Below are 72,089 nucleotides of genomic sequence, written 5' to 3' on the forward strand. Positions count from 1 at the left end.
GTATGAGAATGAGGGGTCAACATTTTAATGTCCAAAGTAATCAGTTGCAGATTCCTCAGCAAAGACAAATTCCCCAACAGATGCAACCAGTGCAAAAAATGCAGATGCCACATTATCGGATGACACAGACTCAGTTAATGCAGTTTTAGGTACAAATGGTACCAAAGCAGCAAATGCAGATACCTCAAAGTCCTATGGTCCAGCAGCAGATAATGTTTCCTCAGCAGAACATGGGTCAAAAGTGAAATGACAGAAATCAAACTGCTCAACAGTTTTCACTTCACAGTAAGGATGAGTCGTAAAATAATAAAATGATGAGTGAAAGTTCAGATGAAGAAGAATGTGTGTTGGCAGCTTCGTTAGAAGTGGATCAGAAGGATCCCTATGTAAACAGAAAGATAATGGGTCATAATGTCTCATTTCTAGTTGATGCAGGAGCTACACGCTCCACAGTAAGAAGAGCAGACGTCCTGAATATACCACTTTCTGGGAAAACGATCCAGATTGTAGGAGTAGCAAATCAGTTCCCGATGAGCCCGATTACTGAACCAGTCCCTGTTAAAATTAGAAATTTTAAGGGAATGCATAAATTTGTAGTTTGTAACTCAAGTTAAGTCACTTTGCTAGGAAGAGATCTATTGTGCAAAACAAAATGCTCAATCACCCGTTCAAATAGTGGGATTGCTATTCAGATGAATAGTGATGATGAGGATGATTCTTCTGTGCACACCAAATATGATTCAGTTAATGAAGAGTTGATGCAGTCAAAGTCCTTGTCAAGCCTAATGCAGTTTTTCACAAACCCCGCAATGTCACATGACACCAGATGTAATAGAAGGAGTAACTCCTGTAATCAAGGATTTTGAGAAGCAGGGAGTTCTGAGAGAAGTGCTGAGCAGCCCATGTAATTCGCCTATTATGGATTTGCGAAAACAAAGTGGCAAATTCTGAATTGTTCACGATGTGAGAAAAATGTATTAAATAGTAAGGAAATGTTGTCCAGTGGTACCAAATCCAGCAGTGATTCTGTTTCAGATTCCATGTGATGCCGAATGGTTCACAGTGGTCTTCATGAGGAAAGGCAATTTCTTTTCTGTTATAAAGTTTAGAGTTGGTGAAAGATCCCATAATGTTTTTCAGAGTCACAGTCAATATTTAATCAGGTGTTGAAAAAGAATCTGGAACCATTGGAAATGCCTTTCCAATCAGCATTAGTTCAGTACATCGATGATCTTTTGGTTGTTTCAAAGACAAGAGAAGCATGCAGGCAAGATACAAATGCTTTGTTGAATCATTTGGAAGAGAACAGACATAAAGGCGGTCATTACAACCCTGGCGGTCGGTGTTAAAGCCGCGGTAAGACCGCCAACAGGCCGGCGGTAAAAAAATTGGAATTACGACCGTGGCGGAAACCGCCAACAAAGACAGCCACATTAACACTCCGATCGCCACGGCGGTACAGAAAAACAGCTTGGCGGTCACCGCCAACAGACAGTCGAAGGACAAAGTACCGCCCACAGTATTACAACCTACCAATCCGCCACCTTTTCCGGGGCGGATTCACCGTGGATAAAAACACAGCGGAAACAGGACTATGAAGGGAAAACGCTCACCTCTATACACCCCAAGAGGAACCAGGACACCATGGAGCCGGAACTCCAAATTCTCCCTGCGATAGTCTTCCTGCTCCTCTACCAGGAGCACGAACGCCGGCGGCGCCAACCACGGTGAATACTGCACCTACGACACAGGGGATGTGGGAGGGAAAAAACAGGGACACACACATGCAACACCCCCACCCCAACCCTCGCCCACGAATACATATTTATACATGATAGTTACACCCCCAATCCCCCCGAAAGAATGCAAAGACAAAAGGAAATGAGTGTAACCATTGTAATATATTAAAATCAAGAATGCAAATATATATATATATATATACGCACCATAAACAAAATATACACCAAGCTTAGTAGTCCAGGTAGTGCTCCAATGAAGTCCGTGGAACACTAGGCCCACAAGGTATGGGCGAGGCCCACACAAGATCCCCGACCATGACGGTGAGAACACTGAAGGGGCATCAGAGAGCAAGAAAACAGGCACCTCAGGGGGAGGGAAAGGGGGGCACCTCAGCCGGTTGAGTGTACAATGCCAAATCCACGAGAGGGCCACATGCCCACTGATCAATCCTGGGGAGTGCAAAGCCACAGTCTCTCAAGTCTCTACAGTGGGTGGGTTGCCCACTCTTCAATCCTGGGGAGTGCAAAGCCACAGTCTCTTAAGTCTCTGCAGTGGGTGGGTTGCCCACTCTTCAATCCTGGGGAGTGCAAAGCCACAGTCTCTCAAGTCTCTACAGTGGGTGGGTTGCCCACTGTACCCTCCTGGGGAGTGCAAAGCCACAGTCTCTCAAGTCTCACAAGTGGGTGGTTTGCCCACTGTTCCATCCTGGGGAGTGCAAAGCCACAGTCTCTCAAGTCTCTACAGTGGGTGGTTTGCCCACTCTTCAATCCTGGGGAGTGCAAAGCCACAGTCTCCCAAGTCTATACAGTGGGTGGGTTGCCCACTGTACAATCCTGGGGAGTGCAAAGCCACAGTCTCTCAAGTGGATGACAGTCTCCACTGTTCTGGAGGGGGCATGGTGCCCAGAGTGCTTCATCCTGCTAAGGACAGAGGCAGTGGATGTATCTCTCCACTGGTTCTGGAGGGGGCATGGTGCCCAGAGTGCTTCATCCTGCTGAGGACAGAGGTAGTGGATGTATCGCTCCACTGGTTCTGGAGGGGGCATGGTGCCCAGAGTGCTTCATCCTGCTCGTGACGGACTCAGTAGCGTCAGTGCCCTTGGCGCTCATGGGCCAGCGGTGCTTGAGGCTGCGGTGCCCTGTTCAGTGGTGCTTGAGGCGGCGGTGCCCTGTTCAGCGGTGCTTGAGGCGGCGTTGCTTTGTTCAGAGGTGCTTGAGGCTGCGGTGCCCTGTTCAGCGGTGCTTGGAGCGGCGTTGCCCTGTTCAGCGATGCTTGTGGCGGCGGTGCCATGTTCAGCGGTGCTTGAGGCGGCGGGCTCCTTTACAGTGACTCAGCCGCTCTCTGTCCCAGCGGGACTTGTGCTGGCGGTCCTCTCTGTCCCAGCGGGCTTGTGTTGGCGGTCCTCTCTAGCCCAGCGGGGCTTGTGCTGGCGTCCTCTCTAGCCCAGCGGGGCTTGTGCTGGCGTCCTCTCTAGCCCAGTGGGGCTTGTGCTGGCGGTCCTCTCTGTCCCAGCGGGGCTTGTGCTTGCAGTCCTCTCTGTCCCCGCGGGGATGATGGCTGTGGCCTCCTGTGCAGCGGGGATGATGGCGGTGGCCTCCTGGGCAGCGGGGATGATGGTGGTGGGCTCCTGGGCAGCGGGGATGATGGCGTGGGCTCCTGGGCAGCGGGGATGAGGACGGTCTCCTCCGCCGTGCTGCTCTTCCCAGACTTTCCTGGTTTGTTGTGGCCCTTCCCCACCTTGGAAGGTGTCGCAGCTGACTCCACACTCCCACCAGGACCCCTGGGAGTGGCTTTGGTGACTGGAGTCTTCCCCCTCTCCCACCGGGCACTGGCCAACTTTTGATGCTTCACAGGTGGGGGACTGTCCGTGCTGTGGCTCCGTGCCACACTGGCTGCCCTGGTGGCCGGTGCACTCCAGATTCCGGTGACTACAGGCACCACTGGTCCCGCAGAAGTTGTGGCTGAGGTGCTAGTTCGGGACCTAGGAGACTGACGGGGTAGGGGAGGTGTGGGAAAGAGGTCAAGGTTGGACAGGAAAAGTTTTTGGAGACACTGTGATGGGTAGCTGGAGGGGGTTTGGGAGTGGAGGAAGAGGTTGTGGTTGTAGGGGGTGTTTGGTGACTTTGGGTGAAGGTGCATGGGCTGGAGGCTGTCGTGAGGTGGATGGCTGTTGGGTGGGTGTGTGCCTGGGTTTGTCTATCTTGGGAGGTGGCATCACAGACACACTGGGAGAGGACACAGGGGACGTGTGAATGGTAGTGGGGTGGTGACTGCACATGAGCGGGGTGTGGTGGTGGGTGTGCTGGTGATGGCAGTAGGGGCTGTAGATGTAGTGCATGCAGGTGTGAGTGTAGACGAGACTGGGAGGGAGGAGGGAGACGAGGAGGAGGGGGACACAGTGGAAGCAGTTGATGTTGGTGTGTCTGCATGTGTCTGATGCTTGCGTGAGTGCCTGTGGGATGTGTGGTGCTTATGTTTGCCAGAGCTTCCCTTGTGTGTTGACGTGTGTGCATGCTGGTCTGTAGATGTGCTTGGGATAGGCTGGGGTACAGGGGATTGGATCTGGGTGGAGGAAGTTGGAGGGGGGAGGCTAGAGACAGGGAAAATGGCTGCCATCAGTGCTGAGGCCAGAGTCTGAAAAGCTCGCTGAAGGGCCGTCTGACCAGAATGAATGCCCTCCAGGAATGCATTAGTTTGTTGCAACTGCCTTTCTACACCCTGGATGGCATTCAAAATGGTAGACTGCCCAACAGTGAGGGACCTGAGGAGGTCAATGGCCTCCTCACTGAGGGCAGCAGGGGTGATTGGGGCAGGGCCTGAGGTGCCTGGGGCGAAGGTGATGCCCGCCCTCCTGGGTGAGCGGGCACGGGGCAAAGGTTGAGGGGCTGCTGGGAGGGGGTGCTGGCTGTACCTGTAGATGGGGGGGCACAGATGTTGCCGCCACCACAAGGGAGCTCCCATCAGATGACGAGTCTGTGTCGCTGGTCTCAACTCCTGTCCCCGCCGTGGAGCTCCCCTCGCCCTCCGTCCCACTGGTGAAGTCTGAGTCCGTAGTGTGGCCCTCCATGGCCATGTGGGAGGCAGCTCCCTCGTGCTCCGGTGCCACTGCTCCTCCGCCTGATGATGCTAATGCACACAAGAACAGGGAGACCACAAAAAGGTGGGGGGGTGACAGAAGAAAGACATGTTGAGTGCATGCATTACCGCTACAGTTGGCGGACACGACAGACACAGAAGCCCCCTGCACTACGCCGCGCTCTTGTGCTCCACTGTTCAATCCCTGGGAAATGGCACACATGGATGACACAGGGGCATGACTAGGTGTACTTGGCACTCTACAGAGGTGGGGTGGGGTGCCACATGGCCTGCCTTACGGAGGGACCTTGCCTACTAAACTCGCCCTGGCCTAGGGAAACCCACAGCCCACCTCCCCCACCCAGACCCCTCCACTGCGCGCTAAATCAGCAGGATGAGAGTGTACTTACCCCCTTGTGGCTGCTGTGATGCCCTCAAGCGCCCATCCAACTCCAGGTACGCCACCGCCAGGGTCCTGAACATCAGGGGGGTCACGGTGCGACAGGCACCCCTACCACGTTGGGAGGTCATCCCCAGCTGACCCTCCGCCGTCTTCTTGCTCCAGCGGCGAATGTCCTCCCATCTTTTCCGGCAGTGGGTGCTCCGTCTGTGGTAGACCCCCAGGGTCCGGACATCCTTGGCGATGGCACGCCAAATATCTTTTTTTCTGGTGGGCACTGACCTACATGAATTGTACAGGGGGAAGAGAAACTTTTTATCAACTGCACCGTCACAGTCATTGGCCCCCATCCCTACCCTTACCATTTGGCACATGCACTAACCGTCGTTTCATGCACGCCGCAATATCCCCCCCTCTTACATCCACCCCACTCCACACAGGCATAGCCCATACAGCATGCTCCCAGTGTACTTACCTGTTTGTCTGGAGGACCGTAGAGTAGCGTCTACTGGGGGAGGACCCAGTCCACGAGTTTCTCCAACTCCTCCGATGTGAATGCAGGGGCACTTTCCCCAGACACTCGAGCCATTGTCTCTTCCAGACCGAGGTCAAAGCAGCACTTGCAGTGTAGGTCCTCTCCTGTCGAAGATCAGGTATCGAGTGATTGAACCAATAGAAAATGGCGGTCACGTCTGCGGCGGTGCGTACTGTCACCGCCAGCTCACATCGTCATTGGCTCATGGGACCCATAGGGTCCAATGTTAACCAATGCAGCATTGCGCCACGGTCTTCGACCACCTACCGCGACGGTGTACAATGCCAGCCATGTTACCTCACATCCCATTGTCCCACATTAGAGGTCAGGCAGCCTCCATTTCAGGGGCCCACATGGCTTCATTTTTAACTGCGTCACACATACCTAGGCCTAGGCTCAACACACATACAGGCCACTTTTTGGATTATGATTCGTGTTCTGTGTAAGCTGTGTGTACGTACTTCTGAGTTGGTTGACTTTGTGCTCGCTGTTGTCCTTCATAGGCACTGTCCGCTGGGTCATGTGAGGAGATGGTGGCATCCTCCGGTGTACCGACCGCTGGTGGACCTGTCGACAATGGAGGAAAGACATGTGATCATCACATACAGTCTTGACTGTGCCACAATCCATGAACTGTGTACCCAGTTGGAGCCAGACCTAATGTCAGCTATCCGCCATCCCACAGGAATCCCCCCTCAAGTGCAGGTGCTGTCAGTGCTCCATTTCCTTCCAAGTGGGTCATTTCAAACAACAGTGGCCATAGCATCAAGGATGTCCCAGCCTATGTTTTCCAACGTGTTGTCCAGAGTGTTGCCTGCCCTGCTGAAACACATGCGGAGCTACATCGTTTTCCCTCAGGTGGAGGATTTGCCTACAATGAAAGGAGACTTCTATGCCCTGGGACATATCCCCAACATCATAGGTGCCATTGATGGGACCCATGTGGCTTTGGTCCCCCTCCCCCACAGGAGTGAACAGGTGTACAGAAACCGGAAGAGTTATCATTCGATGAATGTACAGATGGTATGTTTGGCTGACCAGTACATCTCCCATGTTAATGCCAAGTTCCTTGGCTCAGTGCATGACGCATACATCCTGTGGAATAGCAGCATCCCTTATGTGATGGGTCAACTCCAGAGGCACTGTGTGTGGCTATTAGGTGAGCACCTGGAAGAAAGACAGTGGGAATGGTTGTCTGGGTCTGGGGTTATCCCTACAGGTTAGTGTGTGTCTAACAGTTGTCCCTCGCCATTTGCAGGTGACTCTGGTTACCCCAACCTGTCATGGCTACTGACCCCAGTGAGGAATCCCAGGACAAGGACAGAGGAATGCTACAATGAGGCCCATGGGCGAACACGTCCGATAATCGAGCGGACCTTCGGCCTCCTGAAGGCCAGGTTCAGGTGCCTCCATATGACAGGTGGATCCCTATTCTACTCACCAAATAAGGTGTGCCAGATCATCGTGGCCTGCTGTATGCTTCACAACTAAGCTTTGCGACGACAGGTGCCTTTTCTGCAGGAGGATGGTCCAGATGGCGGTGTTGTTGCAGCTGTGGAGCCTGTGGACAGTGAAGACGAGGAAACAGAAGAAGACATGAACAACAGGGACTCAGTGATCCAGCAAAATTTCCAGTGAGACACAGGTAAGAATACAAACCTGCCTACTACATGTACTGTAACACCACTACCTCTCTACTGTCTGTCGTTTTCACCCAGTGTATGGTCACTGAGTTGTCACTTTCCCTTACGAGTTCACAGATGTGGGTCCCACAGTGTGACATCTGCTTTGATTCCTCATTGACTAGAGCTGTGTGACATAGGTATGTTGACATTACAAATGAAAGAGCTTTTTGACACTGTAATTGCTAATACACTATTCCGAAATCACAGACTGACTCCAGATTGTTTTGTGCTTCAAGGGTGTTTATTTAAGTGCAAAATATGGAAGGGGGTAGCAAAATGGTGAGGGGTGATGGTGGAGGAATGTCCATGGCAGAGTCCAGTCTATTAGTCTCACAGGTGCATTGCCCAAATGGGCATAGGAAGTGGAGCTGGGGCAGTTTAAGTTTGGACAAGGTGACAAAGTGGGACAGAAGGATGACATTCAGGGTGGTCTCATTTCTTGGCGGGGGTCTTGGCATCGTTCTCTGTCTTTGTCCTGGATCTAAGGGACCGTTTGCAAGGTGGTTCTCCCTCTGCAGGGGGTGGCGTGCTGGTGTGGTGGTCCTGTGGCGGTGCCTCCTGTCCACTAGCGCCGGCGGAGGTGGTGGGCAGTTCATCGTCCAGGCTATTGTCAGGGGCCCCTTGTTGTGCCACAGTGTCCCTCCTGGTGTTGAGTACTTCCTTCAGCACCCCTACGATGGTGCCCAGGGTGGAATTGATGGCTCTGAGTTCCTCCCTGAAGCCCAAATACTGTTCCTCCTGCAAGTGCTAGGTCTCCTGAAACTTGGCCAGTACCGTTGCCATCATCTCCTGGGGGTGGTGGTAGGCTCCCATGATGTTGGAGAGGGCCTCGTGGAGAGTGGGTTCCCTTGGCCTGTCCTCCCCCTGTCGCACAGCTGCCCTCCCAGTTCCCCTGTGTTCCTGGGCCTCTGTCCCCTGGACCGTGTGCCCACTGCCACTGCCCCCAGGTCCCTGTTGTTGTTGGGGTGGTGGGTTAGCCTGGGTCCCCTGTAGTGGTGGACACACTGCTGATTGACGTGTCCTCGGGACGGAGGTATGGGCCCGCTGGGTGGGTGCTGTGCTAGTGTTTCCAGAGGGTGGAAGCTCTGTAGTGGCCTGTGACTGTGTGATGGGAACCGACTGTCCCGAGGTCCCCGATGGGCCGGGCTGGTCATCTAGATCCAGTTGGACAGAGGTGCTGTCATCACTGTGGGCCTCTTCTGTTGGTGGTGTGGACATGTGTGGACCCTCCTGTCCGGTGAAGTTGGGTAGGGGTCCTGCAGGGGTATAAAAGGAGGTTTATTACATCTGTGTGTGCCATGGTGTGCAATGGGTGGGTGACCGTGTACCCCAGTGCTTGCATTCTTGTCTGCGACCTTGTGTGATGATGGTTTAGGGGGGTGTATGTGCAGTGGGCATGCTTTAATGATAGGTGTCCATGCTTTGTTGTTGCATGCAGGGCTTGGTGTTGGGGTGTGTCTACTATTGTGGATAACATGTTGATGAAAATTACTGGAGCTAAAACGTTGAAAAATAATGAAATAACCGCAGTACGAACTATGGTTCTTCAGAACCGCCTTGTGTTAGACATCTTTTTAGCAAAGGAAGACAGTCTGTAAAAAAATTTAATCTGGACATTGGTGTACATATATCCCTGACAATAGTAAGGGGACTGGGAATTTTATTAAGAACCTGGCAAATTTGAGTTCCGACTTAAAGGATCTGAAAGGGCCTGGAGTTTGGGTGAAAATTGGAAAAGGTATTGCAAATGTGAAAAACTGGCTAAGCAACTTTGGAAAGTGAATCTTATGGAAAATACTGACCCCGTTCTTGATTGTGATTGCAAGGTGTCATCTGTGCTACAGGATATTATCTTTTCAAACTGATTAAAAGAAAATTGGCGAGAAATGATCTGAGGAGGGAGGAGATACGACTTGAAAAAATGAGAAGCAAACATTATTGCGATTTGAGACTTAACGACAGAAAGATAAATAAAAGAAATAATGGAGATTTTAGAGAAACTTCATTTTAAACTAATGAGAATGAATACAAGTATTAATTGATGTGACTTTTGTGATGACATATTTAGTCATCAGAGGAGGGATTCAGAAAGCGTAATTTAGGGTTGACTAATTGTGTGATTAATTGTATTGTATTGTAATCGTATTTATATAGAGGCGACGAAGCGCTTTTCGATGAGTAGCACGCTACTCTGGAACCCAACAAGAATTAGTGATGGATTAGTATCGTTAAATAATGAGTACACTTTAAGTATTATTTTGAGTTAATTTGAGCTGCGGATATGAGAGTTTGTTAGTTAGATTGACTGGGGTAATGGAGGGGTGGAGGAGGAAAGAAATCCAGAAGTGTTAATTGGGAGTATATCCTTCATTTACTCAACCCAAAGGCTTGGGATGAGTAAAGGGGGCGGAGGGGGAAGAGTATGTGGAAGGGTTAGGGAGAGCATAGTAGCAGGGTGAGATAAATGCAGGAGAATTTAGTAGGGTTGTGTGGGAGGTCACAGTAGTAGAGTGAGGTTTGGTGAGTTAGATGTGGAAGCGGAGGGAAGAGCTTAGGCAGAGATATTTAGGAGATGAAAGTGGTAGAAGGAATTTGGGATGAGTCAGAGTGAGAATGGAGGATAGTTTGATAGAGATGTGACATAAGAGTGATGAGTAGATAAGTGTGATAAGATGAGAGCAGGAATTCATAGATATCTAGTATAACAACCCACCCAGGAGCCATGCAATGATCCACGAACATGCCAAGCACAGAAACAACATATACACATACATACACATATATATATATATACACACACACACACACACATGAATACACACACATATGCACATACAATACATAATTAGAATCATGGGTAAAAAATACTTAGTCAGACAGGTTTAAAGAGTATGTGTGTATTTTATTGTTATGACATAGTAGCAATACATATTTTCTAAAGAACTATAAATAAATAGGAATATACATATAATCTGAAAAAAATATTTATCAACATAGGCATATGCAGTTCATAGTTTGAAAAAGGTGGTTATGAAGGAAAGAGCCAACTCTTGAGTAGTTTTCTGAAGACAAGAAAGTTATCTGTGGCTCTTATAGTTGGGGGTAATGAGTTCCATTGTTTGGCTGCTTGAACGGAGAAGGATGTACCACCTATAGTCTTTTTCTTGTATGGTGGTGTTCTAAGGCGGGGTGCCAATCTTGAGCGGAGGGTTCTTTGTTGGATGTATTTGGTAATTTTCTTTCTGATAAAAAGCGGTCCTGTTCCATGTATAGCTTTGTGGGTGATACAAAGCAATGAATTAAACTGATGTATGTTTAAACAGTGCACAAATGAAATAACATGAACACACGTTTTAATGTGGCCTACACTTTACTAATGAATTCACAATGTTACATGAATGCATTTCTGAAATAAACACACTGTGAAATGTATTTCATATTTTACTAACTCTGCACAATGATTACTAATCATTTATGAAATAAAATGTTTTAGTTTAGAGCTTGTGAAATGTTTATACTGCACATTTTAAGTGTGTGTTTTCTTTCAGCTGAAAGTCACGTAGGGATTAGTTAGTTCGACATGTACAGCAAGGTTTAGAATGTATGATGTGAGCGAGAGAAGTTATCTCATTCTCTCCCAGAGCTTCCTGCAGCACATGAGAAATGTTCCTTAAACTGCCACATAGTTGTAACTTTCTTAGCCGATAGTGTGCCGAGAAAGAACAATGGCATATAGTCTGCATTTTCTGAACACCGTGAGAAATAGTTGGTGAAAATCTCTGCATATGAACAGGAGCCTGAAAGATGCCACATAAGAAAGCTGTTACATTACGAAACTCATTTGACTTTTTATTGGTCCTTTCCTAGTCACCTTAGGATTTGTCCAATGGCAGACAATTTAGATATTTTCTGAGACTTTAATAAAGAAACCTCAAGTGATGAGGAGACAAGTTTTTAGGGAGTCAGCAGATCAGTCTCACTCACTCTCTCCCTTGCAAGCTCAGCTTTCTATTCATTTGCTCTTTAGATTCTTTTCTGTTTCTTTCATATTTCAGTTGCTTTGCAATTCTTTTGCAGTCTGTTCTGTTCTTGATGCTTATCTTTAGCCTACTGCCATTGATGGTTCAGTTATCTTAAGCCCACTTTTTACTGAACCCTTCCCTTCTGTCACTGCCCATCTGAAGCTGACGTTGGAGATGCTCAGCTGAAGAAAGTCCTCGCTGCATGCTGAAACCCAATTAAGGACAGGTGAAAAGGGTATCTGTTTTTCTTGCAGGTTTTAATGTTTTCCTATCTAGAAGCAAACCACTCATTTTTGTTAGCGCCATATGTAGAGGTTTCCCAAATTATATTTTGGCCTGATTTAAATTTTTGCACGAATCCCAAACATGCGCAATCTGGTTAGGGTAATAGTTTAGGGTGTCACATACCCTAAATTTGTCTGTTAAATGAATTGATTGTCATTGAGTTATCTGCCATAACTCAATGTACTGTTTCAATTGTTAATTTAATATTGTTGTTATTCTGTATGATTATTCTTGAGTGCTTAATAATTTTAGCTTTGAAGAAGCTGAATTTCTTTAGAAGATTTGGACAGCCAGTGCTATCTGTGTTTTTTTATCATATTGTTTTGCGCTTAATTTACGTGATCTTAGCATTGTTAATCTAGAGAAATAAATGTTTAAACTTTACTAAATTGGTGTGGTGATTCGTGGCCACATGGTTCATGGTGTGTTCAAGTTATTGACTCCCTATCTGAATTTGTGATATTATTGATTGAAATGTTTACTGATAAGTTGTTTTGAGACCATACCCTTTCTCACTGTCAAAGTCCAAAGGTCCATGTGACCTCTCCCAACGTGTCCCCTTATAAAATAAAATATCAAAAGAAATATAAGGTCTAAAGGACGCGCCAGCAGTGAGGCAGTTTTGAGGCCTGGGCATGTAGAGGTGTTCCTGGGTGCGTAGGGGGAGCATAATAGCATGAAGGTAAGGGCCTGCTACCATACATAGAGTGAGCCCATGAATGGTGGGTGACCAGTTTATGTCTTTTGGGAGGGGTAGAGGTATTTTGATTTTTTTAGGACATGCAGGGTCCATCTGAGGGACTCGCTTGGCTGAATCCTCGCCCACAGTTGGACTTCTTTCATTTTGGTTTTAGTTGTTTTTTTTGGTTTATGTTTCTGTTGGCCTTACAGGGGTCTTGCAAAGGCCTATAGTCTGTAGAGAGCTGATTTTCTTGATGCATTACACCTGAAGTGTGATATGGGGATTATATGGGGTTACGCTGGGCTTTTACAGGGCTTCCACAGAGTCAGTGCCAGACTGTGGATTCTGACTGTGGCCACCTTGAATGTTCAGGGCCTTATTTCGCCAGTAAAGCGCAAATTCTTATTACATTAGTTACAGGTGAAATAAATAGATGTGGCCTTCCTACAGGAGACCCATCTCCTGACGGATGAAATCCAATGGTGCTTGTCTCTGTATTTTCCCCAGCAGTTCCATTGGAATACCTGCACGAAAAACATCTTCTGGTAATCTGCAGGTGTTAACAGAAAGACGCTTGGCTTGTAGCTCAAATGGATCAAACATTACTAGAAATGCAGCAACATGTGTTGACACACAGTGCAAGCCCATTTGTAAACATTGGTCACCTTTCTGTTGCTTATTGCTGTATTTGGGGGTTACCCTGCTACTGATGAAGTGAAACCTTTGCTCAGTAAATTTTAACATGTGTAAAAATTATGGAATAATGAGGCTATACAAAAAAAAATGTGCTTCATGATGCCGACACAATGTGCATTTTCTTGCTGCAAGATTTAGTCAACCATGCTTCATCATTTGGTCCTCTCCTGTTGCATAATTCCAGTTGCCTGACTATAATATTTTGCTATAGTCCACAATTGGATTTGACTACCAGTGACCTAAAAGTATTTAAGAGCAAGCTCCATACAGCCTACTGGAACCAAAAATAGGTGATGTTTGTGCTATAGAAAACTAAAAGTTTAAAAAAATTACGAATTATGCTGAGGACACTCAGAAAACTAAGCAAGTTACATCGGTAATGCTCCGTCTGGCCCACAAATTCCTTAATTTGTAAATCCTCCCAGGAGTCAGACGTGATTTAGAAACACTTGCAACAGGCTTCAATTCACTAGGATTTGGCACCACCGGATTCCGTCCCTCCTCTGGACATGATTAAAAAGAGCCGCACATAGATGCTGCCCCTGCACACTTGGCTCGGTTTATTCATTGTTCTTTTCGGTGCTCTTACAGATAAGATTGAGAACAGCGTGGAAAATCAGCAGTTAATAGTATCCATCAGGAACATTCAAGTAGTGCATGACCAGGCATGCACAAGACCACAGTAGTGCTAGCTGAAAGTATGAACTGATGTCTACATGGCTGCCCAACAGATGTCAAAACCAGGGACCCCAGTGTCAGGGCTGTAGTCTCTGCCATTGCTCTGGTCGATTAAGCCTCAGGGGTGAGAGAGGTTCCTTATAGACCATAGTAACACATTTTGATGTTAAGAACAGTACAAAACAAAGGCGATTTTTGAACTGCCATTCTGTTTTTGCACCACTAGTCCAATGAAAGGATTGTCAATCCAGTACTTTTTAGTCAATGTTATGAAGAAGCCAAGAGCCTATCATAGATACAACCAGTGAAACTGTTCCTTCCTAAAGGGTGTGGTGGGAAGAACACAGAGTGTGAGAAACTGCCCTATATGATGACACCACTTTTAGAATAACGAATGCAAGAGTCCTAAGCACCACCTAATAAGGTAAAAAGGTAGTGTACGGACGTTGGATTGAATGCTTGCAGGAGTTAGAAAGTCCAAGCTCAACCATTAAGAGACTGCTTGGGAGTACACATCAAGAATGTCAGTTATAGGCTCCAGTCCCGCTACAGAGTAATGTGGGGGAGGTGGGGGGGCAAAGGAGACAAGTGCAAAACACTTTAAAATCTCATCACAACAAATAAGCTGAATAAAGACTATAAAGACTACTTATCAGACAAACTAGGTAGGCCTCAACGGTGCCCATAGCAAACATTTGCCAGTTTAATGACAGCATGAACAAAAAGGCATCAAACACTTTAACTTGTAAAGGGTCAACCAGCCTCTACTTGCACCAAGTGCAAATTCTATCCAATTGCCTGAGGAGAATCTGTTACCTTCGGCAACACATTTTCTGATAGAGACTTGTCTAACCACATATTCCTCACCTTGTGAATTTACCTGGGAAGCCAGACTGGATCCAGAAACCTCAAAACCAAAAAATCCCTTGCTTGTCAGTAGGTGCATTGTGCAGCTCTATCTCACTTCGGATATAACATTGTGCCACTATATGTGCATCACCTCCAGGCACTGATGCCAGTTTCATTATGATCTCTGCTTACGCCATCAAAGGTGTAGCAATGAAAAATAGAACAGATATTTTAAGAGTTGACATCATATTAAAAGGACTATGAGAGACCATTACACAGAACAGGGAGGAGCATGGGTTGGCGAGGCATTTGCTGTTAGTCTCTACCAGAAAATGCAGTACACCTATGGTGGTGGGCCTGTGGAATAGCTCAAACCGGAAGTCCTGCAGGATTGAGATACCTAGAGGTAGCCCAACAAATGTCCACACCACTCACAAGCGCAGTTGTAGTGGCAGCCTTTCATCTCTTGGAATGGCCTTAAAAACTTTCTTGGGGCTGCTTCTTGGAGTCTGTAGTAGGTATTGATGTAGAGCACAATACACATTGAGATGGTTCTCTTCTGCAACACTTTACCTTTCTTCAGAGAAACCAGCAATAAGTTGGGCATCATGTCAGAAGTATCTTGTTTGGTCGACACAGAGGCTAAGTGCCTGTTTATGGTTAAGGTGATGAAACTGTTCTTACTCCGTGGAGGGATGAGGTAATGCCTAGGAAGTCAGAAAGGTGAGGTAATGGCTCTATGCAGAAGGGCGGTACTACCTTGGGCAAAAATTCTGCATTTGCCTTCAGGACTAATTTGCCTTGGAAGAAAGATGTATAAGGGTGTCCAACGGACAATGCCTGGAGACCTCGCACTTGCCAGGCCGATGTTATGGTGATAAGGAATGCTGTCTTGATAGTTGGAAGGTGAAGAAAGCAACTAAACATTGGTTCAAAAGGGAGTGCACATCAAGCAGGTGGGCATGAAATTAAGGGCCTACAACAGCATGAAAAAAAGGGGTTGGCAGGAACATAATCAATCAAGATTTATAAAGCATGGCTAATCACCTGATAGGGTATCCAGACGCAAGCAGGTCTCGGAGGCTTATTCGAACAGTCAGGTCCTGATGGCCATGTGGAGTTCCAGAAGTGAGATGATGGTCCGGAGGTCCATGAGGAGGCTTTTCCAGGTTTTTGCTGTGATGTGAGAGAAGCGTCCTCCACTTCACTTCTGCGAGGAGTATGGGCAAGTGAAAAGGAGACATAACGTAGTCTTCTCAACAGGTGGTGGAAGTTCAGGCATGGTTAATATACGTGGGTCCTTGGCTATAAAGAGCCTTGTGTGCCTGGGTTAGCAGCTTGAATTGGCATCTCTTCTTGATGGAGAGCCAGTGGAGGTACCTGCGGTGGGTTGTGATCTGGGTTCATTAGGGAAAGCAGAGGATGAGTCTTGCTGCAGCTTTCTGTAGTGTGTCCGTAGGAGGCAAGCAGCGATTTTAAGTAGAGGGTGTTGCCATAGTCCACTTGGCTGGTGATGAGGGCCTGTATCACGGTGCATCTGGTGTGTAGAGGTAGCCACCATGAAGATCTTATGTAGCATGTGCTAAGTGAGGAAGCAGGCGGAGGAGACGCCATTGATCTGTGATTTCATGGTGAGCTTGTCATCAATGATGATGCTGAGGTTTCTGGTGTGGTCGGGGGAGTGGGTGTGGATCCTAGCTCTGATGGTCCCAGGAGTCATTCCATTTGTTGCTGCTGGTGCCAAAGATCAGTACTTCTATCTTGTCTGTGTTCAGCTGCAGACAGTTGTTCTTCATCCAGTCAGCAATGCTTATCTCTGGAAGTTGGTTTTGGTGATGGAGGGGTCATTGGTGAGAGAGGATGAGTTGGGTATCATTTGTGTAGGAAATGTTTAGACCATGGGATCTGATAATGTTGGCCAGAACGTGGGGCTAAGGGATAAGCTCTGGGGACACCGCAGGTGAACTCCTTGGGTTCGGAGGTGAAAGGTGGGAGGTGGACCCTCTGGGTTCTTCCAGTGAGGAAGGAGGTGATCCATCTGAGCACACCCCCCTTGGATGCCAATGTAGTGGAATTTTTCAATCAGCATGTGGTGGGATACTGTGTTGAAGGCTGCCGAGAGGTCGAGGAGGATCAAAGCTACTGTTTCTCCTCGGTCGAGGAGGGTTTGGGTGTCGTCGGTGGCTGCGATCAGGGCAGTTATGGTGCTGTGATTGCTGCATAAGCCAGATTGGGAGGCGTTGCGCCAAGTAGCTGATTCTGCTCCGGGTAAGTCATGAGTTATTTGTTGATCTTCTTCAGTACCTTTGCTGGGAATGGGAGCAGGGAGATTGTCTGGTAGTTTTAGGTTCACTGGGGTCAGCAGAGGGCTTTTTGAGTAGTGGTCTGGCTCTGGCGTGTTTGACATTTTGCAGTGGTGCTAGAGATGTTGAGCACGGTGTTGAGTTCCTGACCGATCCTTTGTTTTCCAAGGGAAGATGTGTTGAGGGCATGAGTCCGTAGGAGCTCCTGAGTGGATGCATTTCATGGTGAAGGTGATGTCCTGGTTGGAGAAGATGTTCCAGGTGGTCAGTGTGTGGTTCGTGTCAGTTATGGTTGTAGAGTATCTGTCGGGAAAGTCCGTAGGTATGGGTTGGGGTTTGAAGTTTCTGTATATGGTTGCAATCTTGTGGCAAAGTGGGCATGGTTGTGATGTTGTTTTTTGCTGGCAACCGGGTGGAGAATTTTGAAAAGTTCCTTGGTGTTGTTGGCACTATTTTCGATGTGTGTGGCAAGCGATATCTTCTTTGTTGCCTTCAGCAGGTGGTGGTAGAGGTTGAGGGAGGTGTACTTGCTGGTACGCCATCCCCTCTCCTGCTGTTTTCTGTCTCGTTTTGCAGTTCTGAGTTCTTGGGTGTACCACCTGGCCTTTTGAAGGATTTTCTCTGGATGTTGCTCTTGATGGGTACAATGCTGTTGACGCAATGGGTGATCCAGGCATTGAAGTTTTCCACTCCCTGCTTGAAGTTGGTGGCGGTAGAAAGGTTGGAGTTGAGGGCTTTAGCCCAGCTGGTCTCAGATTTTGTTTTACCTACGGTGGGGGTGCAGGTCATCTTGTAGGTGGAGGTGCGGGGGCTGGAGATGCTGAAGTGGATGATGAAGTGATTGGTCCACGTGAGTTCTGTGACAAGGCTGTACTTGACGCATTGCTGGGAGTGAAAATGGGGTCCAGCACAGTGACCTGGGTGTTTGTACAGATATGGATGATCTGGGTCAGTTCGAGCCTGCTCATACTGTCGAGAAGGTGTGTAGTGTTGCCGTTGTTGTGGTCATCGATGTAGAAATTTCGGTCGCCGAGGAAGATGTAGACTGGAGTCTAAGGCTAGGGACGCAATGAAGTTTGCAATAGTGTTGCAGAAGCTGGAGCATGGGCCTGGGGGTTGATATTCTAGGGTGCCGCTGATGGTTGTTTTGTCCTCCGTGTGAAGCTTGAAGTGGAAATGTTCCCTGGGAAGTGGTGGTGTTAGTGGTGCACTATATGCTCTCTTTGTGGATGATGGCTGTTCCTCCTCCCAGCTTGTTGGTGAGGTCCTGTGAGTGATTTTTTTTTATCAGTCGGTGATCGCTGTGGCAGTGGTCTGGGGCGGATGTGGGGTGCAGCCAGGTCTCAGTGGGGAAGACTGTCAGGTGAGACGGTGGCAATGAGGTACCATAATTTGGGGGAATGCTTGCATAGCGAGTATGTGTTGAGAAGGGCACACAAGAGTTGGTGTTTTTGTTTAGGTGGTATCTGTGGTGTGTTCAGGGTGGGGCTGTTGTGTGCGCTGTGGGGGTGAGTGCAGGTGAAAGGCCTTAGCGTGGAACGTGGGTCGGCGCTGTGGCAGTGTTTGTTGCAACGTCTCGGGTTGAGGGTATAGAGATCTGTGATGGTGGGGGAGGGCGTGCAAGGGGTCATGGGGCTGGGCGCAGTCCAGTCGCAGACAGGCTTGCCTTTGGAATGCCATCAGCATGCCTGCTTTACATGTTGACTGCACGGTCGAGCTGAGGCCTGGATTAAGTGGGTCCTGGGGTGGGCAGGGCTTCTTTTGTCAGGAAGGATGGTGAGTGGGAAAACACAGTTGCGGAACCATGGAGGGAAACCCCAGGCAGCTGTGGTGTCACTGGATCAATCTGGAACAAGCAGGAACTGGAAGCCATAGGCAAGGGGCAGGTTGGATGTCCAGGTGCCTACTGATGTGGTCACACTATGGCCATCATTAAGTAGGTCCTGCAGTAGGCAGGGCTTCTGTTAGTGGGAAGATCGGTGAATGGGAAAATCAGGTTGGGAAAACTCAGGCAGCTGTGATGTCATTGGATCAGTCTAGAACAAGCAGGAACTGGAAGCCACAGGCAAGTGGCAGGCTCAGTGTCCAGGTACCTACTGCCTATGAGCCAGCCCCTTCAAAGAAAAAACATCACAACAGGTGACTTGAAGAGGGATAGCTGGTCAGGTAAATATAAGATGCCCAAAAGGGCAGAGATAACCTTTAACTACGGCCTGAACAAGGCCTTGCTGGGTTAGTGACAACGAGAACATCAGATAAATCTGTATTCAGAGGTTGTATGTTTCTGGAAGCGCACAAATCAACAAACTTCTGCCAGTGTGGATACATTTATAAATTTGGTAGCTAGCCACCAATAGGACACAAACCATCTTGGAGAGAACATTGAAAGGCATTAACTGTCACCGCTCAATCCAGGTGGAGATTGTGCAGGCTCAAGGGTAAAACTGCTCTACTGCTGTGATGGAGGTCCTCCGAAGGGTCTGCCACATTGGAGTACAAATGCTCCTGGTCAGAGGTTTCTCCTCACCCAGTCTAGAGCCTCAGGGATGCCTTGGGCTCAGTCGCTCTTCATCTTTTCCAGTATCCTGTACAAGAGAGGGAGAGGCGGAAATACGTACAGGTTCTCCGACCCCTAGTGCAGGGGGGCAGTGTCTCAGAGGAAGGACTGCCTTAGAAACTCCAACACAAAAAACTCTGCACTGAATTCTCTACGGTGGCAAATAGACCGTGACATGGTTCTCTACACAGCTGGAAGACGACCTAAGCCACCTCAGAGTAGAGGCACTTTGCATGTGCACCAGGGGGCAGTGACAAAGATGTGCGTTGCTCCTCCCAAATGCACAGGACATAAAATAACCCCAAGAGAGACAGTAGAGTGAGAGGAAGACAAGATCTTTGCAACTTCCCTTACATGCAGGATTCTCTAAGGAGATGGGAATGCTATATTGAGGAGAAACCAGTGGAGCTGCCAAAAACGAGAATGTGCCCGCTACAACAGAAGGGCACGTCAGAGACCATCTTTGTGCCATGGGTTCAAATGGATAAGGAAGAGCGAAGAGCTAAACTGCTACAGTTGATGGATGGTCAGGGATATGAATCTCATGCTTTGAGAACAACACGGGAGTAACCCTAGCAATAGGTAATGTTAAAAGTCTGCCAAGTAGTATTATCTGACAGCAGACTAAAGACTAACACGATGTTCACACTAACCAATATCCCAGCATTCATGCTGACAAATACCGAGCATGACAGGACCGCATTAAATTCATACAGGCACCAAATTTGGACACTCCTGAAGGCAATGTTCTCCGACTGCCTAGATGTAGGAGGGTTAATGGCATAAACCATGAAACTTGGGGAGGCCATAATCAATTTTCTAGATAGGATGAGAGACTGGTGAGGACAAGAGCCGAGATGGCCATAGACCAATATGGACCCCAGATCATATTCTTTTACAGCATTCTCAAATAGGGGCTGCCCACCGAAATACAAAGCAGTTTGGACAGAGTAGTTGGGCTAGACACCAAACCCAGGCGGCAGATATAAGCTCATATTGCATTTTCACAAAAAGAAAAAATGACGGGGAAAGATCGCTAAGTTGGTCCAACACAAATTGAAAAAGACCGCCCTTGAGGGCGCCATATTGGCCACAAGTGTGCAAATGTCACCAGTTCTGAAGGGAGCTCCTCCACAAAACCCTAGATGATGTTAACCCAGCTATAAAGACAGAAATCCGGGAGAGTGGCAGCAGCCAGATAGTGCCACATGGCCGATAGATGCAGGCTAAGGGGATATCTTAAACAGAAGTTGTTGAGCCGAGTGCAGCCCACACAAACTGTCCATCCACAAAACCGAGCCCAGGAAAACCTGAATGCACCTTAGTCAAGCCCCACGGAAGTCAGTCCTCTGCAACATGAGACAGGTGGACCAACACATGGCAACAACCACAGACAGCGAACCCAGCCCAACAAGGGCAAGGGCCACAACCACGGCAGAGAGGGGTAACTGTTTGGGGAAGTAATGCCTTCACACAAACGCAAAATCCAAATGCGAAGTAACTTAATATCCCCAATGCAAAGCATCTTGACGCACACCCTAAAATTTGCTGCACTAAAACCCAAAAGGACCAAGACAACATTAGAGATTCAAACTTTACTTGTGTCTGGGAAACTCAGGACTGCTGTACATGTTGTTGATCAGGTATCCTCACTAGAGTCTGCTATTCAGGGTGCTGGCAGGAGCCTAGGACCCACTCCCCTGCTGATTCCCCCCCCAAAGGGAGGCAGAGCAGCTCCCAGACCAGTGCTTAAAAAGCAGGCACCCAGGTCCCTGCACCCACAAGTCATGAGATGGGTTCCCATTACCAAGTCAAAAGGTTCTCAATCTTGGGCTCCCAGCTCAGGACCGAAATTCCTTTATGGTGCATTGTCCCAGCAGCACCCTCAAAAGTGAACGGCGTCCAGCCAAATGGCCACCTCTTTTTAGTTCCAAAAGGAACCCGTCCTTCAGGGTCCGGAGCCAGGTATTTCGTATGCCTGGGATAGTGAAGATCCCATAACCTCCACAGCGTGCACACGAGTTCCGACAGATTGCAACACATTGCATGGCGCAGTCTCAGTAGTGGGGAATCACCGGAACACCCAACCGCCCCAGTCCATTCCCATAATTGGGCCAAGCTTCGACGAGTTCTTGGCCTTGCACCAGACTCTCCATGCAGCAATATTTTGCTTTCTCCTTTCCCTCAAGCTTTTTTTTTTTCCAAGTATGGTAGCCAGGAACTGCAGGTTCAAAATCCCAGGAAAGAGATGGTCTGAAGGAGAGGGGGATGCCGGGAAAGGGAGTCCAAAACATCCATCACCGCTTCGAGCAGAGTAAAACACAGGAAAGTGCATCTTGCCTGGAAAACAACCAAAACACTGTCTGGAGGGAACCATAGTCTCAATCTCAGACACCGTAAAATCAGAGGCACATGGGGGCCGCAAAACAACTCTCCGACCCCCTCCTTTTCACAACAATTAAGACAAGAAATCGTGTGAAGGTCTAGGGGAGATCCCAAAGACCAATAAAAAGAAGCCCAAAACTAGCCCAACAAAACATCTCTAGAAAAAGGGTGTAGTCAAAACACTGAGTGCCACTAAGGAAGGCCACGTTGCACGCCACATGCTGGGCCTAGGGAGGTACAAATGTGACCTCAGGGCATATTGCGCTCGCCGACCAACTTTCAGTGCAACACTCCTCCTCTATATCCCTCGCACATGTGTAGGTCGGAAACACTGCCCATACCGATGGCACCCCACCATGCTCACACTAAGGTACTGGGGGGCTGGCGACACAGAGTGCCAGTTAAACAGAATTACCCCCATGCTCACCCAATAAAACATACTTACAGATGTACACCTAGACAGGTGTGAGATGGGGGAAACTCACATAAAATTAATATGTTCATAATAACCTATTTTTTCCAAATTAGACACCTGAAATGACAAACGCAGGAAACTACTAAGAAATATTTGGCAACAACACACATAAAGATGCAATGTTTTTTCAAATAACAAACCAAACCTAGATTTTATCCAACAGATGTGCAATCAAGCCGCTAAGTGCACTACCTTTACAGCGGACCATCACTTCCTCAGTTGCCACACCAGTACCACCAAAAAGATCAAGAGTTACGAACATCTCCAAGAACTTTCTGCACCAATACTCCAACAGGATCGAGACTACAATCCACTCCAAGAACATTCTACATCAATATACCCAATGGGATCCTGAACCATACGCTGCCCCAAATACTTTTTTTCTTCAAACTGTTTACAACAAAGAAACTCCAATCACCAAAGGACTACGGACATCTATGCCAGAATTGTCTCAAGACCTACAATGTTCTACAAGTTGTTTTTAAACACCCTCGATTTACTATGGGGGGGTGGTGGGGAGGCTACAGCGTCCATACATTTACAAAGAGCAGCATAGTCTAATGGAGTCTATTCAGATATTACCACTGCACTTGCGTAGGGATTCCCCCCCACACACCAGCTATAATTACACAGCACCCAACACCAGAATTCCACACACTACACAGCACCCTCTTAGACAACACATAGTATCAGCACATGACTGCTGTGGGCTTCAAGTCATCAGCTGGGTCATGTTGAGTCTACTTGACGATACCACATGAAATAGGCACAGATGGGCTTTACTTGTCCCAAGAGGTAGCCCCTGAAAAAGCAAAATGCTTTCTCCATCTATACCTATGTAGGAATACAGCCAAAATACAACCTTATACAGTAGAACTCACAGGGTAGTAGTGAATCTGACCCGCTACAAGACCAATCCCACAGCACTGTAAGTTTTTACCGAGCCTAGCGATATTCAAACTGAGCTGGATAGGCTCAGGACACCATAGGGGAGGATACTGTTTGGCCCCAAGACTTTCCTGAAAACAAGATTGTTTGAGGTAGCAAAATTACCTAACCAGTGCACAAACCTATCCGCTACCAGGGGTGGCCCTTACCGTAACAGGGGCGGTCTGTGTTAACAAGTGGATGCCAGACAGTTTCAGTGCAGGGCCATCCACCTATATGATACGAAAGGAAATGGGTCCCATAGGGGAGGGTTAAACAACAGCATAGACATCCTGTGTGAGGGAATTTAGAACAGATACATAGATAGAAGGGAAGGGGCAACCCCTATTTGTATGGAAACTCAAACTGTATCCCCTAGGTTTCAGAAGCAAAGGAACTATTTCGCTGGGTACAAATGAAAACTGTGGCACAATCTGGACATTTAAATTGGGCACCTCAACGCCGGTGAACACTTCCTGGAAATGCAGCAAGTTTGCATAAACTCAGTTCATCCATGGATGGAATAGCCTCCTTTACCCCAAAACCATACACACCCCAACCCTGGCCGTTCCCGGACAAGATCTGTCAGAATTCTACCAACACCTGTTGCATCAGGCTTGAGAGAAAAGAACTGCTGATTATTTTGTTTGAGTTCAGTACAAGGACATTCCAGAGGAATTCAGACTGTTCGCCGACACACAAGTATCAGCGGGAGGGTCAATACCCTTCTTCATCTTGCACACAAAAGAGAACGCCCATGACTGCAAATAACCAGATGGAAAACGCTCACTATGATGAAGACTACTGAGCTCAACCTCAATCCAATGAAGGTATAACTGAGAGCCATCAGCCTCATGGTGATGCAACATTAGTATGCGTTAAGACTTGATGACCACAATGAAGGGCGGGGTTTACATGAAGATCGGAGCATCTTGCTGTACGTTCATACCTGGCAATGACCTGGACTATTGGTTCTGACTCTTGCCATCCAAGCATTTCAGACTACAAAAAGACGTGCATGAAGATGGAGGTGCCTCTGAGCTGCAGTGGTTCACAAACTTGTTTTCCTGGCTTCCCCGGTGTAATATTTGTGTTTTGACCACTGACTCCACGATGCACCACATTGCACTTAGCTGTCCAGTCATATTAACAATCAACAGCTACAGACTCCATTTTGTATTCAGTTTCGCCTTCGCTTCACCACCACGTTAAAACTAAGTATTTTTTCATGCACAATATGTTGTGCAACATGTTTTCACGTAACCTGTCTGCGTGTTCTTTCTCAGCAAGGGCTAACAAGTAACATCAGGGAGGCTGGCTGATAAGGATGTGCTAGAATAATGTTTATGGTACGGCAGGGAGTGGTTTGGTTTTGAGAGAGCACCTTGGGAATCTGGCCAGTTCAAACGTGTCCCTTTCAGAACGGACCTGAAGTAGCCAGCATTTTTTTTTTTACAACTTGCGGCTCGGAGGGGCTTGTTTAAGGTATATAAGAGACCGAAAACCAGATTGACAGTTAAGTAATTCAGACCTCTGACAGGGTTGGGACGCGGATGCCAGTCATTCTTCCTGTGAGGTAAATCTCTTTCTCTTCAGTCGATCTGGGGTCGACTGTGCTGGCAGGAGAAAGATCCAGAGTACAAGCATCCTGAAGGTCTTCAAATAGGTTTCATTCCCGATAGAAATCATCCCTGGACTGCACATTCTGCCATGGTCTAGAGGGTGGGAACAGAGCATCAGAATCAGACAGCAATATCTGCTCAGTGTTGTGTTCGGCCTTGTGATATTGGTACTGGTGTCAAGACTTGAGCTGTTGGTGGCACGCACAGAGCAGCATCTGCATTGTGACAAGGAGCCAGCAGTGCCATGCTCAAAGGAAGCTAACTCAGGCAGAGTGATGTGGTCTGCGTCATGGACAGATCTATCAACATGGTCCCCGGAGGCAGCCACCTGATATCCTTGAGACCCGACATCACTCCAGTGGGAACTTGTTGGGTACTAAAGATTTCCCTTCAGCCTCTCAGAGCAGAGTTGGTCTCCTGTTGCAATCTGCTTGAAGGAAAGTGGACGTAGGAACTGCGCTGAGGACCATCCTGTGGCCTAGAGGTACACGGGACAAAGAAGACCAATGTTTTGACATATTGCTTTTTGTGTGTCCTCGAAGACTCAGCTGATGCAGAGCTGCATGATGCCACCTAGTGATGCACATGAGAATTGCTTTGAAGTTTCCAGATCCAGTGTGGCACCTGGGAGAAAATTCTCATAGTGAGAAATCTGTTGGAAGTCCCTAGAAGAAAATGGATTCTGTCAAAGGTTTTGAGGTTTGTATGCAACACTCAAGCAGGTCGTGGCAGCAGATTCTCCGAGAGAGAAGTCCAAAGTGTCAGGCAGCTATTGAGTGCCAGCACTGATGAGGGACGGGACCAGGTGACTCACATCGGCATGATCTTGTGAAGATCTAGCCACATTCAGTCTACAGACAGAAGGCAAGGAACCCTCACTCGGCACTGCATGATGCAGTACCACCTGTAATCATGTCTTCAAGCAACCGGTTCGACCTGCCCTTAAATAGGGGGAAAAAAATGGTTGGAGTTTGAAGCCGATGAGTGCATCCAAGTAAGACGTCGTACACCACCAGTGCTCATAGCCTAGACAACACAATCTGTGGTACTATGCTAGACCATAAAAATATATACGTCATACTGGCAACTGTTTTATCTATGCAAAGCTGGCAAAATCTCACTCGCCAAGGGCATACATGTGGCAACTAAACAAAACTGCATTAAAGGATCTGTGGGAATAAATATGGATTGACCTGCAGAAACCCAAAGTATGCAGTCTTTTGTGTTGACTCACTGTTTTCTGGGGGTGGGGGGAGGGAAAGAATCAAACTAAGCTCGGCCCAGGCTCCCATAAGGGTCTCAAGTAGAACCTTCACGCAACAAGGGATATGAAGCAGAGGACCCTAGAACACAAAATGTGTCAGAAGTCTGGCCATAGTACCCACGGTTATAAAGATGAAAGGTCGTCTTATCAAGGTATTTGCTGGTCATAACAATTTGGCTTTGCAAAGATACTGTACACATGACACAAGAAACCCAACTTTTGAGGAGTCTTTTTTATTAAGGTAAATCCAGCAAAATTCCTAACAGTGGGTAGGTGCAACCAGTCTGCTTATTTAAAACAAGTGTTTGTACTTAATTTAAAAACATGATTCATTTTTCTAAGTAAGTGGCAAAATAATAAACATTTGGGAAACAGATTTCCAGCTCTTAGGATTTCATGAAAATATTTTACCTTCTTATAAAAACAAACCCACAGAATCACTGGAATGTTTGACAGTTATTTTCTTTTGAGACCTCCCCACTTTAAGAAACCATACAACATATACAGGGTAAAATCAGGATCCAAAGTCCGTAAGCATGACTTACACAAAAAAAGGACACACTGGCTGAAGTCAAAAACTACCACCACTTATTCTTTCCAAGTACCATACTAACTAGAACAATCACAAATTCTTGAAACAATGATTATTTTGTTGTTGTAGATTTCTTTCCCAAGTAACCGAGATGAAGATGTTCCACAATTAAATTCATGCTAAAAAAACCTGCATTTATAAAATAGTTGATAAAAATATTCCTCTCTGTTAACAATACAGCATGGAGGTATGGAGACCGAACGATGGAAATAGAGGACATAGCTGATATTACTCGGACTTGGATTCTTTTTCGTCAGATGCTTCAGCTGCTGGCGTCTAGATGATAAAAGCAAAATAAAAAGTAGACATGAGCAAACATGAAACAAATAACAGTCTAATAAATACGTATTCATGTACACACAATTGTATCTTTAATAAAATGAACTCAGGCTTATGGTTGTTGTAATTATTATGGTGCTCCCACACCTAGCACATCTGAGAATTATGTTTAAGAGTAGTTGCAATCACCTGTTTTACTTAGTGTATTCACTACCTCTCACCCCACCATTTTCCACCCTCTATAAATTGACCCATGCGTGCCACCAGAATCTGACCTGTGTGTATTCTTGTATCCCGGTCAGTCAGTAATAAGCATGGGAAGTTTAATCAAGTATGACACATAGTAAGTAGGAAGTTGAGACAGGACAAGGGCCAGGTAAGCGTGATCTGTTTTGGAGGAATTTCTATCATAAGCCCTCTTTAATTTGTGCGGTTGAAGGTTTACTTCAGAATTAGACGGGAATTTCAGAAAGGTGGTATATAATTTAGAGAGCTAAAAATCCATCTCCTGGTTCACAGGAAAATCTTCACTTCGGGCAATAACGAAAACTACTTTAACAATGTCGGATGTTTAAGGAAGAATGTTCAGCGTTAATCTTTCAAATGAAAGTGCATATAAACAGTTCATAAAACTAAAGGGAGTGGTAGCAAAAATCTCCGTCTCTCGAGACCCCAGTAGGATGGCCCCGAAAGCAATGGACTGAGTCAGACTTAGACTTATAACCCCTAAAGAACGGGCAGGATGGGGGAAAAACAAATGAAAGAAGGCCACGGAAATGATTGTAATCAGCTCTTCTTGAAAATGAGGAACATTAACTGAAGATGGTAACGCATAAGCGCCCAAAGCTATTGCAGCTTACTAGCATACCAGCTATTATACTGCAGAATTTCCGCCAGAGGCACAATCCTAAAATGGTCTACAGACAAGTGTTTGAAATAATGGGAACTCTGAGATGGTCCACAGAGCTGTCCATGGTCAAAGCCAGTAGACAAAGAATTAGGGGTAAGGAGGGAGATATGTAAGCAAACTGAAGTGAAAACGTTTACTCCATCAGCAAATACAATCGTAAACAAATCTGCGTAAAGCCATCAGATTGTGTGAATACCAGAAACATAGCGGACATCTACTATGCCCATGTCAATGTAATGTACTGAAAAAGGCTATGGTGTGTCCTATAGCCACTGCACACATGAAAGCATGTAAAAGAGGAGAACACCAGTGTTCAATTAAATGTATGGATAGTTTAGTAGCTGCGATGAAGCATGGAACTGAACGTGTACAAGCCAAATACTCAACATACTCTAGGCCTATTAGCTTGGGATTCACTTTTAAACTTCAGTAAGAATCTTATCCACAATAAGCATCTCGATGCAACCCCTCAAAGCCAAGAGCTTAGCATGATTGAATGCGGCTTTCAATCAACATGCACAAATCTCTTCCTTCTGCACACAGAAATACGGTTTCACGATCATAACTAACATGCTTAGATTGTTTCCCCGTTTTGCAATCTCAGTAATACGTTTCTTGTTATGGGTCTGCACTAATTAAGAGTTCATGGTCCTGAGAAATGAATAGTCCTTATATTGGGACTGGAAAGAAAAGGACATAGATGTAAACTCTATAGATCAGCATTTTGCGATGGTCAGTGGGCATGATGGTTTTGAGAGGGCGCAGTGTTCAGATACGGCTTAAACTTGATGTTCATGCGCAGAGCTGAAGGAGTAGGGGTGTGAAGGTTAAAAACGGAATTACAACTTAAAGGACGGTTAATTATTCGCTTTACTGAAGGGGCTTTTTAACCAGTAAGAGTATTGTTTTGGATTCTGTGATTAAGAAGTTTTTCTGTTGGAGATGTAGTTGGGTGCATGGAAATGAAATTGTACATGCACAGCCTCACCCACAATCACTTACAGTTCCATTTTCTCGCTGTATGAATTGTAGACTCGTGGAGATCCAATGGAAGGGGAGCCGTTTGAAGGGGCTAACAGAAAGAGTCAACTGGTAATACTTCAGTCAGTAACTTTCATTCAACTCCCACTTCCTTTTTACTCTTCCCCAGAGTAGAGAGTATAAAGAACAAAAAAAAAAAAAAAAAAAAAAAAAAAAACCTCAGCGAACACGACAGAATGAATCATTCCTCAGTCTTAACGAGAGTGAGCATCAGCAACTGAAAAAATGTGATGTGTAGTGATTACAAGGCAGAGCTTTATATTTTAGAGCCAGGTGCATCAAGCATAGGTATAAATTAGCCCAGCAAAACTCCCTGGAAAGAATTCTCAAGACTGAATGAGATCAGTCTTCGACATTGGAAGCACTTTCTTGTACTTTTAGGTAAGGTAGAATTTAAAAAAATCCTTTGGCTGTACCGCAGAACAAAGTTACTCAAAATAAAGCTTTTGGATCATTAACGTATACATCGTGGGAGGCTCGTTTGTCTAAAAGGGAGTAAACAAATAAAATTAGATATATTTCCTAAAACTTGTTAAATTGGAAATGGATGTATGACACTGGCAGCCAACTTCGCGCAAAAAAAAAAAACAAAAAAAAAAAAAATCCTTTAGTGCTGAAGCATTCAACACAGAGTTCCTAATCAAATATTCCGTAATGAATAACAATTCTCCGGTGAAATTCTGTGGGGTCCATAACAGAAGAACATGCCGAAAGTAGACCAAAAGGGTAAAGAGAACCGATTCCCATATAGCTGGTTGAAGAACGTTATTATTTTGCTTCTGTGGGATCCCTTCGCAGATGCTGATCAAACAAAGAAAGTGAAAGATGAAGGCATTCTGAGAAGAGGGAATAAAGGGCGGAGTAGAACACTTTACTAAGGCCGAGAAGTGATCAGCAAATTGAATATGTTGGAACAAGGGGCTCAAACTAAAGGCGGAGAATGAATGCCAGAGTACTGGAGGAGGTGGGCAAACTTCTCATTTCGAAAGCACACTCGCAAATGGCAGTAAAAAGGATTTAAAGGAAGAAAAAAGGTCCGATATGCTTGTTAAAAGTACCCAGCATTTCTAAGTCGAGAGGAAAAAGGCTACCCATAGCCTAAAGCAGGAGTCTGTTTCAGGAGAGGGTGCAATACAAATATAGCTATAATCCGTATTCCTCTGGCTTTGTCTTAATTCAGCTTGGAAAAAGTGTCGACAGAAGCCATGCAAGTAGGTTTTTGTTATTCAGCCGCCCCCCCCAACTCCCACCCTCTTTGTTAAAACATTTTGGTTTGACTCCATTTGCATCAGCCTTCCGACAGTGGAGAATAAACTTTTGACCAGTACTGTGGCCAAGCTTCCCTAGTACCATAAACCATATCAAGGCGTAGTATCGGTCAATTTCCCTTGCATAGTAGGTGACATCAGGTACAAGGGGTTTAATCACAACTAAATAGATCCTCCCCCGCGTCACAAGAAGGGTATCGGTGCTCTAACCGGAGTAGAGAAGGGATGCAAGTGTCACCTGTGAACTGAATAAAAATCCTAGCATGTGTTGAAAGGGAAACCAAATGGACCCACTAGAATGCCAGCACACAACAGGCAAGTAAGTGTTTCCAATACAGATAATAAATGCTAAAGAAAGCTTCTCAAAACGAAGTATTAACGACAAAACTGGTGCAAGTGGCAACAACAAGCATTAACAAAGACAAAAGATTGCATCGTTGGAACATATTGGCTTCGCCAACATTTTTAGCAATGTGTTAGTGTATACATTGCATATTTTACTAAGCAAACATTAAATTTGTTAACATTTGAAAAAAACACTGCTTTAGTGCAAATCTGCATTGTAACTGGTACTTGCTGATTACTGGCAAAGCCGAGAGGTCTCAGTTCTAAAAGGCTGAGCTACTGCGTTTTCGAATGCCTATAATGCACGTGTGCCAAGACACATTTAGGTGTTCTGGTTGTCTGTTAATTTGGACAACAGTTCCTTGTAACCAAAGGAGACGGGCAGTAATTCAAAAGCGGGTTAGGAGCAACATACTAGGTGACGAACGCAGACCATTTCTAATAAAGGTCCAAGAAAAAAAAAAAAAAAAAAAAAAAAAAGTTTAGCACAAGACAGACCCGCTCTCAAGTCAGACATGGTCACAATACAGACGTTCATAACATTAGCCTGCTTGCTTTCTTATCAAGTTCTAAAACATTTGAAGTAATCACAAAATACCAACACTGGCACATTGAGAACAGGTGACCAGAAAATGGAAGCGCCTAGATAACCTAGAAAAGAAGTCTACTGTACATTTTCCCAGTTTATATAAAATTATGGCGGACAAAATCTACATCTAGAAACGGCATAGCTCACAAAAGCAGACCTTTTCTCGTATTGGAACAATTTACAGTTTAAGCAATTTAATATTAAATGCATACTTTTTTTTTTTTATAGAAAAGGCACAATCAAAAAAATGACAGGGAGGGCACTTTAAAATCTTTGTCCATACACAAACACAATGTTTTACAACACTAATCGTGTGTGTAAGGTCCTCTTCTACCCTTAACAGTTCATGTAATTTTGTCATTACTAGCTGATAGCTTGCAATGTATATCACACTGAGCTTTTAAGAACTTAAGTGTTGATCATACATGCATTTGAGTGATCTTGGTTAGTTTATCAGCTAGAATGTGGATTCCTGTTATACAAACAGACATGGATGACAATTATCCATATTTACATAGACCATTCTATTCTTATAACAGGAATCCTCACACAGAACTGTATTGCTACAGTTAATGGTACCTCATTAGTTTTGGTATCACCGTTTTCAGAGTGGTTTTCTTCCTTGGCGTCATCTTGCTTATTTTCGTCCTTGCCTTTGGCTCCCTTTTTTCCTTTTGCTGGTTTCTTGTCCTCCTTTTTATCGTTTGGCGCCTTCTGTTAAACAACAAGTTGCCAATACAAGCATAAATACACAAGAAAGCTCGGAGTGTAAAACGGTTTAAAATGTAAACTACGCTGGACATTTCACGTAGGTCCCACCTGGTTCCATCCAAAAACCAAAACCTTATCACAGGAGTCTTGTCTACGCGCACCTTGATATGCTTGCTTACCACCCACACGTCAGATACTCCTGGAGCAAGTGAAATAAGGTGGGCGAATTAACACACCATCTATCTCCTCTGTCAGTGAGTATCTGTGGCACACAATATTTGTTCTATACAAAAGAGTAGACTGAAAAGAAAATACTGCAATGTCTTACACCTTCTATAGGTCAGTTTATTTGACAATAAATGAATATGTGCAAAATGTCAGAATAGTCGCAAAAACCTGCACTTAAAATCAATTGGATATGCTAATAACCCATTATAATTCATATGTTGATTCGAGATGCAAAATGGCTAGATCCACAGGCAAAAAAGGTGTACATTTACTTTCATGTGACGCAGGTAGTTCACAAAACACAGTCACAACATGCAAGTCCACTGTGGCTGCTTTGGTATCCAGGAGAATAATCACAGCACAAAAACAGTTTATCCCTTTTGCAGAGACATACTACTCTTTATTTACTCCATGCTACTCAAGTAGTTGAGGGCCAAGGCTGAATGTGCAAACAAACGTCTGAAAAGGGAATTTCAGAAGAATATCTGAGAATGACACCCATGGAAATCAGGAAAGGTGATTTATTTTGACTCGGAAAGTGGACCGCATCAGATACACTAATACGGCCTTTCTGGTAAAATGATTCCTTTGTCACAAACTGGGCAAATTGAAGTAGTCTACAGGCGATGGCTGAAAGCTGATTAACAGCATCGGAAGGCTAGGCATGTCTCGCTGCAAACAAAATAAATTAAAAGCTTGAGAAGTTGTCATTTATGATGAAAACGGATTTTCTTTATATTTACCTTTGCCGCTGCTTTTTTTGCCTTTGGTTCCGGTTTAGGTGGAGCAGGTTTCTACGGGACAAACCAGAAAATTAAGATTGAAAGCAGACGCGTAATATGTAACACGTAATATACGGACAAAGGTTACCCTCACGACTCATGTTTGTCTTCGTGCCCAAATCAAGAGGCCTAGCCCCACTGTTATAATCTACTATAGTAATTTCTGCAAGCAGTTCCCATGTGTGCAACACGTCTGGACAAATCACCACCACCACCTATTAAAGCTCTTTTGGTGTCCGTGGCAGAGTACAACTTTAGGATCCCTGCATGCACACACGAAAGCGTACAGTATCGACTGTCGCCACGGTACCTAACAGGACAGCAAAATCAAGCCAAAGGCAGAACCCTCTGTTTGCTCAAATTTGCAGATAAACCCCCATGTGTCCAGCTCATTTTCAACTAGTACATGTATAGAAAAAGCACAAAAATATGCAATCCAACAAAGGAATTTCGACTAAGTACAACACAATTACATTAGACACCTGAAATTTCAAATGTCAGAAGTAGGAGTGCTAGTAAAAGTTAGAAATAAAGGTTTATGAATAGGTACTTACAGCTGACAACCTGGCCGACCTCCTCTTGGGCTGCAAAGATCAAAACACGGGTCAATATATAATATAAATCTTTTAACCGTGCATTATGAATAATTATCGACTTTTTTTTCAAGAAATAAGCCAATCATGTTTCAGTGACCCATCACTTGGATTTTGCTTCCCGCAAGTGACCCAGTTTTGGTTTTGTATGTACATAAGCTTTTGTGACCTGATTTTTAAGTGTGGGTTTTTGGCCAGCTTCAGTGCAATCAGAGTATCTAACTCCACTTCAGTGAAAAAAATGTTTTTTTACAAAAATAATAATAATAAAAACATTATATATATATATATATATATATATATATATATATATATAAATAAATATAAAATAATACATCTCTAAATAAGGTCAGTGCGTGGTTTCAAAAATTCCTATCCCAGTCTAAACAGGTATACAAATAAACTACAGTCTGCCATTTCCTACAATAAGTAACAGTTATTGACAAAGCCAACAGGTTTTGTCTAAACAAGAGCTATTAGCTTTAGCAATGTGCTTTTGCCATGCTGTACACCAGTGTGGCTCCTGTTCAGCATGGCTAAATGTTTGTGCCCTGGAGCGTCAGAGGAGTGGGGCAGTAGAGTGGATGTGTTTGAATGGAGTGGAGTAGGAGGATTAGTGTCCTGGAGTAAGGTTCAATGGCATATAGTCTCGTGGAGTGGGGTGGAATACGGTGGAGTGGATTGAGGTAGTGGGGTGGAGTGGATTGGAATAGAGTGGTGGACTGAAATAGAGTACATGGGCTGGAAAATAGTGTTGTGGGGTGGATTGGGGTAGCCTGATTTGAGTGTGGTGGACTAGAGAAAGCTGATTGGGGTGGACAGGGATGGATACTGATGCGTATTGCACTGAGGTGGGGTGGATGAATTGGCGTGGGGTGAACAGGACTGCAGTGGGGTGGACTAGATTGAAGTGGGGTAGATTAAGGTGGTCTGGAGTGGGGTGAATCTGATTCGAGTAGGGTGGATTAATGAGGACTGAACTGGACTGAGTGGGGTGGAATAAAGTGGATTGTATTGGAGTGAGTGGATTGGGCAGCTGTGGATTTGACCGAGTGGAGTAGGGTGGGATCAGACTGGGTTGACTGGCGGGGAAGAGATCAGATTGGAGTGTGGTGTGGTGTATTGAGAGGAGTAGATTGGACTATTTGTGTGGGGTGAATTGGGATGGAGTGGGTTTGACTGGGGGAAGGTGGACTGGAGTTGGGCAGACTGTTTTGGATTATAGTGGGGCAGGTTAAAGCGCAGCAGAATGTTTTGGATTGAAGGGAGGGTGTGATTGGAGTAGGGCAGAGTAGACTGGTGTGGGTTGGGAAGATAGAAGTGGGGTGGGCTGGACTGGGGTGGATAGACACGCACTGCACGATTCTGTGTTAAAGCACAATTTCAGAGATTGCACACAAAGAAACACTGCTCTTTGCCATATTTTAAACGGGTTGTCATCTTTTGGGAAGAGCGCTCGCGAGCAAAAACAAGAAAAACATGAGTGGAAAGTGAGAAATGACTACTTGGCAAAATAAATAAGTCAGTATTAAAAAATAAAAAACTTTGCAATCTTGTTTTTCCTGCTGGGCACGTTTTTGGCAGTCACAAGCCTTATGTATGCAGGACGCTAGAAGTTAAATAATGTCAAGCTGACAACAAACAAAACAACACTGTAGAATGCCAATCGTTGGCGATTGCTAGCTCTGCAAGGCTGGGTAAAGTGAACTGTTTCCCCCCTACACTGGCAGTCCCTTCTATGCACCCACTTGCTCTTGTAATTAATCTACAGATTGCACCTCCTGGCGATCCTCTGCTATCAACTAGGTATAAGGCAAGTACTATATATATATATATATATATATATATATATATATGTAAATAAAATTAAAAAAAAAAAAAAAAAAAAACACTACCACATTCTACCACAGGTTGCTTTTCGCGGGGAAAAAAAGTCACTGCAATTTCATTGCTATTGTTGGTTACATATCTGGAATATTTCAAGTTTGGGTGCATTTCGATATATGTGCATCTGTACACAACATGCTCCATAATTGCTGCATGAATGCCAATTTTGGAGAAAAAAAAAAAAGAAAGGAGGGAGGGAGGGGAACCGGCTACCCCGAGACAAACTTGTCTCTGAAATGTACTATCCAGGTCCACACCCACCCACTTCAGCATAGGCATTATTCGTACACCAGAAACCTAAGTGTGAGAAACATTAAAGTACGTGTGTAATGTGAAAACAGCATGCAAACAAACCAGTATGAAAAAAAGACACAAAAGGTGTGCAAGACAGAAGAGTGCTTTCTTAACTCACCTCGTCCTTGGCTTCACCTTCAGAGGCAGCCTAAATAAAAAATAAACATAAAAGTGACATTGTAGAAAGCATTACAAAATTCTCAAAGAAGTATGTCGGCGAAAATATGTTCGACTAGGAGCAACAACTCAATACGTTCGCAATATATTGCAGCTACAGAATGTCTACGCTCTGAGAAAAGCAACTGGCTACCTGTAATCTCGCAGCCTACCCTTCAACGTATTTGACCCTAGGGCGTTTCACATAGAACTAAACAGGAGAGAATTTTGCACTGGAGGACTACGAATAAGAGTAACACATTTCGAAAATAAAAATACTGTCCATTTATTGTGTAAAAGTCTGATAAGGGACGTGATACTAAACACAATCGAATGTGTTCCTTAAAAATATGACTTTTCTGTCGTTGTTTACGGTAATTAGTCATAGATCATTAACACTTCTAGAACACATTTAAATGTGATTTTTATTTACATTTGTTGTGTGGAGTATGTGCAGATAACTGGCGATCTAAACCGTTGAAATGCACAACGACCCTGACCCCAAATTAACAGCAAAACAGCTTGGGCACTCTGAAATCGACCCACTGCATTTTAAAAAACCAAGACAGCTTAATAGCGTTTCAATACCACAAAATGTTTTTTCCGCCATTCGCGCTAGAAGAATACATGCTAACGACAGTACTGGTTGTTTTAAATATAAAAACAGAAAAATAACTACGAGCTGTGCATAGAACAACTTTATTCATGGCGGGGGAACGACTACAGTTCCCGCAATGCATTGCTCGCTTTCGCTCTTCCTGGTTACGCTGTGAACGCATGACGTAACTAGGCTACCATTCAAACTATTCCCGCCAGGTAGCGCATCAAAAAGAATGTCGCGAAAGAAACAATGGCGGATTCAGTTAGATGGTTAATCCCTTCAGCCGCTGTAAACTAACAAAGCCATCGCTAGCGATTGGTACGTATTGCAATGCAGTCTGCAAGGTGACGAACAGTATTCGATTCGTAACAGTTGACTATTCGAATACGAGTGACTCGTTTCTTGGCCCACTTATGTCTCATGCCAACAAGAGTGGGCGCGAGTCTTTCCCGGCGTGCGCTGCGTTGACTCGCACGTAGTTATCGCTTAACCCGCAGGGAGTGGTGTGGCTGGAATGAGAAGGGGCGGGAGACGGCGGCAGCCGCCCCGGGGCTCGCCAGATGCTAATTTTGGCTCCTTATCCTGCGCCCTCTAACGGCCCAACCCGTAACTGCGCAATCTGGGAAGATTAAGCGGGTAGGCTAACCGAACAAAGACAAACAAGAAGACCCCTTCTATCTTAACTTTGGTCATCGTAAAAACGCTGCGTTTAGTCAAAACGGAAGTATTGATTAGAGCTTCGAGTAAAACTAAAAAGAGACTAGCCATATATAAACGATTAATATTTTGATGCACGATTTATATTTTTGGCGGCTGCCTATTATAGCTGCGGCTACACAAGGAGCCCGTTAAGCTTTTCTGAGCAATCATGTATATATCCGAATATATCTGCCAACTAAATATTTTTTTATGTTTAGTCTTATGCAGCGCATGTCCCTAGCAGACTGCGCGCTGCCCTTTTTCATGGAAGGATGCAGACGCCACGGCACTCACCTTTCGCTTGGGCATGTTTGCAGGCGGCTGAAATCTCTTTCGAAGTCAGAAGGAAGAAAGGCTGCAGTGAAACGGACTGCAGCGAAGAGTTTAATTTCGGTAGAACTGTTAAAAGACCTTTATTGCAAACAGTAAAATACACCAGCACGCAACCAAACTACATGAATGGGCAGCGCAAAGCGGGGCCAATCTTAAGGGATTGGCGTCCCCTATACCCAATCGGCTATTAGTAGGGTTGAGAGGGGCGGAGTACTTAGGTGATGAAATTGTATTCGCCCAATGGGGTGGTTAAAAGGGCTGGTCCTGCCTTAGCGCCAGGCGTCACTAGTAGGAAATGTAGGCGGGTTAATGCCACTTTTTTCCTACTCTTTCGTCCTCCTCTGCGGCCGAAAGAAGATGGAATTGGACTACATAGATACTGAAGAGGGACACCCTTATAAGCTGCCGAGGAACCGCTACCGGCTGTACGCAAGCGCGGCGGCCATTTCAGATCGGAATATTTATTTTTTCTATTGAAAGTTCTGCATCGTTATGGTATAAATAAAGAGGTGGTTTCGAAATTTTACATAGAAACAAACAATCTTTATGTAATCAATGCACGCATTTTGAAACCAATGTCTTTAAATGTATGTGCAGCAGAACGTTTGGTACAATTCGTTGTATATCATTTTTCTTTTCACGTCCCCTATCCTAGCTTGCCAAGATGGCCATTACTCGGGCGTACGCATTGTGTCCACTTTTTGGGACCTACGACCCCGGGCTAGGATATAGAAATATAGCCTTGTTTCAATGTGTGATTTAGGTGGAAGACACGCGGAGCCCACGAATGGATCTTTCGTTTTAATTCTACACATTTTAAATTCGCGTGGTAAGAAATTTCCCTTTTGTGTTAACGCTAATAAAAATATATTCACATTTACACATAGGTGCAAGTCAGCCTGCAGTAGAGCTCGTTCGATCGCACAAATAAAATGAATGAATGAAACCAAATTGTTTTAATCCAAGATGGCACCTTCAACCCAACCTCATAATTCCTCAGCGGAGCTAAATAACAATATATTTCTAAACCGCGGATTTATGCACCCAACCACGCGCCTAAATCACGTACGTTCACTTAACTGTTAACACAAAAGAATAAGACAATAGCCTCATATAGTGCGGAATTTGACAGAACGTTCTTCCAAGATAAAGTCTATTTTAGGTTCAAATGAAGGCGAAGTTGCCTTGACTTGCCACCAATTTGCTATCAACCGCAATATCATACAATAAACGAAGGAAGCAGTCTTGATAAAGTGATTTCGATGTGCTGTCACGGGCAAACCCCCTTTGGAGTCAGACACGCACAGCTAAGCGTTGGTAGCAGAACAATTCGTAATGTGCGTGGTTTTTATCGCCAAATGAACAGTCGGTCATCTGATTTACCTAACCTACACAAGGAGGTTTAAAATCTTGTCCGTTTTATAGCTTAGACTGGTTGCGACAAAGCTGCCATTCCTGAGCGTAGCCGCGCGGGGGCGTCACGTGACCCGTCCTCCTCAAGCGCGCGGAGCTGCCTGCAGCCAAAATCTCCTGTGCAACAACTAGCGTGGCCCGCTTCTCAGAGAGGGCGTGGTCAACGTTTGGCGCTCCATTTTATCATTTATACTCCATTTTATGATGGCTGTGCGAGGGGACGGGGCACAGAGTTGTCTGTGGTGCACTTTGCAAAAAATGGTGACGCCAGTATTCTCCTTATCCGTACATACAACAATAAGACGAAACACGCATTGGCAAAACCACTAGGTTTCGCCTTTACAAGAGCTATTCGCTTTGGCACTGTGATTTGCCATGTTGTACACCAGTGAGACTGTCGTTCAGGGTGGCTAAAAGTTATTGGTGTGGAGAAGAGTGTTGTAAAGTGGAGTAGGAGGAGAGTTCTGTGGCAGAGAGTATCTTAAAGTGCTGTGGAATAGGGTGGAGAGAGTTGGAGTAGATTGAGGTGGTAAATCTGAGTGGATTGAGATAGTAGGTTGAATTTGACTAGAATAGGGTGGATTGAAATGGGGTGAGGTGTGTAGGGTGGGTTATATTAGATTGGGAAAGGTGGTTTGGGTTGGAGTGATATGGGTGGGGTAGGATGGAGTACCTTACAGTACAGAGCAATTTGAATCACTGACAATAATGGACTTTGTACAGACAGTAGGTTACTGTGATGGCTGTGGGTGTCAGATACGCCAATAAACCAGATTCGGATGAGAGATTGCTGATCCCCCCCCCCCCCCCCCCCAAAAAAAAAAAATGCTTACATTTAGGCTTCAGATCTGTTTCAACGAAAATCAACAGGGAAAATAAATCCACCATTCTCTTTTTTTCCTCCAGCCTTCCATTTTCCTGTTTTGAAACGTTGGCATGTGTGGGTTGCTGGTGAAGTCTATGTCTACCACACTCACAAAATGATTGCCAACATATAGATTTTGAGCTCAGTGTTCAGCACTTCATGGGATAGTGTGGGCAGGTGATGGGGTTGAGCTGTTTTTCTCTGGACATATCCATATTTCATCCCATGGAAAACGTAGCATGGAAGGTGACCCAGGACCAACAACGTTTCACATTTTGTTTGCTGGAACATCAGCACATATTGTTTCTGACAGTTCTGTCACAAGTGTGAGAAAACAGGGCTGATTGCAGAGGCCCCCTAACTTTTTGCCCCTATTTTCCACTTTTGGCTGGTGTTTTCCTGACTCTGATGATGCCCTGGGTACTGCTAACCAGTCCCAGGGCCTGTGCTCTGTGTAAAATCAATATGCAAATTAGGCTAATTATAATTGGCCAAGTCAACCTACCTATAAGTCCCTAGTATATGGTAGGGCCTGTAGGTTTAGGGACCACAGCATAGGTAGTGCACCCATAGGTGCACTGCTGAGGTGCCCAGTGTCATTTTAAAGGCAGGCCTGCCTTGCTGGCTGCTTTTAAATTGAAGTTATATGCAAATTCGACTTTAGAATTAAAAGTAGTTCCAAAGTCTTAAACTACCTTATTTTTACATATAATTCTCCCCTAAGGTGTGCCCTATGTGCCCCTAGGGCTGGGCGCCATGTAACTATAAGCAGGGACCTTATAAACATAGTTTTATAAGCCCTGGTGAGGTAAAAAAAGACACATTCGTTTTTCCCTCATTGTGGTGAATGGCCTTCATAGGCTAGAATGGGGAGACTTTATTTTAATTTTAAAAGTCCCCTTAAGTAATGGATACCAAGAGTTTGGTATCAAATTAATTGTTATAATAAATCCCACAACTTCCAGTTATTGGATTTAATATAACTTGTTCAGGTAAATAGTTTTAAACTTTACCTCAAAAGTTGCCAATTTCAGCCCTGCATTGTTTTTGCTGCTGTGCTCTGATTGGCCAGCCTCTGGCAGCCTGGCCAGGCTGCCTTGATGAGGTGTGAAGTGGCCTGGCTTCACGCAAAGAGATGTGACTGCGGGAGGGAATCTCCCCTCAGCAGATGGTGAGGAAGGAAGGGGGAGGGCTGCCAAACTGGTCTTCAAAGGCAGAGAAGGACATTTGGAGCACCCCAGCAACACCCCCACATCCTGCAACCCCAGACAACTAGGTGCCCCCTTGATTAGAGTAGGAGAGGGCAGGAGAGGAGTGTGTTTATGATTTTTAGCCACACCAGTGGGTGGGCTCAGCCACATGTAACCTCCAAAAATCAGATTCAGCCATTATGGATTTTTGAAGAATGTTGCCTCCTGGGATTAATTTTTGCCACACTTCCCAGGAAGTGGTCATCACAGGCGGAAGGACCCTGCACCTGATTGGAGAATCAGGACCCCCCTGTTTTTCACCCAGGAGCAAGAATAAAACTGTCAGACCTGCACCCACACCTCAGATCCCCATCAGATTCCAACAAGGAAGAACCAAAGAAGAAGGACTGCCCTGCTGGACCCCTGGCCTGCACCTGGAACCTGCACTCAGAAGGACTGCACCAGCTGCACACTTGGGCTTCGCCACAAGAAGGACTTTGCCTGGCTTCAACTGGTTCAAGGAGGGACTCCGTGTTTGCTACAGGTGAAAAATTGCTAACCAGAGTCCCCTGTACCAGCTCCTGAAGAAATCAACCAGCTGGCCACTGCCCAGTGGCCAAAAGGGAGTTTGCGCCAGGTGCATTCTGGGAGTTGTAGTCCACCCCCCCCCCCCCACCCCAAGGATCATCTCAGAACTTCTGGACCCTTGGGGTGAGCTGTGGACCCCAAAATAACCTTAAGAGAACATCTGGGAGAAGACCCAGAAGTTTGGAGAACTTTTGAAAAAAAGCTCCATAGAGGGACCGACCCACAGCGGCAACTCTAGCCGGCTTGCCTCAACCGCGACCCAGCCTGATTTGCAGGTTCGTCCCAGTGAAGAAAATCTCCAAAAAAGAGACTAAATCCGAAGGTAAAAAGTTGACCGGGACCGCCCAGCCAGCGTATCCGAGGAGGGCTCCAGGGACGTCAGATCAAGATCCAGGTTTGCCCCGGTCGAATGATTTTCACCTCGAAAAAATGACTACGTCTGAAGGTAAAAATCTCCACCGAGGGCTCCCGCGACGCGTATCCGGAGAAGAGTTCCAGGACGTCGGATTGGACTGGCAGGCTCCTCCCGCTGAAGAAAATCTTCAGAAAAAAGACTAAGCCCGAAGGTAAACTTTTGACAGAGGCCTCCCGCGAGCTGTAGCCGAGCAGGGCTCCATCGCGGTCGGCCTTAAACATTGACTTTGCCCCGGTCGAGGTGCAACCAGATGACCCGATTGGCGCTTTTTGTTTCTAGGCGCTAAAAAAACAACAATTCTTTACAAATTCACATCTCTGGTTCCCCTTATCCGATTTTATTCGTTTTTGTGTCATTTTAAAGGTAAAAATATAATCTATTTTTATAAATTGGTTTTGGATTTTTAAACTGTTTCCTGTGTTTTTATTTTAATTACTGTTTTGTGATATTTGAATGCTTTACACTCTGTCTCCTAAGTTAAGCCTTGTCACTCGTTGCCAAGCTACCAAGGGTTGAGCTGGGTTTAATTTACTGAGACCTAACTGGACCTAAGTGGAGGTTAGTGGCCTATTGCTAAGTGTAGGTACCTACCTGCCCTAACCAATAACCCATTTTCCAACATTTTTGGTGCGCAGTGGTGGGATCCTGTACTTGTGTTCAGTATCACATTACAGTTTTAAGTAAAACAAATGACAAATCCTTTCAATTTTCCTAGTGCAAAAATTGTTTTTAATTTGGATTAATTTCAATTATTGAATTTTTGTGATTTTTCTAAATTCTTGTTTCCAATTTTTGCAAAACGTTTTTGTTGACACAAAACTAGGGAACCATGGATCTTGATCTGGCTAGCCTGCCCACACTGACAGTAGTCCAGCTTAGGGGTTTGTGTACTGAAAGAGGGTTGCCTGCAACCTCTGACCTCAGGAAGCATGACCTGATCAAATCTCTGACAGCATGGGCGGAGGCCCAAGAGGTAGACTCAGAGGAAGCTCCAGAGGAGGAAGATGTGTGGGAGGATGTTAGCTCTAACCACTCAGGGGAGGGAGGGCACCTGAGCCTAAGTGAGGAGGAGGAAGACCAGTCCTCCCTACACACAGTCACTAGGGTCATAACCAAAACTAGTTGGGGGAAGGGGGTCCCTTCAGGAGGAGAGAACCTGTCCCTCAGGGAAAGAGAGCTGGAGGCCCAGCTAGCATTTATATCTTTGGAAGCCAAGAAGCTGGCCATAGAAGAAGAAAAGTGGGCAAGGGAAGAGAAAAGAGATGGTGGCAGCAACGGAGAAGCTGAGGTGTCCATGGGTGTTTTTTTTTGCCCCAGATTACCCAAGGGGGTGGTTCCTGATTATGTAGAGGGGGATGACATAGACAAGTGGTTGGAGGCCTTTGAGAGGGCACTCCAAATGAGAAGGGTTAGGCCTCAATACTGGGGCTCAGTTTTATGGGAGTTGGTCCCCAACTCAGGGAGGGATAGGCTTCTGACCTTAAGGGGGGGGAGGGAGGCAGATTCATACCCTAGTATGAAGAGGTGCTTAACCAAGAAGTTTGGTCTGACCCCAGAGCAGTATAGGATGAAGTTCAGGGACACCCAGAAGGTCAATACCCAGTCTTGGGTTGACTTTGTGGACACCTCACTTAAGGCACTAGAGGGCTGGATTCATGGCAACCAAGTAAATACTTATGAGGGGTTATACAATCTGATCATGAGAGAGCACATCTTGACCAATTGTATCCAAGAGAGGTTACGCCAGCATCTAGTGGACTCTAAGCTGACCAACCCTAGAGAGCTAGGGGAGGCAGCTGATGAGTGGTTGAGAACCAGGGTGGTTGTCAAGTCCCATGGGGGAGACTCCATGAAGGGGGGGGGGGGTCAGGTCCCGAAAAACTTAAGGAGGGAGGTGGTAAGCCCACCACAGAGACTCCCTCTGTACCCCAGAACTCTAAGAAGGAGGAGAGTAAATCCCACTCTGATAAGCAGAGACAGGGAGACCCAGGGTTAAAAAAGCTCCTGGGCAGTAAGGCTTGCTTTGACTGTCAGCAGACAGGTCACTTCAGAGGAGATGCAGCCTGTCCAAAGAAGGTGGTTAGCACTGGGCTGTCCCGTGTAGCCATGGAGGAGGACTCCTCAGACAATGAAGTCCTCCTAGCATTGAGCTGGGAGACAGGACCAGATGGTAAGCTGGTGATCCCTGAGGGTGGGAGTATACACTTTCACCCCATTCAGGTGAATGGGATCCCTACCACTGGCCTGAGAGACACCTGTGCCACTCACACTATAGTGAGTGACCGGTTAGTGACCCCAGACATGTATGTCCCAGGAGAGACCAGGAAAGTCAGGGTAGCCACAGGGGAGGTCACCTTCAAACCTGTAGCCATAGTGCCCCTAGAGAGGGAGGGTATCCTCAACTGGTTTAGGGTGATAATCAGTGCTGACCTCCCCCTAGATTGTATCCTGGGCAATGACCTCCCAGAGGTGAGTCTGGTCCCAGATGGGGCAGTCGCCCAGGGCGCCCCCCCAACCCAATGTCCTGGGGAGTCAGTCTCTACAGTTAGGAGACAGGCGTCCCCCCAGAAAAGGAAAGAAGAAAAGGAAGGGTGGGCCACTCTTAAAGAGAGTTCCAGGGAGCCCAAAGGCCTTTTGCCCCAGTAGGGGGGGGGGAGCCCAGAGTTGGCCCTGGTGAGGCCTCACCTGACCCCAAGGAAGTCCTGAGTAGTCGGGCAGCTGTCCAGATGCAGGGTGTTGCCCCTTCACTGACAGAAGGGAGAGTGGAAGGAGAATGTCTGCCACAGGAGGTGGTAGCTCCCCACTCTAGACAGCAAGAGGGGTGCCAGGACCCCACACTTGCCCCTAAAGCAGCTCAGCCACCTGTCAGTGGAGAGCTTAGGGTGTGGTTCTGGGTACTGACAGCTGTCAGTAGCCTCTGCTGGGTGCTAGCCTTCCTGGCAGCACTGTACTTGGCCTGGGAGGCAGACCCCAGGGCCAAAAGCAAAGTAGGCCCCCTGACCCTGTTGGTCATGGTGGGGTTGCTCAAGTGTTGGGTGACCTCTTTGGGTAAGCTAGGTGTTGCCCTAGCAAAGTTAGGAGTAGGGAGGTGGGCACCTCACTACCCAAGTTGGCAGAGAGAGAGGAGGAAGACCCCCCTAGAGGGAAGTTTCAGTTTGAGATGGGTCCTTTCACTGTTGGGATGGATTCACTACTGTAGGAGGCTGGACTGGCTTGTAGTGAGTACCTAGGGGTACTTGCACCTTGCACCAGGCCCAGTTATCCCTTATTAGTGTATAGGGTGTCTAGCAGCATAGGCTGATAGATAATGGTAGCTTAGCAGAGCAGCTTAGGCTGAACTAGGAGACGAGTGAAGCTCCTACAGTACCACTAGTGTCATATGCACAATATCATAAGAAAACACAATACACAGATATACTAAAAATAAAGGTACTTTATTTTTATGACAATATGCCAAAAGTATCTCAGTGAGTACCCTCAGTATGAGGATAGCAAATATACACAAGATATATGTACACAATACCAAAATATGCAGTAATAGTATTAGAAAACAGTGCAAACAAAGTATAGTTACAATAGGATGCAATGGAGACACATAGGGATAGGGGCAACACAAACCATATACTCCAAAAGTGGAATGCGAACCACGAATGGACCCCAAACCTATGTGACCTTGTAGAGGGTCGCTGGGACTATTAGAAAATAGTAAGGGTTAGAAAAATAGCCCACCCCAAGACCCTGAAAAGTGAGTGCAAAGTGCACTAAAGTTCCCCAAAGGACATAGAAGTCGTGATAGGGGAATTCTGCAGGAAAGACACAAACCAACAATGCAACAACGATGGATTTCCAGTCGAGGGTACCTGTGGAACAAGGGGACCAAGTCCAAAAGTCACAAGCAAGTCGGAGATGGGCAGATGCCCAGGAAATGCCAGCTGTGGGTGCAAAGGAGCTGCTACTGAACAGTAGAAGCGTAGGTTTCTGCAAGAACGACAAGGGCTAGAGACTTCCTCTTTGGAGGACGGATCCCTCGCGCCGTGGAGAGTCGTGCAGAAGTGTTTTCCCGCCGAAAGACCGTCAACAAGCCTTGCTAGCTGCAAATCGTGCGGTTAGTGTTTTTGGATGCTGCTGTGGCCCAGGAGGGACCAGGATGTCGCCAATTGTGTCAGGGGACAGAGGGGGCGTCGAGCAAGACAAGGAGCCCTCTCAGCAGCAGGCAGCACCAGCAGAAGTGCCAGAAACAGGCACTACGAGGATGCGTGAAACGGTGCTCACCCGAAGTCGCACAAAGGAGTCCCACGTCGCCGGAGAACAACTTAGGAGGTTGTGCAATGCAGGTTAGAGTGCCGTGGACCCAGGCTGGACTGTGCACAAAGGATTTCCGCCGGAAGTGCACGTAGGCCGGAGTAGCTGCAAAAGTCGCGGTTCCCAGCAATGCAGTCTGGCGTGGGGAGGCAAGGACTTACCTCCACCAAACTTGGACTGAAGAGTCACTGGACTGTGGGAGTCACTTGGACAGAGTTGCTGGATTCAAGGGACCTCGCTCGTCGTGCTGAGAGGAGACCCAAGGTACCGGTGATGCAGTTCTTTGGTGCCTGCGGTTGCAGGGGGACGATTCCGTCGACCCACGGGAGATTTCTTCGGAGCTTTTAGTGCAGAGAGGAGGCAGACTACCCCCACAGCATGCACCACCAGGAAAACAGTCGAGAAGGCGGCAGGATCAGCGTTACAGAGTTACAGAGTTGCAGTAGTCGTCTTTGCTACTATGTTGCAGTTTTGCAGGCTTCCAGCGCGGTCAGCAGTCGATTCCTTGGCAGAAGGTGAAGAGAGAGATGCAGAGGAACTCGGATGAGCTCTTGCATTCGTTATCTAAGGAATCCCAAGAGACAGAGACCCTAAATAGCCAGAAAAGAGGGTTTGGCTACCTAGGAGAGAGGATAGGCTAGCAACACCTGAAGGAGCCTATCAGCAGGAGTCTCTGACGTCACCTGATGGCACTGGCCACTCAGAGCAGTCCAGTGTGCCAGCAGCACCTCTGTTTCCAAGATGGCAGAGTTCTGGAGCACACTGGAGGAGCTCTGGACACCTCCCAGGGGAGGTGCAGGTCAGGGGAGTGGTCACTCCCCTTTCCTTTGTCCAGTTTCGCGCCAGAGCAGGGCTAAGGGGTCCCTGAACCGGTGTAGACTGGCTTATGCAGAAATGGGCCCCATGTGTGCCCATGAAAGCATTTCCAGAGGCTGGGGGAGGCTACTCCTCCCCTGCCTTCACACCATTTTCCAAAGGGAGAGGGTGTAACACCCTCTCTCAGAGGAAGTCCTTTGTTCTGCCACCCTGGGCCAGGCCTGGCTGGACCCCAGGAGGGCAGCTGCCTGTCTGAGGGGTTGGCAGCAGCAGCAGCTGCAGTGAAACCCCGGGAAAGGCAGTTTGGCAGTACCAGGGTCTGTGCTACAGACCACTGGGATCATGGGATTGTGCCAACTATGCCAGGATGGTATAGAGGGGGCAATTCCATGATCATAGACATGTTACATGGCCATATTCGGAGTTACCATTGTGAAGCTACATATAGGTAGTGACCTATATGTAGTGCACACGTGTAATGGTGTCCCCGCACTCACAAAGTCCGGGGAATTGGCCCTGAACAATGTGGGGGCACCTTGGCTAGTGCCAGGGTGCCCACACACTAAGTAACTTAGCTCCCAACCTTTACCAGGTAAAGGTTAGACATACAGGTGACTTATAAGTTACTTAAGTGCAGTGTAAAATGGCTGTGAAATAACGTGGACGTTATTTCACTCAGGCTGCAGTGGCAGGCCTGTGTAAGAATTGTCAGAGCTCCCTATGGGTGGCAAAAGAAATGCTGCAGCCCATAGGGATCTCCTGGAACCCCAATACCCTGGGTACCTCAGTACCATATACTAGGGAATTATAAGGGTGTTCCAGTAAGCCAATGTAAATTGGTAAAATTGGTCACTAGCCTGTTAGTGACAATTTGAAAGAAATGAGAGAGCATAACCACTGAGGTTCTGATTAGCAGAGCCTCAGTGAGACAGTTAGTCATAACACAGGTAACACATTCAGGCACACTTATGAGCACTGGGGCCCTGACTATCAGGGTCCCAGTGACACATACAACTAAAACAACATATATACAGTGAAAAATGGGGGTAACATGCCAGGCAAGATGGTACTTTCCTACAACTACCCAGAGGGAGAGACCATGGCAGGAGGATGTAAGGAGGAGTAGCCTCTGCACAGGGACAGCCTGTTCTCTTCACTGTCTTCTTCGCCTGACAAGCCAGGAAGACTCTCCCAGGTTTGGGCTGAGTCTCCTGAGCGTGTGGGCTTTTGTGTGAGAAAACAGGGCTGATTGCAGAGGCCCCCTAACTTTTTGCCCCCATTTTCCACTTTTGGTTGGTGTTTTCCTGACTGATGGTGCCCTGGGTACTGCTAACCAGTCCCAGGGCCTGTGCTCTGTGTAAAATCAATATGCAAATTAGGCTAATTATAATTGGTTAAGTCAACCTACCTATAAGTCCCTAGTATATGGTAGGGCCTGTAGGTTTAGGGACCACAGCATAGGTGCACTGCTGAGATGCCCAGTCTCATTTTAAAGGCAGGCCTGCCTTGCTGGCTGCTTTTAAATTAAAGTTATATGCAAATTCAACTTTGGAATTCAAAGTAGTTGCAAAGTCTAAAACAACCTTATTTTTACATATAAGTCACCCCTAGGGTGTGTCCTATGTGCCCCTAGGGCTGGGTGCATGTAACTATAAGCAGGGACCTTATAAACATAGTTTTATAAGCCCTGGTGAGGTAAAAACAGCCAAATTCGCTTTTCCCTCATTGTAGTGAATGACCTTCATAGGCTAGAATGGGGAGACTTTATTTTAATTTTAAAAGTCCCCTTTAGTAATGGATACCAAGAGTTTGGTATCAAATTAATTGTTATAATAAATCCCACAAGTTCCAGTTGTTGGATTTAATATAACTTGTTCAGGTAAAGAGCTTTAAACTTTACCTGAAAAGTTGCCAATTTCAGCCCTGCATTGTTTTTGCTGCTGTGCCCTGATTGGCCAGCCTCCGGCAGCCTGGCCAGACTGCCTTAATGAGATGTGAAGTGGCCTGGCTTAACACAAAGAGATGTAAATGTGGGAGGGAATTTCCCCTCAGCAGATGGTGAGGCAGGAGGGGGGGGGGGGCTGCCAAACTGGTCTTCAAAGGCAGAGAAGGACATTTGGAGCACCCCAGCAACAACCCCACATCCTACGACCCCAGACAACTAGGTGCCCTCTTGATTAGATTAGGAGAGGGCAGGAGAGGGGTGTGTTTATGATTTTTAGCCACACCAGTGGGTGGGCTCAGCCAGATCTAACCTCCAAAAATCAGATTCAGCCATGATGGATTTTTGAAAAATGTTGCCTCCTGGGATTGATTTTTGCCACACTTCCCAGGAAGTGGTCATCACAGGGGGAAGGACCCTGCACCTGATTGGAGAATCAGGCCCCCCATTTTTTTCACCCAGGAGCAAGGATAAAAGTGGCAGTTCCCTACCACATCCCTACCAGGAAGAACTACAGAAGATGGACTGCCCTGCTGGACCCCTGGCCTGCACCTGGAACCTGCACTCAGAAGGACTGCACCAGCTGCACACTTGGGCTTCAGCACAAGAAGGACTTTGCCTGGCTTCAACTGGTTCAAGGAGGGACTTCCTGTTTGCTACAGGTGAAAAATTGCTAACCAGAGTCCCCTGCACCAACTCCTGAAGAAATCAACCAGCTGGCTGCTGCCCAGTGGCCAAAAAGGAGTTTGCGCCAGGTGCATTCTGGGAGTTGTAGTCCATACCCCCAAGGACCATCTCAGAACTTCTGGACCCTTGGGGTGAGCTGTGGACCCCAAAAGAACCTTAAGAGAACATCTGGGAGAAGACCCAGAAGTTTGGAGAACTTTTGAAAAAAAGCTCCATAGAGGGACCGACCCGCCACATCAACTCTAGCCGGCTTGCCTCAACCGCGACCCAGCCTGATTTGCAGGTTCGTCCCAGTGAAGAAAATCTCCAAAAAAGAGACTAAGTCCGAAGGTGAAAATTTGACCGGGACCTCCCAGCCAGTGTATCCGAGGAGGGCTCCAGGGACGTCGGATCAAGATCCAGGTTTGCCCCGGTCGAAGGATTTTGACCTCGAAAAAATGACTACGCCCGAAGGTAAAAATCTCCACCGAGGGCTCCCGCGACGCGTATCCGGAGAAGAGTACCAGGAGGTCGGATTGGACTGGCAGGTTCGTCCCGCTGAAGAAAATCTTCAGAAAAGAGACTAAGTCCGAAGGTAAACTTTTGACCGAGGCCTCCCGCGAGCTGTAGCCGAGCAGGGCTCCATCGCGGTCGGCCTTAAACTTTGACTTTGCCCCGGTCGAGGTGCAACCAGATGACCCGATTGGCGCTTTTTGTTTCTAGGCGCTAAAAAAACAATAATTTGTTAAAAATTAATATCTCTGGTTCCCTTTATCCAATTTTATTTGTGTTTGTGTCATTTTAAAGGTAAAAATATAATCTATTTTTATAAATTGGTTTTGGATTTTTAAACTGTTTCCTGTGTTTTATTTAATTACTGTTTTGTGATATTTGAATGCTTTACACTCTGTCTCCTAAGTTGAGCCTTGTTGCTCGTTGCAAGCTACCAAGGGTTGAGCTGGGTTTAGTTTACTGAGACCTAACTGGACCTAAGTGGAGGTTAGTGGCCTATTGCTAAGTGTAGGTACCTACCTGCCCTTACCAGTAACCAATTTTCCAACAACAAGTTATTACCATTTTATTTATTTTTTCATTATTCTTTTTGTGTAATACACTTCAGAAAGCTACAACACAAAACAGTCCAAACATTGCAGACCACCCCTTATGCCCTGTTTAAGATACAATTCCATAGTTTCAATCAATAGAAAAGTCCAGGGTGTATCATTATTCCGACCCCCTTTCTACACTCACACTCTGAAATGTGTTCCCACATGTTACTAATATTTTAGTATATTTTTTACATATTCTCTCTTCAGCAGCCACATACAAGTCCATGTCTCTTATCTACTCATCCACTGCTGGGACAGAGGGTGCCCTCCAGTGCTGGGTTTTATCTTTTTTTTGGTAGATGATATACTGTGAGAAAAGGCCTCTTTTTGACATGGTTAGCCCTGTGCTTTTTGCCTGATGTATGATGGAGCCTGATAACCAGGTTCCCTGGGGGAGAGCTCTTTCCCTAAAACTGTTGTGATGCATTGGCAAAATTGAGAACAGCAGGTACCTAGCTAACCAGGATATAGGGTACTAAGGGTAGGCCACTGAGGGCAACAGCACTGATTGTGCCATCCTCTAGGGCCATGCAACCAGATGCCTCCAGCACTGCCATTGCAGGCTGGGTGTCCTGGTGCAAGCCTAAAACACAAACTCAACATGGCACACATCCTGTGTGCCCTGTCCACCATACACTATGGATAAGACAGCCCTCTGGCAGGTCTTCCAGCCCTAAGGTAGGGTTGCCCATATTATATGTGAGGACATAGCTGCATGAGCAATATTCCCCAACTGTGTCCTTGCCAAACCTGGGACATACTGAGTGAACAGAGCACCCATTTTAATAGATGTGCTGGACACTGGTCAATACAAGTTTCCCAGCTGCACGATGGCCACTCTGAACCCTGGATTGTTTGTTATCAAACAACTCAGAATGATAAATTCAAACTGGTACCGGTATTGGATTTATCCCTAAATGTACCCAGGAGTCACCTTAGAGGGGCCACCTGCAAAAGCTGACTACCCTGGCATGGTTGCTAACTGGTTATATCCAGCTTGCTACCTCCAGAAACCCAATCTACAAACCTTGGGGGAGAGATCCGTCTCTCTGGTTTGTTGAACAAAGTCCTTCCTGAGTGGGGGTGCCAAGGACCCCTCACTCAGGAATGTGCACTGCCCTGGCGTCAAGCTTCAAAGGCGCCCCCAGGCCTGCTGCTAGATGGTAACCCCTGTGCAAATCCCCACATTTGGCAGGAGTAACAGCGGCAAACTCAAACAAAAGGTAGGAGCAGTGGCCCCACCTGGCATGCACCACCCCCTAAGGTGTTGTCTGCGAGGAGGGCACTCCATTTCATTTTCCTCTTCTTGGATGGAAGGGAAATAGCCAATCAGGGATAGGGAAGTGACCCTTCCCACAGGAAGTGGTCACTTTAGTGGGTGTGTCCACCCGAAGGTAGATGACCCATTGGTCACTACCAGGTTCCCCCTAAAACGCCCACTATATACAGTATGTAGTGGGCAACCCTAAACCAGGACATCAGATTTGACTGACAAAAGATTTTGACCTCTATGTTAGCTATGGGTGTAGGTCTGTAAGGTGTACTTTCAGGGGGTAGTTGCCCAGGTGTATAAATTACAACCACTGTGGCTCCCCTAAAGTTGTGTGGAAGGGTTCCCTTTTAGATAGCCTCTTCGGACATAACTTTAGGAAATATGCTTTTTCTGCATGATCACCCATGATTTTTCACTTTTTTTTTCGAGACCTAATATTTTTGATGGCTTTAGAACTCTGTGCATTTTACCTTTGCTAACCAGCAGTAAACTGCCTGTGCCCCCCTTTTAATGTGGTCTAATTGGCATACTTCTAATAGTGGACTTCAGCACCTTTTTGCCATCCAGTATAGTGACCTTGCAGACATGGCCTCAAGCCTACCATTGTAGCCTGACTATAGCAGTGTGAAAACTGCTGTTCTGCCTGTCAAATTAACACTTTTGACAAGTTAAAAGTTTTATTTTAAATATTAATAAGTCACCCCTATATAGGTTTTTTAGCCCACAATGCAGAGTACATAGTATTTAAAAGTAGGAGATTTAGGCCCTCATTACGACCCTGGCAGTCGGTGATAAAGTGGCAGTAACACCACCAATAGGCTGCTGGTACCTACTACAAATTATGACCATGGCGGAAAGATCTCCCAAAGACAGCCAATGTACCACACCGACCGCCAGGGTGGAAGCAACAGCGACCACAGCGGTAGCCATCTACAGCCAGGCGGAAGTCAAAGTTCCCTTCACCATATTACAATAACACAATCCTACGCCTTTTCTGGGGTGGTACCAATGACATCAAAAGCCTGGTAGAAACTGAGCTCAGAAGTGAAAGGACTCACCTTTGGAGACACAGGGAAGAACCACACCCCCAAGGTGCCTGAACTGCATGTTTTTCCCATGATATTCTACGTTCTGCTCCACCACGAACACCAATGCCGGCGAAGACGACGTCGGTGAGTACATTTGCCTAGCACACCAGGAATGGGGGGGACGAAAACGAGAGTGACACACACACACACACCATACACACAACCAGCTGCACAAGAAAACATGTTAACCCCCCTAAATCGGCTGAATAATGCAAGGACAAAAATAATTTACCAAAGTGAATGTAATAAGATCAACACAGTATAAATAATAATTTAGGCAATGTAACAGATATATACAAATGTACAGAACAAGGGACAAAGCCCAGTCCTCATTCTACGTGGGCCACATGGCCACAGGCCAAAGCCCCACTTGTCACCTGCATCAACATGGAGAGAACACTGCATGGGGATCAGTTGGTAAATAGGCAGGCACCTCAGGGGGAGGGGGGGGGACACCTCAGTCGGGAGCTGAAACAAAACCACTGGTTCTGGAGGGGGCAACATGCCCTGTGCTTGGTCCTGGGGAATGCAATGCCACAGTCTCTCAAGTGGGTGTCTCCCACACTATTTCTGGAGGGGGGCAACATGCCCTGTGCTTGGTCTTGGGGAGTGCAAGGCCACAGTCTCTGGAGTGGGTGTCCTGCCTACTGGTTCTGGAGGGGGCAACATGCCCTGTGCTTGGCCCTGGGGAGTGCAAGGACACAGTCTCAGGAGTGGGTGTCTCCCACACTGGTTCTGGAGGGGGCAATATACCCTGTGCTTGGTCCTGGGGAGTGCAAGGCCACAGTCTCTGGAGTGGGTGTCTTGCTCACTAGTTCTGGAGTGGATAGGCAGCACAGCAGCCCATGGATGCAGAATTACATGTCGTCTGCCGGCGGTGATGGCTGCACCCTCGGATGGATGCACTGTGGTGGTGCTGCTGGTGGGGGGAGGGTCCTGCACAATCCCTGCATCCTCGGACGGATGCACTGTGGTGCTGCTGCTGGTGGGGGGAGGCTCCTGCACATCCCTTGCACCCTCGGATGGATGCACAACCATGCTTGGTGGTGGGGGCTCCGTCACAGCTACTGGCCCAGGCTCCTTGACCCTCTTGCCTGCAGGTGCAGGCTCCTTGGGCTCCCTGCTTGCTGGTGCTGGCTCCTTGCCCTTTCTGGTGGCAGGTGCAAGTTCCTTGATCTTCATGCCTGCTGGTGCAGGCTCCTTCAGGCTCCTGGCCTGGATTCCTTTCCACCACGAGTGGTTGCGGATGGAACTGGGCCCGCTGACTGTGTGGCTGAGGGGCTTGGCTGGGTTTGTGATACCCTGGCCATAAATACAGGACGAGGGGGAGGGAGGCATAGGAAAGAGGTCAACGGTGGATAGGAACAGTTTTTTTAGGGACATTGGGGCAGGAAAGGGAGAAGAAATGGGAGTGGAGGATGAGGGAGTGGTTGTTGGAGGTGTCTGTGTGCTGGATTTGGGTGCAGGTGCATGGGCTGTATGCTGTTGTGAGGTGGATGGCTGTTGGGTGTCTGAGTGCTTGCGTTTGTGTACTTTAGGTGGGGACAGACACAGTGGGAGAGGACACAGGGGACGTGTGCATGGATGTTGTGGAGGTGTCTGCTAGTGAGGTGTGTGTTCTGCTTGGTGTGGTGATGATGCTGGTAGTAGATGATGATGTAGTGCATGCAGGTGTGAGTGTTGACGTAACAAGGAGGGAGGTGAAGGAGGAAGAAGAGGGGGAGACAGTGGAAATAGTGGATGTTGTTGTGTCTGCAACTGGATGGTGTTTGTGTGAGTGCCTGTGTGATGAAGTGTGGTGCTTGTGTTTGCCTGTGACACTCTTGGGTGTTGTCTTGTGTGCATGCTCGTCTGCCTGTGTGCTTGGGATGGGTTGGGGTTGAGGAGAATGCGTGGACGGTAGAAACAGGGACAATGGCTGCCATTAGAGAGGAGGCCAGAGCCTGGATCGATCACTGTTGGGTCGCCAATCCAGTGTGAATGCCCTCCAGTAATGCATTCGATTGTTGCATCTGGGCTGACAGCCCCTGGATGGCATTCACAATGGTTGACTGCCCTATAGAGATGGCTCACAGGAGATCAATAGCCTCCTCACTCAGGGCAGCAGGGCTTACTGGAGCAGGGCCTGAGGTGCCTGGGGCGAAGGAGATGCCCACTCTCCTGGGTGAGCGGGCACATGCCACTCGATGAGGGGCTGCTGAGAGGGCGGTGCTGGTACAGGGGGTGGCGACTGTACCTGTAGCTGGGGTGGTCACAGAAGTGTCCGCCACCACCAGGGAGCTTCCATCAGAGGAGGTATCTGTGTCTGAAGTGTCACCTCCAGTCTTTTCCGTCTCTTCCATGGTGGTCCCCTCATCTTCCATCCCACTGTTTCCCTCAGAGTCAATGGACTCTGCCTCCTGGGCCCTGTGGGATGCAGCTTCCTCCGTCGCCGGTGCCTCTGCTCCTCCGCCAGATGATGCTAATGCACATAAGGACAGTGTTGGAAATGGCCCTTCTGCAGGGTTATCCCCAGACTTTTTGCCTTCCTCCTTCTCTTTTTATGACCTCATTTTTGCTGGTTTCTAGACTCTGCGCACTTTACCACTGCTAACCAGTGCTAAAGTACATATGCTCTCTCCCTTTAAACATGGTAATATTGGATCATACCCAATTGGACTATTTCAATTACCTATAAGTCCCTAGTAATGTGCACTGTATGTGCCCAGGGCCTGTAGATTAAATGCTACTAGTGGGCCTGCAGCACTGGTTGTGCCACCCACTTAAGTAGCCACTACCCTTGTCTCAGGCCTGCCATTGCAAGGCCTGTGTGTGCAGTTTCACTGCCACTTTGACTTGGCATTTAAAAGTACTTGCCAAGCCTAAAACTCCCCTTTTTCTACATATAAGACACCCCTAATGTGTGCCCTAGGTAACCCCTAGAGCAGGGTGCTGTGTGGGTAAAAGGCAGGACATGTACCTGTGTAGTTTATATGTCCTGGCAGTGTAAAACTCCTAAATTCGTTTTTATACTACTGTGAGGCTTGCTCCCTTCATAGGCTAACATTGGGGCTGCCCTCATACATTGTTGAGGTGGCAGCTGCTGATCTGAAAGGAGCAGGAAGGTCATATTTAGTATGGCCAGAATGGTAATACAAAATCCTGCTGACTGGTGAAGTCGGATTTAATATTACTATTCTAGAAATGCCACTTTTAGAAAGGGAGCATTTCTTTGCACTTAAATCTTTCTGTATCTTAATATCCACGTCTGGTTAGGTTTAGTTGACAGCTCCCTGTGCATTTACTCAGACACACCCCAAACACAGGGTACACAGCCTCACTTGCATACATCTGCATTTTGAATGGGTCTTCCTGGGCTGGGAGGGTGGAGGGCCTGCCCTCACACAAAGGACTGCCACACCCCCTACTGGGACCCTGGCAGACAGGATTGAAGTGAAAGGGGACCTGGTGCACTTCTTAGCCACTCTTTGAAGTCTCCCCCACTTCAAAGGCACATTTGGATATAAAACAGGGCCTCTGCCCTACCACCTCAGACACTTGCTGGAGAAAAAACCTGAACCAGAAACTACATCCTGCCAAGAAGAACTGCCTGGCTGCTCAAAGGACTCACTTGTCTGCTTTCTACAAAGGACTGCTGCCCTGCTGTTGGCCTGCTGCCTTGCTGAACTCTTGTCTTGCTGTAAAAGTGCTCTTCAAGGGCTTGGATAGAGCTTGCCTCCTGTTCCCTGAAGTCTCAGGACCAAAAAGACTTCTCTTTTTCATTTTGACGCACAGCTTGCTCTGCGGCGAGAAAATCGCCGCACACCAACGCTGATCGACGCGACGCCTTCGGGGCGACCGGAATTTCGACGCACGGCCTCACAAGGACAACGCCGCCCGACTTCCAGAGGGGAAATCGACGCAACGCCTGCCGTGAGAACGAAAATTCCACGCACAGCCTCCCGGAACGACACGCAGCCGGAAAACAAGCCGAAGAATCCACGCACAGACCCCGGGACATCTGGTAATCCTGCGAACCACAGAAAGAGACTGTCTGCGCGCCGGAAAACGACGCACAACTTTCCCGCGTGAAAAATAATGACGCAAGTACGTATGTGCAGGGGAGAAATCGACGCACACACCATTTTTTCCACGTATCTCTTCTTCTGCGGCCCTTTGCGGAGATTTTCCACTGTAAACCAGGTACTTTGTGCTTGAAAGAGACTTTGGGGGTCATTCTGACCCTGGCGGTAGACTACCGCCAGGCCAACGACCGCGGATGCACCGCCAACAGGCTGGCGGTGCATCCATGGGCATTCTGACTGCGGCGGTACCGCCGCGGTCAGAAACGGAAAACCGGCGGTGTCCCGCCGGTTTCCCGCTGCCCTGGGTAATCCTCCATGGCGGCGCTGCAGGCAGCGCCGCCATGGGGATTCCGACCCCCTTACCGCCAGCCTGGCTCTGGCGGTTTTGACCGCCAGAACCTGGCTGGCGGTAACGGGTGTCGCGGGGCCCCTGGGGGCCCCTGCAGTGCCCATGCCACTGGCATGGGCACTGCAGGGGCCCCCTAACAGGGCCCCACCAAGATTTTCAGTGTCTGCCAAGCAGACACTGAAAATCGTGACGGGTGCAACTGCACCCGTTGCACCCCTTCCACTCCGCCGGCTCCATTCGGAGCCGGCATCCTCATGGAAGGGGGTTTCCCGCTGGGCTGGCGGGCGGCCTTCTGGCGGTCGTCCGCCAGCCCAGCGGGAAACTCAGAATTACCGCGGCGGTCTTTTGACCGCGCAGCGGTATTCTGACGGCGGTACTTTGGCGGGCGGCCTCCGCCGCCCGCCAAAGTCAGAATGAGGCCCCTTGTTTGCTTTTTAAAGACTTAAGACACTTAGGGGGTCATTACAACCCTGGTGGATGGTGTTAAAGCTGCGGTAATACCGCAAACAGGACGGCAGAAAAAAAAAAGGAATTATGACCGTGGCGGAAACTGCCAACATAGACAGCCACTTTAACACTCCGACCACCACAGCGGTACAGACAAGCAGCGCGGCGGTCACCGCCAACAGACAGGCGGAAGACAATGTACCGCCCACAGTATCACAACCCACCAATCCGCCACCTTTTCTGGGGCGGATTCACCGTGGATCAAAACACGGCGGAAACAGCTTTTGCAATGGGAAAACGCTCACCTTAACACACTCCACGAGGAAGGAGGGCACCATGGAGCCGGAACTACAAATAATCCCTGCCCTTGTCTTCCTGCTCCTCTACGAACACCAGCAACGGCGGCGCCGAAGACAACGGTGAGTACTGCACCTACGACATAGGGGAGGGGGGTGGCAAAAGTCAGGGGGACACACACGCAACGCCCCCACCCCCATCCCGACCCTTGCACATTACAACACACACACCAATGCATTTCCAAATATCACAGTAACAACCCCCAACCCCCCTGGAAGAATGCAAAGACAAAAGGAAATGAGTTCAACCATTGTAATGTTTCAAAACACAGTAACCAAATATATACAGATATATATATACACATTCTAGAAATTATACATTACGATTAGTAGTGCAGGTATGCACATATCAATGTCCGTGGACAACTGGGCCCACAAAGCATGGGCGAGGCCCCCACTAGATACCTGTCCACAAACGGAGAGAACACGGCAGGGGCATCAGATAGAAATACAACAGGCACCTCAGGGGAAGGGAAGGGTGGGCACCTCAGCCTGATTACAGCACCACGCCAGATCCACGACGGGGCTCCATGCCCATTGATGTATCCTGGGGAGTGCAAAGCCACAGTCTCTCAAGTCTCTACAGTGGGTGGGTTGCCCACTGTACCCTCCTGGGGAGTGCAAAGCCACAGTCTCTCAAGTGTCACAAGTGGGTGGTTTGCCCACTGTTCCATCCTGGGGAGTGCAAAGCCACAGTCTCTCAAGTCTCTACAGTGGGTGGTTTGCCCACTCTTCAATCCTGGGGAGTGCAAAGCCACAGTCTCTCAAGTCTCTACAGTGGGTGGGTTGCCCACTGTTCCATCCTGGGGAGTGCAAAGCCACAGTCTCTCAAGTCTCTACAGTGGGTGGGTCGCCCACTGTTCCATCCTGGGGAGTGCAAAGCCACAGTCTCTCAAGTCTGTACAGTGGGTGGGTTGCCCACTGTACCATCCTGGGAAGTGCAAAGCCACAGTCTCTCAAGTCTCACAAGTGGGTGGTTTTCCCTCTGTTCCATCCTGGGGAGTGCAAAGCCACAGTCTCTCAAGTCTCTACAGTGGGTGGTTTGCCCACTCTTCAATCCTGGGGAGTGCAAAGCCACAGTCTCTCACGTCTCTACAGTGGGTGGGTTGCCCACTGTTCCATCCTGGGGAGTGCAAAGCCACAGTCTCTCAAGTCGATAACATTCTCCACTGGTTCTGGAGGGGGACTGGTGCCCAGAGTGCTTCATCCTGTGCAGGACAGACAGAGTGGATGCATGTCTCCACTGGTTCTGGAGGGGGACTGGTGCCCAGAGTGCTTCATCCTGCCAAGGACAGAGGTAGTGGATGCATGTCTCCACTGGTTCTGGAGGGGGACTGGTGCCCAGAGTGCTTCATCCTGTGCAGGACAGACAGAGTGGATGCATGTCTCCACTGGTTCTGGAGGGGGACTGGTGCCCAGAGTGCTTCATCCTGCCAAAGACAGAGGTAGTGGATGCATGTCTCCACTGGTTCTGGAGGGGGACTGGTGCCCAGAGTGCAACACGCTCCCCGTGACGGTCCCAGTTCCGTCACTGTCCCAGCTGCACATGGGCTAACGATGCTTGAGTTGGTGGTCTTTGCCCTGTTCAGCTGTGCTTTGCCATGGCGGTCTTTGCCCTGTTCAGCGGTGCTTGACTTTGCAGTTTTTGACCTGTTCAGCGGTGCTTTGCCATGGCGGTCTTTGCCCTGTTCAGTGGTGCTTGACTTTGCAGTTTCTGACCTGTTCAGCGGTGCTTTGCCATGGCGGTCTTTGCCCTGTTTAGCGGTCTTTACCATGGCAGTCTTTGCCCTGTTCAGCGGTGCTTGACTTTGCAGTTTCTGACCTGTTCAGCAGTGCTTTGCCATGGTGGTCTTTGCCCTGTTCAGCGGTCTTTACCATGGCGGTCTTTGCCCTGTTCAGCGGTGCTTGACTTTGCAGTTTCTGACCTGTTCAGCGTTGCTTTGCCATGGAGGTCTCTGCCCTGTTCAGCGGTGCTTGACTTTGCTGTCTCTGACCTGTGCATTGGTGTGTGGCATGACGGTCCCTCAGTGCCCAGCGGGGCTGTGGCTGCCGGGGCCCTCCAAGGCACTGACGCTGGCGGTGGTCTCCGGACCAGTGACGATACTGGTGCCCTCCAGGGCACTGACTCTGGCGGTGGTCTCCGGACCAGTGACGATAGTGCTGGCGGTGGCGTCCTGGCCAGCGGGGAGGATGGCGGCCTTCCCCTCCGTAATGCTCCTACCAGACTTTGGAGACTTCTTCTGCCCCTTCACCACCTTGGGTGGAGTCACAGCTGACTCGGCACTCCCCCCGGGACCCTTGTGAGCAGTTTTGCCGGCTGGAGTCTTCACCCCCTCCCGTCTGGCACTGTCCAACTTAAGGTGCTTTACAGGGGGTGGACTGGCAGTGCTTTGGCTCCGTGTCACACTGGCTGCCCTGGTGGCCGGTGCACTCCACAGACATCGAACACGCACCACTGGTACCGGACTTTTTTTGGCTGAGGTGCTACTACGGGACCTATGAATTGGAGGGGTGGGGGTGGTGGCACAGAGGTCAACGTTGCTCAGGAAAAGTTTCTGACGAACACTGGGATGGGTAGCTGGAGGGGGTCTGGGAGTGGAGGAAGAGGAGGTGGTTGTAGGAGATGTAACTTTAGGTGATTTGGGTGCAGGTGCAGGTACTGGAGGCTGTCGTGAGGTGGATGGATGTTGGGTGTGTGGGTGCCTGCGTTTGTGTACTTTGGGAGGGGGAGTCACAGACACATTGGGAGTGGACACAGGGGACGTGTAAATGGTAGTGAGGGTGGTGAGTGCAGGTGAGCGGGGTGTGGTGCTGGGTGTTCTGGTGCGAGTCCTAGTGCCTGCAGATGTAGTACATGCAGGTGAGAGTGTAGACGACACTGGGAGGGATGAGGGAAACGACAAGGAGGGAGACACAGTGGAGGCAGTGGATGTTGTGTCTGTATGTGGGTGATGCTTGTGTGAGTGCCTGTGGGTTGCGTGGTGCCTATGTTTGCCTGAGCTACTTTTGTGTGTTGAGGTGTGTGCATGCTTGTCTGATGGTGTGCTTGGAATAGGCTGGGGTACAGGGGATTGGGTCTGGATGGAGGAAGTTGGAGGGGGGAGGCTAGACACAGGGACAATGGCTGCCATCAGTGCTGAGGTCAGAGATTGCATGGTTCGATGATGGGCAGCCTGACCAGAATGAATGCCCTCCAGGAATGCATTAATGTGTTGCAATGCCCTTTCTACACCCTGGATGGCATTCACAATGGTAGACTGCCCAACAGTGAGTGACCTGAGGAGGTCAATGGCCTCCTCACTGAGGGCAGCAGGGGTGACTGGGGCAGGGGCTGAGGTGCCTGGGGCGAAGGTGATGCCCACCCTCCCGGGTGAGCGGGCACGGAACGAAGGCTGAGGGGCTGCTGGGAGGGCAGAGCTGGTAGGGGGGGTGGCGGCTGTACCTGTAGAAGTGGGGGGCACAGATGGTGCCGCCACCACAAGGGAGCTCCCATCGGAGGACGAGTCCGTATCGCTGTTTGTTGATCCGGTGACCGACGCGAAGCTTCCCTCGCCCTCTGTCCCACTGGTGTATTCAGAGTCCGTGGTGTGGACCTCCATGGCCATGTGGGATGCAGCTCCCTCGTGCTCCGGTGCCACTGTACCTCCGCCTGATGATGCTGATGCACAAAAGAACAGGGAGAGCACAAAAAGGGGCGGGGGCGACAGAAGAAAGACAGGTTGAGTGCATGGCTTACCACTACCGTTGGCGGACAATACAGACACAGCAGCCCCCTGCACTACGCCGTGCTCTTGGCCTCTACAGATGCAATTCCTGGGATATGGCCTACATGGCTATGGGTGTCATCTGCCCACATAGATGACACAGGGGCATGTCTACCTGTACTTGGCACTCTACAGAGGTGGGGTGGAGTGGCACATGGCCTGCATTACGGAGGGGCCAGCCCTCCTCCCCCACCCACACCCCTCCACTGCGCGCAAAGTCGGCAGTATGAGAGTGTACTCACCCCCTTGTGTCTGCTGTGATGGCGTCAAGTGCCCATCCAACTCAGGGTAGGCCACCGCCAGGATCTGGAACATCAGGGGGGTCATGGTGTGATGGGCACCCCTCCCACGTTGGGAGGCCATCCCCAGCTGAGCCTCCGCCGTCTTCTTGCTCCAGCGGCCAATGTCCTCCCATCTTTTACGGCAGTGGGTGCTCCATCTCTGGTGGACCCCCAGGGTCCGGACGTCCTTGGCGATGGCACGCCAAATGTCCTTCTTCTGGTGGGTGCTGACCTACATGACATGTACAGGGGAAGAAGTGAAGTCATTACCAACTGCACCGTTGAAGTGAGTGGCCCCCATCCCTACCCCTGCCATGTGGCACATGCATTCACAGTCCTTTATGCACGCAGAACTCTGCCCCCTTCCTTCTTACAACCAGCCCTCTCCACCCAGGCATAGCCCATACAAAGTGCCTCCTGTGTACTTACCTGTTAGTCTGGAGGACCGTAGAGTAACGTGTACTGGGGAGGACCCCGTCCAGGAGCTTCTCCAACTCCTGAGCAGTGAAGGCAGGGGCCCTTTCCCCAGACACATCAGCCATTGTCTCTTCCAGACCGAGGTCACAGCAGCATTTGCAGTGTAGGTCCTCTCCTGTTGAAGATCAGGTATCGAGTGATTGAACAGATAGAAAATGGCAGTGACGTCCGCTGCGGTGCGTATCATCACCGCCGGCGCACTTCATCATTGGCTCCTGGGACCCATAGGGTCCAATGTTAACCAATGCACCATTGCGCCACGGTCTACGACCGCCTACCGCGACGGTGTACAATGCCAGCGCAGTTACCTCACATCCCATTGTCCCAGTTTAGAGGTCAGGCAGCCGCCATTTCAGGGGCCCACATGGCTTCATTTACTACTGCGTCACACATACCTAGGCCTACACTCAACACACATACAGGAAGAGTTTTGTATTTGGTGTCGTGTTCTGTGTAGCTGTGGGTACATACCTGAGAATTTGTTGACTCTGTGGTCGCTGTTGTCCTTCATGGGCACCGTCAGCTGGGACATTTGAGGAGATGGCGGAATCCTCCGGTGTACCGACCGCTGGTGGACCTGTGAATGGAGGAGCGACATTTGATCATCACCTACAGGTTTGATCGTGCCACAATCCAGGAACTGTGTACCCAGTTGGAGCCAGACCTGATGGCACCAATCCGCCATCCCACAGGAATCCCCCCATGAATTGCAGGTGCTGTCAGTGCTCCATTTCCTTGCAAGTGGGTCAATTCAAACAGTGGCCATGGCATTAGGGATGTCCCAGCCTATGTTTTCCAACGTGTTGTCCAGAGTTTTGTCTGCCCTGCTGAAACACGTGAGGAGCTACATCGTTTTCCCTCAGGTGGAGGATTTGGTTACTGTTAAAGGTGACTTCTATGCCCTGGGACATATCCCCAACATCATAGGTGCTATTGATGGGACCCATATAGCTCTGTTTCCCCTCTCCCCCCCCCCCAAAGAGTGAACAGGTGTACAGGAACCGGAAGAGTTATCATTCCATGAATGTACAGATGGTATGTTTGGCAGACCAGTACATCTCACAGGTAAATGCTATGTTCCCTGGCTCAGTGCATGACGCCTACATCCTGCGGAATAGCAGCATCCCGTATGTGATTGGTAAACTCCAGAGGCACCATGTGTGGCTATTAGGGGACTCTGGTTACCCCAACCTGTCATGGCTACTGACCCCAGTGAGGAATCCCAGGACCAGGGCAGAGGAACGCTACAGTGAGGCACATGGGCGGATTAGGAGGGTGATCAAACGCACCTTCGGCCTTCTGAAGGCCAGGTTCAGGCACCTCCATATGACAGGTGGTTCCCTATTCTACTCACCAAGGAAGGTGTGCCAGATCATCATCGCCTGCTCGATGCTTCACAATCTTGCTTTGCGACGCCAGGTGCCTTTTCTGCAGGAGGATGGTCCAGATGACGGTGTTGTGGCAGCTGTGGAGCCTGTGGACAGTGATGAGGAGGAAGCTGAGGAAGAAGACATTGACAACAGGGAGTCAGTCATACAGCAATATTTCCAGTGACACACAGGTGAGAATTTCTTTTTACTATTACATTCACTTTCACACTTCTACCTCTATCCTGTCTGTCAATTTGAAGCAGTATTTGGTAACTGAGTTGTACATTTCTATTACAGTTTCACAGGTGTGGTTACTAACGTGTGTCATCTGCTTGCATCCTTCATGGACTTGTGATGTGTGACATAGGTATGTTGACATTAAAAGTTCGAACGGATTTTGTCATAGTCATAGCTAATACACATTTTCAAAATCACAGACTGACTCCAGATTGTTTTGTGCTTCAAGGGTGTTTATTTAAGTGCTCAAAAATGGAGGGGGGTTTTAAAATGGTGATGGGTGATGGTGGAGAAATGTCCATGGCAGAGTCCAGTCTATTCGTCTCACAGGTGCTTTGCCCATATGGGCATAGGAAGTGGAGCTGGGGCAGTTCCAATCTGGACAGGGTAACAAAGTGGGACAGTGGGAGGACAATCAGGGTGGTCTCATTGCCTGGCGGGGGTCTTGCCATCTTGCTCTGTCCTGTTCCTGGATCTCAGGGACCGCTTGCGGGGTGGTTCTCTGTCTGCAGGGGGTGGGGTGCTGGTGTAGTGGTCCTGTGGTGGGGCGTCCTGTCCACTAGAGCCGGCGGAGGTGGTGGGCAGTTCATCGTCCAGGCTAGTGTCAGGGGCCCCTTGGAGGGCCACGGTGTCCCTCATGGTCTTTTGTATGTCCTTCAGCACCCCTACGATGGTGCCCAGGGCGGAGCTTATGGTTCTGAGCTCCTCCCTGAAGCCCAAATACTGTTCGTCCTGTAGGCGCTGGGTCTCCTGAAACTTGGCCAGGACCGTTGCCATCGTCTCCTGTGAGTGGTGGTATGCTCCCATGATGGAGGAGAGGGCCTCGTGGAGAGTGGGTTCCCTAGGCCTGTCCGCCCCCTGTTGCACAGCAGCCCTCCCAGTTCCCCTGTGTTCCTGTGCCTCCGTCCCCTGGACCGTGTGCCCACTACCACTGCCCCCAGGTCCATGTTGTTGGGGTGGTGGGTTATCCTGGGTTCCCTGTAGTGGTGGACACACAGCTGATTGACGTGTCCTGGGTATGGAGGTATGGGCCCGCTGGGTGGGTGCTGTGCTGGTGTTACCAGAGGGTGGAAGGTCAGTCTTGGGCTGTGCCTGTGCAAGGGGAACCGACTGTCCCAAGGCCCACGATGGTCCGGGCTGGTCATCTGGATCCAGTTGGCCAGAGCTGCTGTCGTCACTGTGGGCCTCTTCTGTGGGTGGAGTGGATATGTCTGGATCCTCCTGTCTGGTGGCGTTACGTAGTGGTCCTGCAGGGGTATAAGAGCATGATTATTGCATGTGTGTGTGTCATGGTGTGCAATGGGTGGGTGTGCGTGTACCCCAGTGCAAGCATTCCCGTGTGGGGGCTTGTGTGATGATGGTTGGGGGGGAGTTATGGGTATGTGCAGTGAGCATGCTTTAGTGATGGGTGACCATGCTTAGTTGTTTCATGCAGGGCTTGGTGTTGGGATGGGTGGTTTGTGTTATTAGTACATTAGTGAGGAGTTGGAGTGATAGGGGAGGGGGTGAGGGTGGGGGTCTGTGATGGCATGCATGTAGGGTGGGGGATATGATAGTTAAGATTTGACTTACCAGTGTCCATTCCTCCACCGACTCCTCCGAGGCCCTCTGGAAGCATGATGGTCAAGACCTGCTCCTCCCATGTTGTTAGTTGTGGGGGAGGAGGTGGGGGTCCGCCGCCAGTTCGCTGAATCGTGATGTTGTGCCTGGAGACCACTGAACGCACCTTCCCCCGTAGGTCGTTCCACCTCTTCCTGATGTCCTCCCGATTTCTTGGATGCTGTCCCACAGCGTTGACCCTGTCCACGATTCTTCACCATAGCTCCATCTTCCTGGCTATGGAGGTGTGCTGCACCTGTGATCCAAATAGCTGTGGCTCTACCTGTACGATTTCCTCCATCATAACCCTGAGCTCCTCCTCAGAAAACCTGGGGTGTCTTTGGCGTGACATGGGGTGGTGTAGGTGATGTGTGGGGTGGTGTATGTCTTGACGAGTGTGGTGATGTGTAGTGGTGTGTGGTGTTTTGTGCGTGGAATGTTGTATGGGTGATGGTGTTGTGTGCCTCTGTGTGGTGGGGTTCTCTATTGCTGTGCTCTCTGTCGCCTTCGTCTATAGGTTTTGGTCGTAGGGGTTTGTGGGTGATGTGGGTGTGTGTTTTATATTGTGTTGGGTGTGTGGGAGTGGTGTTTGTATGTGTATCAGGTGTGTGTAATTCGATTTGTCCAATGTGGCGGTGTTTTGGAGATGTGTGTGTATTTTGAGCGCAGCGGTGTGTACCGCCAATGGAATACCGCAGTTGAAAGACCGCCGCGTGGATTAGTGGGTCGTGATAGCATGGGCGTGTTTCTGTTGGCGTGACGGTGGAGGTTTTGTTTTCGCCAGTTTATCACTGACCTTTGGTGTGGCGGACTTGTGTGGGTGTCTGAATTTCGGCAGATTCCGAGATGTGGGTCGTAATAGCTGTGGCGGAATTCCGCGGCGGTGTTTTGGCGGTCTTCTGCACGGCAGTAAGCGGGTTTTACCGCCAATGTTGTAATGACCCCCTTAATATCACTTTTCAGTGATATCTCTACAATTTCACATTGCATCTTCATTCGTTTTGACCTACAATTATCCAGAGAAATATTCTATATTTTTCCAAACACTGTGTGGTGTATTTTTGTGGTGCTATATGGTGTTATTGTATGATTTATTGCACAAATACTTTACACATTGCCTTCTAAGTTAAGCTTGACTGCTCGTGCAAAGCTACCAGAGGGTGGGCACAGGATAATTTTGGATTGTGTGTGACTTACCCTGACTAGAGTGAAGGTTCTTGCTTGGACAGAGGGTAACCTGACTGCCAACCAAAAACCCCATTTCTAACAGACAGGATGACAAAACAAGACAGTTGAGGAAGAGGCAAAAGATACACTGGGTCAAGGGCTGCACCAACAGCACTGTTGATGTACACAGCACCCTCACACACAGGGAACAGGCCTACACACTATGCATTACACCACCACTGATATTGCTAGCCACCAAGGCATAAGGAGGGTCACACACTGCCAACTGCAGCACACCTGGGACCCACACAGCCCTGGCCAGTAGTGGATGCCTACGAGCTAGGTAGCAGGATTATCCCTTCAGAACCTACGCTGCAATGTCAAGCCTGGCCTAGGGACACCCACTGACACGCATCCACCGCCGGGATACCACCCTACCATGTTAAGTTGTAATGATGGGCACTATATTCACCCCTTTGTGGCTACTGTGATGCCCTCAAGCGCCCATCCAGCTCTGGATAGGCCACCACCAGTATGCGGGCCATCAGGTGGGGTCAGGGTTTGACGGGCACCCCTTGCTCATCAGGAGACCATCCCCAGCTGGGCCTCCGCCGTCTTCTGTGCCCAGTGTCTCAGGTCCTCCCACCATTTGCGACAATGGGTGCCCCATCTGCCATAGCTCCCCGGGTCTGCACCTCCTTGGGGTTGGCACGCCATATACCCTTCTTTTGATGGGCGCTGACCTGCAGAGGCAATACACACAGAGAAATACCATTAGACAACGAGTCCAGCCTGTTACACATATGGCCCACCATACCCGTTTCCATCACCATTGGCATACACATAGCCCAGCACACAACCTGTATGCCGCCAAGAGGACATCCACCCACCCCCCCTTACACAAGGCCTTCACTCACACCACTCCATGCATTCATGCCACATGCATCGTGCCCACAGTGTACTCACCTGTTTGTCTGGAGGCCCATACAACAGTCCGTAATGGGGTAGGACCCCATCCACCAGTCTCACTGTCAACACCAGGGCAGTGCGCGCTCTACGGGCGACTGAAATGCAAAAACCCAGCACTCTCAAGACAACGTAGTTTATGCATTGTGCTGATATGTTGTTGTTTTACCTTTTGCATTGCAGAGTTCAATCCTGAAGACTTATTTTTAAGGTGCTTATAAATACTGTTCCTTTGCAATGTATTGCTAGAGGCTTTCAGAGTGTGTCAGGGTGTGGTCCCATTCCAGGGCCTTCTAGAAGCTTTCCCTGCAGCATGTCTGGGTGTGGTTGTGGACTGGGCCAAGACTCTATAAAAGGGAGCCATCCCAGCTCCACGTTTCAGAGGTCCCGGTGCAGAGCAGCAGCAACTTCCTGAGCTCCTGTTCCAGTGGCCTATTTTGATCTTCCAAGCCTCTGCCCTTCATTCTTCATTGGTGATCCTGGTTCAGGGCGGTAAGACGGAGGTTGGGCTGGGCCCCCGACTCCGTTATCGAGGACGCTCGAATTCTTGGGCCTAATTCTTGCATGATTAACAAATTACTCTTGTGCGTGTGAATGTGCGATTGGGCGTTTTGTGGCATTTGCATGCTGTTACTCGAATCAGCAAGACGCGCGATTCTTTCTCTGTGTTTAATTCATGGTAATCATTGTGCGCTACCATTTCTTGACAGTTACATGGTGGCCTTCGAATTGGCAAGACGCACGATTCTTTCTCCGTGTTTAGTTCATGGTAATCATTGTGTGCTACCATTTCTTGACAAATACATGGTGGCCTTCGAATCGGCAAGACGCGCGATTCGTTTTTTTGTGCTTAACCCTTGATATTCATTGTGCGCTACCATTCCTTGGCAGTTACATGGTGGCATTCGAATCGGCAAGACGCGCGATTCTTTCCTCGTGCTTAATTCATGTTATTCATTGTGCGCTACCATTCCTTGGCAGTTACATGGTGGCATTAGAATCGACAAGACGCGCGATTCTTTCCTCGTGCTTAATTCATGTTATTCATTGTGCGCTACCATTCCCTGGCAGTTACATGGTGGCATTCGAATCGGCAAGACGCGCAATTCTTCCCTCATGCTTAATTCATGTTATTCATTGGGCGCTACCATTCCTTGGAAGTTACATGGTGGCATTCGAATCGGCAAGACGCGCGATTCTTTCCTCATGCTTAATTCATGCTGTTCATTGTGCGCTACCCTTCTAAGGCATTTACTTGGTAGTACTCAAGTTGACAAGTCGTGTGATTTATTCCTGAATGTGAGAAAACAGGGCTGATTGCAGAGGCCCCCTAACATTTTGCCCCCATTTTCCACTTTTTAATGGTGTTTTCCTGACTCTGATGGTGCCCTGGGTACTGCTAACCAGTCCCAGGGCCTGTGCTTTGTGTAAAATGGATATGCAAATTAGGCTAATTATAATTGGCTAAGTTAACCTACCTATAAGTCCCTAGTATATGTATGTAGGTTTAGGGACCACAGCATGGGTAGTGCACCCATAGGTGCACTGCTGAGGTGCCCAGTGTCATTTTAAAGGCAGGCCTGCCTTGCTGGCTGCTTTTAAATTAAAGTTATATGCAAATTCGACTTTGGAATTAAAAGTAGTTCCAAAGTCTTAAACTACCTTATTTTTACATATAAGTCACCCCTAAGGTGTGCCCTATGTGCCCCTAGGGCTGGGTGCCATGTAACTATAAGTAGGGACTTTATAAAAATAGTTTTATAAGCCCTGGTGAGGTAAATGCAGCCAAATTCGTTTTTCCCTCATTGTAGTAAATGACCTTCATAGGCTAGAATGGGGAGACTTTATTTTAATTTTTAAAGTCTCCTTAAATGATGCATACCAAGAATTTGGTATCACATTAATTGTTATAATAAATCCCACAACTTCCAGTTGTTGGATTTAATATAACTTGTTCAGGTAAAGAGTTTTAAACTTTACATGAAAAGTTGCCAATTTCCGTCCTGCATTGTTTTTGCTGCTGTGCTCTGATTGGCCAGCCTCTAGTAGCTTGGCCAAGCTGCCTTGATGAGGTGTGCAGTGGCCTGGCTTCACACAAAGGAATGTGCCTATGGAAAGGAATCTCCCCTCAGCAGAGGGTGAGGCAGGAAGGGGGAGGGCTGCCAAACTGGTCTTCAAAGGCAGAGAAGGACATTTGGAGCAACCAGCAACACCCCCACATCCTGCAACCCCAGACAACTAGGTGCCCCCTTAATTAGATTAGGAGAGGGCAGGAGAGGAGTGTGTTTATGACTTTTAGCCACACCAGTGGGTGGGCTCAGCCAGATGTAACTTCCAAAAATCAGATTCAGCCATGATGGATTTTGAGAGAATGTTGCCTCTTGGGATTGATTTTTGCCACACTTCTCAGGAAGTGGTCATCACAGGGGGAAGGACCCTGCACCTGATTGGAGAACCAGGACCCCCCTGCTGTTCACCCAGGAGCAAGGATAAAACTGTCAGACCTGCACCCACACCGCAGTTCCCTACCAAATCCAACAAGGAAGAACTACAGAAGAAGAAGGACTGCCCTGCTGGACCCCTGGCCTGCACCTGGAACCTGCACTCAGAAGGACTGCACCAGCTGCACACTTGGGCTTCACCACAAGAAGGACTTTGCCTGGCTTCAACTGGTTCAAGGAGGGACTCCCTGTTTGCTATAGGTTAAAAATTGCTAACCAGAGTCCCCTGCACCAACTCCTGAAGAAAGTGACCAGCTGACCACTGTCCAGTGGCCAAAAAGGAGTTTGCGCCAGGTGCATTCTGGGAGTTGTAGTCCGCACCCCCCAAGGACCATCTCAGAACTTCTGGACCCTTGGGGTGAGCTGTGGACCTCAAAATAATCTTAAAAGGACATCTGGGAGAAGCCCCAGAAGTTTGGAGAAGTTTGGCCAAATTTTGAAAAAAAGCACCATAGAGGGTCTGACCCGCGGCGCAACTCTAGCCGGCTTGCCTCAACCGTGACCCGGCCTGATTTGCTGGTTCGTTCCGGTAAAGAAAAATCTCTGAAAAAGAGACTAAGGGGGTCATTCCGACCCCGGCTGGCGGCGGAAGGCGCCCGCCTGGCGGGAACCGCCAGAAGACCGTACCGCGGTCAAATGACCGCGGCGGTCATTCTGACTTTCCCGCTGGGCCGGCCGGGGGGCGACCGCCAGAAGGCCGCCCGCCGGCCCAGCGGGAAAGCCCCTTCAACAATGAAGCCGGCTCCGAATGGAGCCGGCGGAGTTGAAGGGGTGCGATGGGTGCAGTGGCGGCCCTGTTAGGGGGCCCTGCTAGGGGGCCCCTGCACTGCCCATGTTTTGGCATGGGCAGGGCAGGGGCCCCCAGGGGCCCCACGACACCCGTTCCCGCCATCCTGTTCCTGGCGGTTTTTACCGCCAGGACCAGGATGGCGGGAAGGGGGTCGGAATCCCCATGGCGGCGCTGCTTGCAGCGCCGCCGTGGAGGATTCTCTGGGGCAGGGGAAAACCGGCGGGAAACCGCTGGTTCCCCTTTTCTGACCGCGGCTTTACAGCCGTGGTCAGAATTGCCCCTGAAGCACCGCCAGCCTGTTGGCGGTGCTTCCTCCGTCCCCGGCCCTGGCGGTCCATGACCACCAGGGTCGGAATGACCCCCTAAGTCCGAAGGTAAAAAGTTGATCGGGACCTCCCAGCCAGCGTATCCGAGGAGGGCTCCATGGACGTCGGATCAAGATCCAGGTTTACCCCGGTCGAAGGATTTTCACCTCGAAAAAACGACTGAGTCCGAAGGTAAAAATCTCCACCGAGGATTCCAGCATCGCGTATCTGGAGAAGGGCTCCAGGAGGTCGGATTAGACT

General features: G+C 48.2%; 1 protein-coding gene across 2 annotated transcripts; it reads right to left on the reverse strand.

Annotated features, from left to right (window-relative positions):
• Nucleotides 1-26,397: 26,397 nt before the first annotated feature.
• On the reverse strand, nt 26,398-39,031 carry LOC138264953 (non-histone chromosomal protein HMG-14A-like). 2 transcript variants are annotated; one of them, XM_069212581.1, is made up of 6 exons: nt 37,450-39,031; nt 35,818-35,847; nt 33,480-33,509; nt 32,887-32,937; nt 31,784-31,918; nt 26,398-27,048 (listed from the first exon to the last, which is right to left on the reverse strand). In XM_069212581.1, exons 1-6 carry the CDS (start codon nt 37,462-37,464, stop codon nt 27,001-27,003), a joined length of 309 nt encoding a protein of 102 aa, XP_069068682.1. In that variant the 5' UTR covers nt 37,465-39,031; the 3' UTR covers nt 26,398-27,000. The 2 variants fall into 2 exon arrangements, with proteins under 2 accessions (XP_069068682.1, XP_069068683.1); XM_069212582.1 differs by having other exon boundaries at nt 31,804-31,918; nt 37,450-37,860.
• Nucleotides 39,032-72,089: the final 33,058 nt, after the last annotated feature.

The sequence above is a fragment of the Pleurodeles waltl genome, chromosome 2_1 (genome assembly GCF_031143425.1).
Source record: "Pleurodeles waltl isolate 20211129_DDA chromosome 2_1, aPleWal1.hap1.20221129, whole genome shotgun sequence".
NCBI classification, from domain to species: domain Eukaryota; kingdom Metazoa; phylum Chordata; class Amphibia; order Caudata; family Salamandridae; genus Pleurodeles; species Pleurodeles waltl.

Coding starts and splice junctions, on each gene's coding strand:
- LOC138264953 (XM_069212581.1), bottom strand. Junction 33,510..35,817: donor AAGGTGAAGCCAAGGACGAG/GTGAGTTAAGAA, acceptor TGATCTTTGCAG/CCCAAGAGGAGGTCGGCCAG. Junction 27,049..31,783: donor GTGATACCAAAACTAATGAG/GTACCATTAACT, acceptor TTTATCATCTAG/ACGCCAGCAGCTGAAGCATC.